This window comes from Lolium perenne, chromosome 5 (assembly GCF_019359855.2).
Source record: "Lolium perenne isolate Kyuss_39 chromosome 5, Kyuss_2.0, whole genome shotgun sequence".
Classification (NCBI taxonomy): domain Eukaryota; kingdom Viridiplantae; phylum Streptophyta; class Magnoliopsida; order Poales; family Poaceae; genus Lolium; species Lolium perenne.
Genome location: NC_067248.2, coordinates 233,920,695 through 233,992,254, shown reverse-complemented (window position 1 = coordinate 233,992,254; position 71,560 = coordinate 233,920,695). Strand labels below are relative to the sequence as shown.

General features: G+C 46.3%; 4 protein-coding genes and 1 long non-coding RNA gene across 9 annotated transcripts; 2 read left to right on the top strand and 3 right to left on the bottom strand.

The window, feature by feature from the left end:
- Positions 1-44,589: 44,589 nt before the first annotated feature.
- LOC139831766 (uncharacterized) lies at positions 44,590-45,972 on the bottom strand. The gene is made up of 2 exons (XM_071821095.1): positions 45,746-45,972; positions 44,590-44,728 (listed from the first exon to the last, which is right to left on the bottom strand). The coding sequence occupies exons 1-2, from the start codon at positions 45,970-45,972 to the stop codon at positions 44,590-44,592; spliced, it is 366 nt and encodes a 121-aa protein (XP_071677196.1).
- Positions 45,973-46,395: 423 nt separating this feature from the next.
- LOC127302276 (uncharacterized) lies at positions 46,396-49,939 on the top strand. 5 transcript variants are annotated; one of them, XM_051332684.1, is made up of 6 exons: positions 46,396-46,995; positions 47,645-47,890; positions 48,170-48,239; positions 48,693-48,763; positions 49,239-49,479; positions 49,597-49,939. In XM_051332684.1, exons 1-5 carry the CDS (start codon positions 46,411-46,413, stop codon positions 49,476-49,478), a joined length of 1,212 nt encoding a protein of 403 aa, XP_051188644.1. In that variant the 5' UTR covers positions 46,396-46,410; the 3' UTR covers position 49,479; positions 49,597-49,939. The 5 variants fall into 5 exon arrangements, with proteins under 5 accessions (XP_051188644.1, XP_051188643.1, XP_051188642.1 ...); XM_051332683.1 differs by having other exon boundaries at positions 48,675-48,763; XM_051332682.1 differs by having other exon boundaries at positions 48,140-48,239.
- Positions 49,940-51,801: 1,862 nt separating this feature from the next.
- Positions 51,802-56,296, bottom strand: LOC127302275 (cyclin-C1-1). The gene is made up of 9 exons (XM_051332679.2): positions 56,144-56,296; positions 55,938-56,044; positions 54,827-54,866; positions 54,196-54,240; positions 53,484-53,605; positions 53,281-53,395; positions 53,080-53,124; positions 52,362-52,509; positions 51,802-52,275 (listed from the first exon to the last, which is right to left on the bottom strand). Exons 1-9 carry the CDS (start codon positions 56,173-56,175, stop codon positions 52,156-52,158), a joined length of 774 nt encoding a protein of 257 aa, XP_051188639.1. The 5' UTR covers positions 56,176-56,296; the 3' UTR covers positions 51,802-52,155.
- Positions 56,297-64,455: 8,159 nt separating this feature from the next.
- LOC127302274 (uncharacterized) lies at positions 64,456-66,128 on the bottom strand. Its single transcript, XR_011745680.1, has 2 exons — positions 65,705-66,128; positions 64,456-64,972 (listed from the first exon to the last, which is right to left on the bottom strand). It is a non-coding gene; the product is annotated as an uncharacterized lncRNA (long non-coding RNA).
- A 3,433-nt stretch (positions 66,129-69,561) lies between these two features.
- LOC127304196 (uncharacterized) lies at positions 69,562-70,314 on the top strand. Its single transcript, XM_051334893.1, has one exon. The coding sequence runs from the start codon at positions 69,562-69,564 to the stop codon at positions 70,312-70,314; it is 753 nt and encodes a 250-aa protein (XP_051190853.1).
- The last annotated feature ends 1,246 nt before the right edge of the window (positions 70,315-71,560 follow it).

Sequence of the window (71,560 nt, the reverse complement as noted above, 5' to 3'; positions counted from 1 at the left end):
TGCCATGACACATGTTGGTCCTTATGAGTGTCAGGGCCCTCTTGCGAAGGTTGATCATGAGTTGCCTGCAGATTTTGGTGACTTCCTCACCATGCCCGTAGAGATCCGTGACAGCAATGTTCACAAGCAACTTCAAAATGATCTCGTCAGGCATATGTGGACGAGCAAAGAATTATCAGCAAATGTCGTAGCACCTTGATCTAGCCCCTTTATTACATTTTTTAGTTGTTTTATTGTTTGTTGCATTTTAATTTGAAAACAATCTCGGCAAACATATTTATTTGTATGATATATGTAATAAATGGTTGTGTTTTCGAAAATCCTATAAAAAAAGTTTGGGGACGGTGTTTGGGTGACGCGGCTGGGGAACGACGTTCCTCAAACGCAACACGAACAAAACACACGTCCCTCAAACGCTCGATCCGGCGCTATTTGGGGACATTCCAGGGACGCGGCTGGAGATGGTCTTAGTGTTGGTTGTATTGGCGATTTTTTTAATATAATACATGTTTTTCTATATTTCTACAAATAATACTTGTTTTCGATAATTTGCATAAATAATATACCGTTGGAGAAACGGAATCCGATTGGAAGAAATCGGGGCAGTAATCGGGGTTTCCTATAATGTACTGGTTGATCTCTGCTCGCGGACAGCTGCAGTCGGGCTAACTGAACCTAACTAAAACTAATCGGACTACTAACCCGATCTCCCGATTTAAGCTCGGACAAGATGGTGCAGCGTAGACTCCACCATGTGTGAAAAGTATCTCCCGGAATGGATGAATGCATACATTCTGTTAGATTCTGTATATATTAGGATATACGTGTGTTGTAATCCTACCTGTACTTGTATTGTACCCCTATATAATGCAAAGGCCACCCCACGTTGGAGGTGTGCCACAAACCCTAAAACTATTGTTTGATATGGTATCAGACGACAATCGATCTACAACCTAAAAACATGTCTTCCGCCCCGCCTTCCGCCACCGTCGCCTCCAGCGACGCTGCTGCCACGGCTGCCGACGTCGTCGCCTCCGACACGATCGCCGCCTTGGCATCTGTCCCTGCTGCCGTGCTACCGGCCCCTGTTCATCTGGACCATGCGTTCGTCCCGCCGTTCCTCGCGCACCTTCTCAATGGTGGGACGGCGCCCTATACCGCGGTGGCTTCCCTCGGCCCTCTGCAGTCCCGATCTGCCGGGGCTCTCTTCGCCGGGCCCGTCTCCTCACTGTACGCGGGTGCGTCCTCGACGTCCTCGCCCGTGGCGGCTCGGCCTCCGCCTCCGTTGCCATCAGCAGCCGCCCCGCACTCTCAGGTGCCTGCGCCGCTGCCACCTCCGGCTGTCGCACCTTCGCTGGTGCCCACACAGCCGCCTCCGTCTGCCGCCCATCCGATGATGCGCGCGGTCGTTCCTGCCCCCGCTGCCCCCATCTACTCCGCAGCGGGCCCTGCTGATTCCGCCCCTACTCCGGCCGCCTATGCCGGCTACGGTGGCTACCTGGGCTTCCCTCTTTATGGAGCTCCATATGGACCTCCGCCGACAGCGCTGCCCTCGTATAGCGCGTTCCATGGACACGGTGCCTATGCGACAGCGCCACACTATGGTGCCTCTCCGTCGCCCTATGGTGTCCCGCCGTCTGGGCCCCGCACACGTACGGCGCTTCATCGCTGTACCCTGCCGCTGCGGTGCCATCTCCTTCGGCGCCGCCCCATGTCCCTTCCCTAGATGTCGAAGCTGCTCTGGCCGCGATCCCGTCGCCGCCGTTTATCTTCTCGCATCTTCTCCCGGTAAAGCTTAAGCCGGATAACTATCTGTATTGGCGCGCTCAGGTGCTCCCACTTCTTCGCAGCCATTACCTCGAAGGGTTCGTCGCTGGCACATTGCCGTGTCCGTCCTCGCACCATCCGATGTACCGTGCGTGGATTGCTCAAGACCAAGCCATTCTCTCGGCGATACAGTCCTCCCTTGGTGAGGGTGTTGATGGGCTGGTCCTCTTTGCTGCAACGTCACATGAGGTGTGGGACATCTTGGAGTCGAGCTTCTCGTCTCAATCGACGGCTCAGTCCATGGCTATCCGCACGAAGCTTAGCGAAACTCGCAAGGAGAATGGGACTATGACCGCTTTCTACAACAAGGTCAAGAAGCTGGCTGACACCCTTGCTTCCATTGGTGAGCCTCTCCGCGACTCCGAGTTCACCGCCTACATTCTTGCTGGCCTCGACGGTGACTATGACTCCCTTGCCGAGGTTCTTAAGGAACGCACGGTTCCTATTCGCCCTCAGGACCTCTACAACCGCCTCCTCTCAACGGAGCAGCGGCTCAATGCGCGCCGCCCCGACGTCTCCTCCGACACATCCGTCAATGCCGCGTATCGCAGCAAAGGAGGTGGCCGTGGCCCTCCTACTGCACCCTCGCCTGGCGGGTCGACCATGCCCGGCGCCTCACCTGTCCAGCCACAGGCCGCGCGTACGGGCTCCTCGGTGGTCGTTGTCGATGGCCGGCCTCGCGCTTGCTGTGCTGCATGTGGTGCAGCTCAGCCGTGCCAGCTCTGCGGCCTGCTCAATCATGTTGCCTCCCGCTGTCATCGTCGCTTCAAGACTGACTTCCTCGGTCTTGGTAACAATGGCAAAGGCAATGATCGCCAGGTCCACATGGCGCACCAGGGTCACACGCCATCCTACCCTGTCGACTCTTCCTGGTACATGGATACTGGTGCTACAGATCACGTGACGAATGAGCTGGATAAGCTTGCGGTTCAGCAACCGTACCATGGGCATGACAAGGTTCACACCGCTAATGGGGTAGGTATGCACATCTCACATGTTGGTCAGGCATCACTTCTCACAAACACCTCTAGAAAATTACATCTCAGAAATATTCTTCGTGTTCCCACTGTTGCACGTAACTTACTCTCTGTTCCTAAACTTACCCAGGATAATAACGTGTTTTGTGAGTTTCACCCGTTTTCTCTCTTTGTTAAGGACCGTGCTACGAGGGACGTTCTTCTTAGAGGTCGCTACCGCCATGGCCTATATGCTCTTGATGAACCATCTGCTGCTCCTGCTCCTGCTGACGCGTCTCGAGTCTTCAGTGGTGTTCGTGTGTCTCCATCACAGTGGCACGCTCGCCTCGGTCATCCAGCCTCACCCATTGTTCGCCATGTCCTCCACCGCCATGAGTTACCATCAGAGTCTAGTAATAAAGATGTTGCCATCTGTGATGCCTGTCAGCAAGGCAAGAGTCATCAATTGCCTTTTTCTGTTTCCACCCATATAGTTAAAACTCCTCTTGAGCTTGTGTTTTCAGATGTATGGGGTCCTGCCCAAATGTCTGTTAGTGGTCATGAATATTATGTCAGTTTTATTGATGCTTACAGTCGCTTTACATGGATTTATCTTCTTAAGCGCAAATCTGATGTGTTTGATGTATTCTTAAAGTTTCAAGCCCATGTTGAGCGTCTTCTTAACCACAAAATCATTCATGTTCAGTCAGATTGGGGGGGGGGGGGGGGGTGAGTACCGCAATCTTAGCACTTTTTTTGAGAAACTTGGTATAGCTCATCGTGTGTCTTGTCCACATACACATCAGCAAAATGGTTCAGCTGAAAGAAAGCATCGACATATTGTAGAAACTGGGTTAACCTTGCTAGCTCATGCTTCTGTCCCGTTTCGTTTCTGGAGTGATGCCTTTACCACAGCCTGTTTTCTCATTAATAGGCTTCCATCGCGCCTCCTTCACATGAAAACTCCTCTTGAACTCTTGCTTGGTCAGATTCCGGATTACACCTTCCTTAAAGTGTTTGGGTGTGCCTGTTGGCCGCATCTCCGCCCCTATAATAACCGCAAGCTCGAGTTTCGTTCCAAAAAATGTGTATTTCTTGGTATAGTTCAGTTCATAAAGGGTATAAGTGCCTTCATGTACCGTCTAATCGTGTGTATATCTCACGTGATGTTGTCTTTGATGAGCATGTTTTCCCGTTTTCTGCTCTACCACCCACCACCACTATTTCCACACCGCCAGTACACACATTACCCATGTTGCCTGATCAATTTGTAGATGCTGCACACTCGCCTTCTTTGTTGTCTCACCATGGTGCAGGTATTGGGAGATGCGCACGGCTGCAGCTATTGGATGAAGCTGCACCTGCTCCTGCCTCCTCTGCTGGCGTTGACGTCGATCAGCCGGCTTGCATGCCCCATGCAGTATGCCCGCCCTCGGCTCCTGTGCCGACCGCCAGCGCTGCACCTCAGCTGCTGCCCATGGCGCCTGTGCCGAGTCTCACCGCTACGGCCCAGCCGCCTACCTCCTCCGCCCCTGCGCCTCCTACACCGCCCGCCGGGCCGTCTCCGCCTGGCAGCCCACCGCCAACCGCGTCGCCTGTGCGGTTTTCTACGCCCAGCTCGCCTGGGTCGATGTCCCCGAGTCGGGCGTCCCCTGCTGCCTCGACGCCATCGCCTCCTCCTGCACTGTCTCCTCGGCAGCAGGGTTCGTCGGCGTCATCGTTGACTTCTGCTTCTTCTGCCGCTCCTGCACCGTCACCGACTACCTCGTCACCTGCTCCTCCGCCTCCTGTGCTGCGTCCTCGTACGCGCAGCAAAAGTGGGGTGGTTCGTCCCAAGAAACGCACTGATGGCACTGTTGCGTGGCTTGCGACATGTATGGTGCAGGCTCAGGAGGATCCTACTGCTGAACCTAGGCATTTTAAGGCTGCTATGAGTATTCCTCACTGGCGCACTGCTATGGAACAAGAATATCAGGCTCTTCTCAAGAATGAGACATGGCGTTTGGTCCCTCCAAAAACCGGTGTCAATATCATTGATTCCAAGTGGGTGTTCAAGGTTAAGAAACATGCTGACGGTTCTATTGAGAGGTACAAGGCTAGGCTGGTAGCCAAAGGTTTTAAACAACGCTATGGTCTTGATTATGAGGATACCTTCAGTCCGGTGGTCAAGCCCACCACTATTCGTCTTCTGCTCTCTATTGCTGTTACTCGAGGCTGGTCTCTTCGTCAGCTTGATGTTCAGAATTCTTTTCTGCATGGAGTTCTTGAAGAAGAGGTATACATGCGTCAGCCCCCTGGTTTTGTTGATCCTGCTCATCCGCAACATTTGTGTCGTCTTGTTAAGGCGCTTTATGGTCTGAAGCAAGCTCCGCGTGCTTGGCATGCACGTCTTGGCACAGCTCTTCGGGCTCTTGGCTTTGTTCCCTCCACAGCTGACACCTCATTATTCCTTCTTCAGCGTTCGACGGTTACTATGTATCTGCTGGTTTACGTTGATGATATCATTCTGGTCAGCTCTTTGGCAACTGCTGCGGATCGTCTAGTCTCGGCTTTGAGTGGTGACTTTGCTATTAAAGACCTTGGCCGTCTGCATTATTTTCTTGGTTTAGAGGTCTCTCACTCTGCTTCTGGTTTGACTCTCACTCAGCCGAAGTACTCTATGGATCTTCTACGCCGGTCTGGTATGCTTGAGTGCAAGTCTGCTACTACGCCTATGTCCTCTACTGACAGACTGTCTGCTCTCGATGGTGCTCTCCTTTCTGCTGATGATGCTACCGAGTACCGCAGTATTGTTGGAGGTTTGCAGTACTTGACTATCACCCGTCCTGATGTCTCTTATGCTGTCAACCATGTCTGTCAGTTTCTTCATGCTCCTCGGGATTCGCACTTTACTGCTGTTAAACGCATATTGCGTTATGTTCGGTTCACTGCCTCCTATGGCTTGCTTCTGCAGCCGGCGCCTTCTGGAGTGCTCTCTGCATTCTCTGATGCCGACTGGGCTGGTAGTCCAGAGGACAGGCGATCCACGGGGGGACATGCAGTGTTCTTTGGTCCAAACTTGATCGCCTGGAGTGCTCGGAAACAAGCGACAGTGTCCCGCAGTAGCACTGAAGCTGAGTACAAAGCAGTTGCAAATGCCACAGCTGATATTATTTGGATACAGTCTTTGCTTCGAGAGTTGAGAATCTCTCAAAGGCAGCCGCCAGTCCTTTGGTGTGATAACATCGGTGCTACATATCTGTCTTCAAATCCAGTATTTCATGCCCGAACGAAACACATCGAGGTTGATTTCCACTTTGTTAGAGAGCGTGATGCTCAGAAACTGCTTCTTATCAAGTTTATCCCTTCAAAGGATCAACTTGCTGACATCTTCACGAAGCCACTGCCATTACCTCAGTTCGAAGGCTGTAGGCGCAATCTCAACTTACTGAACTCTTCAGAGATTGGTTGAGATTGAGGGAGGGTGTTAGATTCTGTATATATTAGGATATACGTGTGTTGTAATCCTACCTGTACTTGTATTGTACCCCTATATAATGCAAAGGCCACCCCACGTTGGAGGTGTGCCACAAACCCTAAAACTATTGTTTGATACATTCTGAGGCATGGAAGAGACAGGATAGGAGGTTGCGTGGTTTGGGCAGATGCATGCGATGTATGAGCATCTCCAGTCGCGCCCCTTAAGCAGCGCCCCTTAAGCGACATTGGAGACGTGTTTTTTTCTTTTTTTTTTTGCTGTGTTTGGAGTACGTCGCTTCCCAGCCGCGTCCCCCAAACCAAACTTTAGATTTTAAAACTTAAACGAATTCATTCAAACTTGCCATATATCACTAGTGGAAAACAGGCCTAATGTAGCGGGTCGTATGACCCTTTTGTCGCGGGCGACCAGCCGCGACAAGGGAGGCGCGACAAAAGGTCACCCTTTTGTCGCGGGTCGCTTACGACCCGCGACATAAGGTCCACCACGTGGCAGCCGCGGGGCGCGCAGGGCACAGGCCCTTTTGTCGCGGGCGGTATTACCACCCGCGACAAAAGGCCCTCTACGTGGCGCGCGCACAACGTTGCTGCTTTAGGGTTTGAGGGGTGCAGCACCCTGATACGTCTCCGACGTATCGATAATTTCTTATGTTCCATGCCACATTATTGATGTTATCTACATGTTTTATGCACACTTTATGTCATATTCGTGCATTTTCTGGAACTAACCTATTAACAAGATGCCGAAGTGCCAGTTGTTGTTTTCTGCTGTTTTTGGTTTCAGAAATCCTAGTAAGGAAATATTCTCGGAATTGGACGAAATCAAAGCCCAGGGGCCTATTTTTCCACGAAGCTTCCAGAAGTCCGAAGGAGAGACGAAGAGGGGCCACGAGGGGGCCACACCCTAGGGCGGCGCGCCCCCCCCCCTTGGCCGCGCGGCCCTGTGGTGTGGGGCCCCCGTGCCGCCTCTTGACCTGCCCTTCCGCCTACAAATAGCCTCCGTGACGAAACCCCCAGTACCGAGAACCACGATACGGAAAACCTTCCAGAGACGCCGCCAACGCCGATCCCATCTCGGGGGATCCAGGAGATCGCCTCCGGCACCCTACCGGAGAGGGGAATCATCTCCCGGAGGACTCTACGCCGCCATGGTCGCCTCCGGTGTGATGTGTGAGTAGTCTACCCCTGGACTATGGGTCCATAGCAGTAGCTAGATGGTTGTCTTCTCCCCATTGTGCTATCATTGTCGGATCTTGTGAGCTGCCTAACATGATCAAGATCATCTATCTGTAATTCTATATGTTGCGTTTGTTGGGATCCGATGAATAGAGAATACTTGTTATGTTGATTATCAAAGTTATACTTATGTGTTGTTTATGATCTTGCATGCTTTCCGTTACTAGTAGATGCTCTGGCCAAGTAGATGCTTGTAACTCCAAGAGGGAGTACTTATGCTCGATAGTGGGTTCATGCCTGCATTGACACCTGGGACAGGATGTAAAGTTCTAAGGTTGTGTTGTGCTGTTGCCACTAGGGATAAAACATTGATGCTATGTCTAAGGATGTAGTTGTTGATTACATTACGCACCATACTTAATGCAATTGTCTGTTGCTTTGCAACTTAATACTGGAGGGGGTTCGGATGATAACCTGAAGGTGGACTTTTTAGGCATAGATGCAGTTGGATGGCGGTCTATGTACTTTGTCGTAATGCCCAATTAAATCTCACTATACTCATCATGATATGTATGTGCATGGTCATGCTCTCTTTATTTGTCAATTGCCCAACTGTAATTTGTTCACCCAACATGCTGTTTGTCTTATGGGAGAGACACCTCTAGTGAACTGTGGACCCCGGTCCAATTCTCTCTACTGAAATACAATCTACTGCAATACTTGTTCTACTGTTTTCTGCAAACAATCATCTTCCACACAATACGGTTAATCCTTTGTTACAGCAAGCCGGTGAGATTGACAACCTCACTGTTTCGTTGGGGCAAAGTACTTTGGTTGTGTTGTGCAGGTTCTACGTTGGCGCCGGAATCCCTGGTGTTGCGCCGCACTACATCCCGCCGCCATCAACCTTCAACGTGCTTCTTGGCTCCTCCTGGTTCGATAAACCTTGGTTTCTTTCTGAGGGAAAACTTGCTGCTGTGCGCATCATACCTTCCTCTTGGGGTTCCCAACGAACGTGTGAGTTACACGCCATCAAGCATATTTTCTGGCGCCGTTGCCGGGGAGATCAAGACACGCTGCAAGGGGAGTCTCCACTTCTCAATCTCTTTACTTTGTTTTCGTCTTGCTTAGTTTTATTTACTATTTTGTTTGCTGCACTAAATCAAAATACAAAAAAATTAGTTGCTAGTTTTACTTTACTTGTTATCTTGTTTGCTATATCAAAAACACAAAAAAAAAATTAGTTTACTTGCATTTACTTTATCTAGTTTGCTTTATTTACTGTTGCTAAAATGGCCAATGCTGAAAACACTAAGTTGTGTGACTTCACAACCACAAATAATAATGATTTCTTATGCACACCTATTGCTCCACCTGCTACTACAGCAGAATTCTTTGAAATTAAACCTGCTTTACTGAATCTTGTTATGCGAGAGCAATTTTCTGGTGTTAGTTCTGATGATGCTGCTGCCCATCTTAATAATTTTGTTGAACTATGTGAAATGCAAAAATATAAAGATGTAGATGGTGATATTATTAAACTAAAATTGTTCCCTTTCTCATTAAGAGGAAGAGCTAAAGATTGGTTGCTATCTCTGCCTAAGAATAGTATTGATTCATGGACTAAATGCAAGGATGCTTTTATTGGTAGATATTATCCCCCTGCTAAAATTATATCTTTGAGGAGTAGCATAATGAATTTTAAACAATTAGATACTGAACATGTTGCTCAAGCTTGGGAAAGAATGAAATCTCTGGTTAAAAATTGCCCAACCCATGGACTGACTACTTGGATGATCATCCAAACCTTCTATGCAGGACTAAATTTTTCTTCACGGAATTTATTGGATTCAGCTGCTGGAGGTACCTTTATGTCCATCACTCTTGGTGAAGCAACAAAGCTTCTTGATAATATGATGATCAACTACTCTGAATGGCACACGGAAAGGGCTCCACAAGGTAAGAAGGTAAATTCTGTCGAAGAAACCTCTTCCTTGAGTGATAAGATTGATGCTATTATGTCTATGCTTGTGAATGGTAGGACTAATGTTAATTCTAATAATGTTCCGTTAGCGTCATTAGTTGCTCAAAAAGAATATGTTGATGTGGATTTCATTAAAAATAATTCTAGGCCATACCCTGTTAATGGTAATTCTTATGGTAGATATGCTTCACCTAATGAAGAAAAGATGTTAGAAATTGAAAGATCCACCAAGAGCTTTATGCAATCACAATATGAGCAAAATAAATTGTTTACTAAAACTATGAATGAGCAATCTACCTTGTTGAAGAATATAGGGAATCAACTTGAAAATCTGAATAGGGAGATCTCGGGGTTGCAAACTAAACTTGCTAATGCTGAAACCCGAATTTCATACATGTCTGCATCACAATCTTCTTTAATTAATAAAATGGATGCTAAACCTGAGGATTTAGATGATAAAATTACTACTACAGCAAATGCCATTCAAGTTAGAATTAATGAGAATATAAGATTAATGGCTGAACTGCATGCTAGGTGGGATAGAGAAGAAAATGAAAAACTAGCTAAAGAGAAGAATGTAGCTAAAGTTTGGACTATTACCACCACTAGTAATGCTAATACTACACATGTTGCTGCACCTCCTACTCATACTAATAAAAGAATTGGTGTTAGCAATGTTTCCACTTCTAATGCAAAGCGCGAAAAACTGCCTGAAACTGCTAAAACTGCTGAAATTGCCTGTGATAAAGCTGCTGAAATTTTTTCCAACATTGGGGATGATGATCCCATTGCTTTAGATTATAATGGTTTGAATTTTCATGATTGCCACATCTCTGAAGTTATAAAGTTCTTGCAAAAACTTGCTAAAAGTCCTAATGCTAGTGCTATAAATTTGGCTTTCACGCATCATATTACAAATGTTCTCATAAAAGCTAGACAAGAGAAACTAGAGCGCGAAGCCTCTATTCCTAAAAAGCTAGAGGATGGTTGGGAGCCCATCATTAAGATGAAGGTTAAAGATTTTGATTGTAATGCTTTATGTGATCTTGGTGCAAGTATTTCTGTTATGCCTAAGAAAATTTATAATATGCTTGACTTGCCACCGCTGAAAAATTGCTATTTGGATGTTAATCTTGCTGATCATTCTACAAAGAAACCTTTGGGTTGTAGGATAACGTTGCATAGAAAACAAAAATTTTCCTACCGCGAACACGCAATCCAAGCCAAGATGCAATCTAGAAGACGGTAGCAACGAGGGGGTATCGAGTCTCACCCTTGAAGAGATTCCAAAGCCTACAAGATGAGGCTCTTGTTGCTGCGGTAGACGATCACTTGCCGCTTGCAAAAGCGCGTAGAAGATCTTGATCACGATCGGTTCCGGCGCCACGAACGGGCAGCACCCCCGTACTCGGTCACACGTTCGGTTGTTGATGAAGACGACGTCCACCTCCCCGTTCCAGCGGGCAGCGGAAGTAGTAGCTCCTCTTGAATCCGACAGCACGACGGCGTGGTGTCGGTGGCGGTGTAGAAGTCCGGCGGAGCTTCGCTAAGCTACGCGGGAAATATGAAGTGGAGGAGCAAAGCTAGGGTTTGGGAGGGGGTGGCCGGCCACTCAAGGGGGGCGGCCAAGCTATGGTCTTGGGGTGGCCGGCCCCCTCCCTTGGCCCCTCATTATATAGGTGGATCCCAAGTGTTGGTGTCCAAGTCTTCGAATAAGACCCGAAACCAAAACCTTCCATAGGAGGGGGCAAACCTAGCCCAACTAGGACTCCCACCCAAAGGTGGGATTCCCACCTCCCATGTGGGGGGTGGCCGGCCCCCTATGGTGGAGTCCACTTGGGACTCCACCCCCACTAGGGCTGGCCGGCCATGGAGGTGGAGTCCCTTGTGGACTCCACCTTCCTTGGTGGTTTCTTCCGGACTTTTCTAGAACCTTCTAGAACCTTCCATAGAACCTTCCGCGACATTTTATTTCACATAAAATGACATCCTATATATGAATCTTATTCTCCGGACCATTCCGGAACTCCTCGTGATGTCCGGGATCTCATCCGGGACTCCGAACAAATATTCGAACTCCATTCCATAATTCAAGTGCTACCATTTCAACATCCAACTTTAAGTGTGTCACCCTACGGTTCGAGAACTATGCGGACATGGTTGAGTACTCACTCCGACCAATAACCAATAGCGGGATCTGGAGATCCATAATGGCTCCCACATATTCAACGATGACTTTAGTGATCGAATGAACCATACACATATATTACCAATTCCCTTTGTCTCACGATATTTTACTTGTCCGAGGTTTGATCTTCGGTATCACTCTATACCTTGTTCAACCTCGTCTCCTGACAAGTACTCTTTACTCGTACCGTGGTATGTGGTCTCTTATGAACTCATTCATATGCTTGCAAGACATTAGACGACATTCCACCGAGAGGGCCCAGAGTATATCTATCCGTCATCGGGATGGACAAATCCCACTGTTGATCCATATGCCTCAACTCATACTTTCCGGATACTTAATCCCACCTTTATAGCCACCCATTTACGCAGTGGTGTTTGGTGTAATCAAAGTACCTTTCCGGTATAAGTGATTTACATGATCTCATGGTCATAAGGACTAGGTAACTATGTATCGAAAGCTTATAGCAAATAACTTAATGACGAGATCTTATGCTACGCTTAATTGGGTGTGTCCATTATATCATTCACACAATGACATAACCTTGTTATTAATAACATCCAATGTTCATGATTATGAAACTAATCATCCATTAATCAACAAGCTAGTTTAAGAGGCATACTAGGGACTTCTTGTTTGTCTACATATCACACATGTACTAATGTTTCGGTTAATACAATTCTAGCATGATATATAAACATTTATCATAAACATAAAGATATAAATAATAACCAATTTATTATTGCCTCTAGGGCATATCTCCTTCAGTCTCCCACTTGCACTAGAGTCAATAATCTAGATTACATTGTAATATACCTAACACCCATGGCATTCTGGTGTTGGTCATGCTTTGCCCTAGGGAGAGCTTTAGTCAACGGATCTGCTACATTCGGATCAGTGTGTACTTTGCAAATCTTTACTTCTCCATCTTCGATGTACTCGCGAATCGAGTGGTAACGCAGCTTGATATGCTTCAGCCTCTTGTGTGACCTTGGCTCTTGTGCATTGGCGATGGCACCCATGTTATCACAAGAATGATTAATGGGTCCAATGCACTAGGAACCACACCGAGCTCTACAATGAACCTCTTCATCCATACCGCTTCTGATGAAGCCTCTGAAGCCGCTATGTACTCGATTCTGTTGAAGACTTCGCCACCGTGCACCGCTTCGAGCTTGCCCAGCCATCGCAGCACCATTCAATATAAACACGTACCCAGACTGTGACTTAGAGTCATCAGGATCAGTGTTCCAACTTGCATCGGTGTAACCGTTTACAACGAGCTCTTGGTCACCTCCATAACAAAGAAACATATCCTTAGTTCTTTTCAAGTACTTCAGGATATTCTTGACCGCTGTCCAGTTGTTCCATTCCTGGATCACTTTGATATCTGCTAGTCAAACTAACAAAGCATGTGCTATATCCGGTCTAGTACATAGCATTGAATACCTGATAGATTCTACTGCCGAGGCATAGGGGATGTTACACATACTTTCTCTTTCTTCTGCCGTAGCCGGTCCTTGAGTTTTACTCAATACCTTGCCTCGGTAACATAGGTAAGAACCCTTTCTTACTTTCGTCCATTCTAAACTTCTTTAGAATCTTGTCCGTATATGTACTCTGTGATAGCCCTAAGAGACGTCTTGATCTATCTCAATAACACTTGATGCCAAATATAGCCGATGCTTCACCAAGGTCTTTCATTGAAAAACTATTATTAAAATAACCCTGAACATCGCTTAATAGTTCTATATCATTCCCGATCAATAATATGTCATCTACATATAATATCAGGAATGCTACAGAGCTCCCACTCACTTTCTTGTAAATACAGGCCTCTCCATGACACTGTATAAACCCGAAGTCTTTGATCACCTTATCAAAGCGTCGGTTCCAACTTCTTGATGCTTGCTTCAGTCCATAGATTGAACGCTGAAGTTTGCATACTTTGTCAGCATTTTTAGGATCGACAAAACCTTTGGGTTGTACCATATACAACTCTTCCTCAATATCTCCATTAAGGAACGCCGTTTTGACATCCATCTGCCAAATCTCATAATCGAAAAATGCAGCTATTGCTAACAAAATCCTCACAGATTTTAGCTTCGCTACAGGTGAGAAAGTCTCATCGTAGTCAACTCCTTGAATTTGTCGGAAACCCTTTGCGACAAGTCGAGCTTTATAGACAGTAATATTACCATCAAGATCTGTTTTTCTCTTGAAGATCCATTTATTCTCGACAGCCTTTCGGCTATCGTGTAAGTCTACCAAAGTCCATACTTTGTTATCATACATGGATCCCATTTCGGATTTCATGGCTTCTTGCCATTTGTTGGAATCTGGGCTCATCATCGCTTCTTCATACGTCGCAGGTCCTCATCATTGTTATCTACAATCATGACATTTAGACAAGGATCATACCAATCAGGAGTGGCACGTTCCCTTGTCGATCTGCGAGGTTCGATAGTTTCCTCGTTCAAGTTTCATGATCATTATCATTAGCTTCCTCTGTTGCCGGTGTAGGCGGTACAGTACAACTTCCGGTATCAAGCGCTACTCTGATCAACGAGTATAGATTCATCAATCTCATCGAGTTCTACTTTTCTTCCAGTCACTTCTTTAGTGAGAAATTCTTTCTCAAGAAAGGTTCCGTTCTTAGCAACAAAGATTTTGCCTTCGGATTTGTGATAGAAAGTGTACCCTATAGTTTCCTTAGGGTATCCTATGAAGACGCATTTCTCCGCTTTGGGTTCTAGCTTGTCCGGTTGTAACTTCTTTACATAGGCTTCGCAACCCCAAACTTTCAGAACGACAGCTTAGGTTTCTTATTAAACCATAATTCATACGGTGTCGTTTCTACGGATTTTGATGGTGCTCTATTTAAAGTGAATGCGGCTGTCTCTAATGCATAACTCCAAAATGATAACGGCAAATCAGTAAGAGACATCATACTACGAACCATATCTAAGAGAGTTCGATTACGACGTTCGGACACACCGTTTCGGTGAGGTGGTCCCGCCGGTGTCAATTGTGAAAGTATTCCGCATTTCTTTAAATGCATGCCAAACTCATAACTCAGATATTCACCTCCACGATCAGATCGTAGAAATTTGATCTTCTTGTTACGTTGATTTTCTACTTCACTTTGAAATTCCTTAAACTTCTCGAAAGTTTCGGATTTATGTTTCATGAAATAGATATACCCATATCTACTTAGATCATCTGTGAAGGTTAGAACATAACGATAACCACCGCGCGATGCTACGCTCATTGGTCCACATACATCCGTATGTATGATTTCCAATAAGTCAATAGCTCGCTCCATCATACCGTAAAATGGAGTCTTTGTCATTTTACCCATTAGACATGCTTCGCATCTATCAAGTGACTCAAAGTCAAGTGATTCAAGTAATCCATCAGTATGGAGTTTCTTCATGCGTTTCACTCCAATATGACCAAGACGACGATTGCCACATATAAGTAGAATTATCATTAAGTTTAATTCGCTTAGCATCAATGTTATGTATATGCGTATCACTACTATCGAGATCTAATAGAAATAAGCCATTCTTTTGTGGTGCTCGACCATAAAAGATATTATTCATAAAAATAGAACAACCATTATTCTCAGACTTGAATGAATAACCGTCTTGCATTAAACAAGATCCAGATATAATGTTCATGCTCAACGCAGTACATAATAGCAATTATTTAGGCTTAAAACTAATCCCGAAGGTAGATGTAGAGGAAGTGTGCCGACTGCGATCACATTGACCTTGGATCCGTTTCCAACGCGCATCGTCACTTCATCTTTCAAATAGCTTGTCGTTTATTCTTTAGTTCCTGTTTCGAGTTACAAATATGAGCAACCGAACCAGTATCAAATACCTGTGTACTAGAACGAGAACCGTTGAAATGAACATCTATAACATGTATATCAAATATACCTTCTTTCTTCTTCTTGACAAGGCCGCTCTTCGCATCAGCCGGATACTTGGAGCAATTACGCTTCCAGTGTCCCTTCTCCTTGCGTGAATAGCACTCAAGATCGTGCTTAGGGCCGTTCTTAGGTTTCATAGGAGGCGTGGCAGCTTTCTTGCCACCCTTCTTGAATTTTCCCTTAGACTTGCCCCTGTTTCTTGAAACTGGTGGTCTTGTTGACCATCAACACTTGGTGCTCTTTCTTGATCTCAATCTCAGCAGCTTTTAGCATGCCAAAAAGTTCAGGTAACTCCTTGTTCATGTTCTCGCATATTGTAGTTCATCACAAAGTTCTTGTAACTTGGTGGCGGTGATTGAAGGACACGATTAATCCCCAGTCTGTTAGGAATCACTATTCCCAAGTCACTGAGTTTCTTCGCATGCCCGGTCATGGCGAGCATGTGCTCACTAACGGAGTTGCCTTCTTCCATCATACAGCTGAAGAAATGTTTCGATGCTTCATAGCATTCCACTGCCGCATGAGTCTCGAATATAGCTTTCAGCTCATTCATCAACTCATGAGGATCATGGTGCTCAAAACGTTTTTGAAGATCGGATTCCAGATCGCACAGATGGCACACCGAACTTGAGAGTACCGAGTTTTCCGAGTCGCGTAACCGGCTTGTACTTCATCGGATTCATCTTCTGCAGGAGGGTCACCTAGCGGTGCATCAAGCACAAATTGCATATTTCCGCCATAGAGGAAGATCCTCACATGACGGAACCAGTCGGTGAAGTTGCTACCGTTGCTCTTAAGTTTCTCTTTCTCTAGGAACTGATTAAAATTGATTGGGGACGCCATCTCTACAACATATATTTGCAATAGTTTAGACTAAGTTTATGACAAATTGAGTTCAAATTTTAATTCAACATAATTAAAAACCTAAGTGAACTCCCACTCAAAACAATATCCCTCGCATTGTCTTAGTGATCACACGAACCAAATCCACCGCACCTAAACCCGATCATCACGAGAAAAGGTGTGATTTCAATGGCGAACACTCAAAGTGTTCATCATATCAACCATATGATTCATGCTCTACCTTTAAGTATCACGTGTTCCGAGACCATGTCTGTACATGCTAGGCTCGTCAAGGCCACCTTAGTATCCGCATGTGCAAAACTGTCTTGCACCCGTTATATGTACTTATTGAATCTATCACACCCGATCATCACGAGGTGCTTCGAAACGACAAGACTTGGCAACGGTGCTACTAAGGATGAACACTTTATTATCTTGAGATTTTAGTGAGGGATCATCTTATAATGCTACCGTCGTGATCTAAGCAAAATAAGATGCATAAAAAGGATTAACATCACATGCAGTTCATATGTGATATGATATGGCCCTTTTGTCTTTGCGCCTTTGATCTTCATCTCCAAAGCACGGACATGATCTCCATCATCTTCGGGCATGATCTCCATCATCGTCGGCGAAGCACCAAGGTCAATGGCACCGTCTTCATGATTGTCCTCCATGTAGCAACTATTACAACTACTTTGAAATACTACTCAACATGAAATTTAAAGACAACCATAAGGCTCCTGCCGGTTGCCACAATACAATAATGATCATCTCATACATATTCATCATCACATTATGGCCATATCACATCACCAAACCCTGCAAAAACAAGTTAGACGCTCTCTAATTTGGTTTGCATATTTTACGTGGTTTAGGGTTTTCGTTATAGATCTAATCTACCTACGAACATGAACCACAACGTTGATACTAATGTTGTCAATAGAAGAGTAAATTGAATCTTTACTATAGTAGGAGAGACAGACACCCGCAAAGCCTCTTATGCAATACAAGTTGCATGTCGAACGAGGAACAAGTCTCATGAACGCGGTCATGTAAAGTTAGTCCGAGCCGCTTCATCCCACTATGCCATAAAGATGCAAAGTACTCAAACTAAAAATAACAAGAGCATCAACGCCCACAAACCATTGTGTTCTACTCGTGCAACCATCTATGCATAGACACGGCTCTGATACCACTGTAGGATAACGTTGCATAGAAAACAAAAATTTTCCTACCGCGAACACGCAATCCAAGCCAAGATGCAATCTAGAAGACGGTAGTAGCAACGAGGGGGTATCGAGTCTCACCCTTGAAGAGATTCCAAAGCCTACAAGATGAGGCTCTTGTTGCTGCGGTAGACGATCACTTGCCGCTTGCAAAAGCGCGTAGAAGATCTTGATCACGATCGGTTCCGGCGCCACGAACGGGCAGCACCCCCGTACTCGGTCACACGTTCGGTTGTTGATGAAGACGACGTCCACCTCCCCGTTCCAGCGGGCAGCGGAAGTAGTAGCTCCTCTTGAATCCGACAGCACGACGGCGTGGTGTCGGTGGCGGTGTAGAAGTCCGGCGGAGCTTCGCTAAGCTACGCGGGAAATATGAAGTGGAGGAGCAAAGCTAGGGTTTGGGAGGGGGTGGCCGGCCACTCAAGGGGGGCGGCCAAAGCTATGGTCTTGGGGTGGCCGGCCCCCTCCCTTGGCCCCTCATTATATAGGTGGATCCCAAGTGTTGGTGTCCAAGTCTTCGAATAAGACCCGAAACCAAAACCTTCCATAGGAGGGGGCAAACCTAGCCCAACTAGGACTCCCACCCAAAGGTGGGATTCCCACCTCCCATGTGGGGGGGTGGCCGGCCCCCTATGGTGGAGTCCACTTGGGACTCCACCCCCACTAGGGCTGGCCGGCCATGGAGGTGGAGTCCCTTGTGGACTCCACCTTCCTTGGTGGTTTCTTCCGGACTTTTCTAGAACCTTCTAGAACCTTCCATAGAACCTTCCGCGACATTTTATTTCACATAAAATGACATCCTATATATGAATCTTATTCCCATTCCGGAACTCCTCGTGATGTCCGGGATCTCATCCGGGACTCCGAACAAATATTCGAACTCCATTCCATAATTCAAGTGCTACCATTTCAACATCCAACTTTAAGTGTGTCACCCTACGGTTCGAGAACTATGCGGACATGGTTGAGTACTCACTCCGACCAATAACCAATAGCGGGATCTGGAGATCCATAATGGCTCCCACATATTCAACGATGACTTTAGTGATCGAATGAACCATACACATATATTACCAATTCCCTTTGTCTCACGATATTTTACTTGTCCGAGGTTTGATCTTCGGTATCACTCTATACCTTGTTCAACCTCGTCTCCCCACAAGTACTCTTAATCCGTACCGTGGTATGAGGTCTCTTAAGAACTCATTCATATGCTTGCAAGACATTAGACGACATTCCACCGAGAGGGCCCAGAGTATATCTAACCGTCATCAGGATGGACAAATACAACAGTTGATCCATATGCCTCAACTCATACTTTCCGGATACTTAATCCCACCTTTATAGCCACCCATTTACGCAGTGGTGTTTGGTGTAATCAAAGTACCTTTCCGGTATAAGTGATTTACATGATCTCATGGTCATAAGGACTAGGTAACTATGTATCGAAAGCTTATAGCAAATAACTTAATGACGAGATCTTATGCTACGCTTAATTGGGTGTGTCCATTATATCATTCACACAATGACATAACCTTGTTATTAATAACATCCAATGTTCATGATTATGAAACTAATCATCCATTAATCAACAAGCTAGTTTAAGAGGCATACTAGGGACTTCTTGTTTGTCTACATATCACACATGTACTAATGTTTCGGTTAATACAATTCTAGCATGATATATAAACATTTATCATAAACATAAAGATATAAATAATAACCAATTTATTATTGCCTCTAGGGCATATCTCCTTCAGTCTCCCACTTGCACTAGAGTCAATAATCTAGATTACATTGTAATATACCTAACACCCATGGCATTCTGTTGGTCATGCTTTGCCCTAGGGAGAGCTTTAGTCAACGGATCTGCTACATTCAGATCAGTGTGTACTTTGCAAATCTTTACTTCTCCATCTTCGATGTACTCGCGAATCGAGTGGTAACGCAGCTTGATATGCTTCAGCCTCTTGTGTGACCTTGGCTCTTGTGCATTGGCGATGGCACCCATGTTATCACAGTAAATGATTAATGGGTCCAATGCACTAGGAACCACACCGAGCTCTACAATGAACCTCTTCATCCATACCGCTTCTGATGAAGCCTCCGAAGCCGCTTATGTACTCGATTCGTTGAAGACTTCGCCACCGTGCACCGCTTCGAGCTTGCCCAGCTTATCGCAGCACCATTCAATATAAACACGTACCCAGATTGTGACTTAGAGTCATCGGGATCGGTGTTCCAACTTGCATCGGTGTAACCGTTTACAACGAGCTCTTGGTCACCTCCATAACAAAGAAACATATCCTTAGTTCTTTTCAAGTACTTCAGATATTCTTGACCGCTGTCCAGTGTTCCATTCCTGGATCACTTTGATATCTGCTAGTCAAACTAACAACATGTGCTATATCCGGTCTAGTACATAGCATGGCATACATGATAGATCCTACTGCCGAGGCATAGGGGATGTTACACATCCTTTCTCTTTCTTCTGCCGTAGCCGGTCCTTGAGTTTTACTCAATACCTTGCCTGGTAACATAGGTAAGAACCCTTTCTTACTTTCGTCCATTCTAAACTTCTTTAGAATCTTGTCCAGATATGTACTCTCAGGATAGCCCTATTAGGCGTCTTGATCTATCTCTATAAATCTTGATGCCTAATATATACGATGCTTCACCAAGGTCTTTCATTGAAAAACTATTATTCAAATAACCCTTAACACTGCTTAATAGTTCTATATCATTCCCGATCAATAATATGTCATCTACATATAATATCAGGAATGCTACAGAGCTCCCACTCACTTTCTTGTAAATACAGGCCTCTCCATGACACTGTATAAACCCGAAGTCTTTGATCACCTTATCAAAGCGTCGGTTCCAACTTCTTGATGCTTGCTTCAGTCCATAGATTGAACGCTGAAGTTTGCATACTTTGTCGCATTTTTAGGATCGACAAAACCTTTGGGTTGTACCATATACAACTCTTCCTCAATATCTCCATTAAGGAACGCCGTTTTGACATCCATCTCGCCAAATCTCATAATCGAAAAATGCAGCTATTGCTAACAAAATCCTCACAGATTTTAGCTTCGCTACAGGTGAGAAAGTCTCATCGTAGTCAACTCCTTGAATTTGTCGGAAACCCTTTGCGACAAGTCGAGCTTTATAGACAAGTAATATTACCATCAGCATCTGCTTTTCTCTTGAAGATCCATTTATTCTCGACAGCCTTTCGGCTATCGTGTAAGTCTACCAAAGTCCATACTTTGTTATCATACATGGATCCCATTTCGGATTTCATGGCTTCTTGCCATTTGTTGGAATCTGGGCTCATCATCGCTTCTTCATACGTCGCAGGTCCTCATCATTGTTATCTACAATCATGACATTTAGACAAGGATCATACCAATCAGGAGTGGCACGTTCCCTTGTCGATCTGCGAGGTTCAGTAGTTTCCTCGTTCGAAGTTTCATGATCATTATCATTAGCTTCCTCTGTTGCCGGTGTAGGCGGCACAGTAACAACTTCCGGTATCGCGCTACTCGATCAACGAGTATAGATTCATCAATCTCATCGAGTTCTACTTTTCTTCCAGTCACTTCTTTAGTGAGAAATTCTTTCTCAAGAAAGGTTCCGTTCTTAGCAACAAAGATTTTGCCTTCGGATTTGTGATAGAAAGTGTACCCTATAGTTTCCTTAGGGTATCCTATGAAGACGCATTTCTCCGCTTTGGGTTCTAGCTTGTCCGGTTGTAACTTCTTTACATAGGCTTCGCAACCCCAAACTTTCAGAACGACAGCTTAGGTTTCTTATTAAACCATAATTCATACGGTGTCGTTTCTACGGATTTTGATGGTGCTCTATTTAAAGTGAATGCGGCTGTCTCTAATGCATAACTCCAAAATGATAACGGCAAATCAGTAAGAGACATCATACTACGAACCATATCTAAGAGAGTTCGATTACGACGTTCGGACACACCGTTTCGTTGAGGTGTTCCCGGCGGTGTCAATTGTGAAAGTATTCCGCATTTCTTTAAATGCATGCCAAACTCATAACTCAGATATTCACCTCCACGATCAGATCGTAGAAATTTGATCTTCTTGTTACGTTGATTTTCTACTTCACTTTGAAATTCCTTAAACTTCTCGAAAGTTTCGGATTTATGTTTCATGAAATAGATATACCCATATCTACTTAGATCATCTGTGAAGGTTAGAACATAACGATAACCACTGCGATGCTACGCTCATTGGTCCACATACATCCGTATGTATGATTTCCAATAAGTCGAGCTCGCTCCATCATACCAGAACATGGAGTCTTTGTCATGTTACCCATTAGACATGCTGCGCAGCTATCAAGTGACTCAACGGCAAGAGATTCAAGTCATCCATCAGTATGGAGTTTCTTCATGCGTTTCACTCCAATATGACCAAGACGACAGTGCCACATATAAGTAGAATTATCATTAAGTTTAATTCGCTTAGCATCAATGTTATGTATATGCGTATCACTACTATCGAGATCTAATAGAAATAAGCCATTCTTTTGTGGTGCTCGACCATAAAAGATATTATTCATAAAAATAGAACAACCATTATTCTCGAGACTTGAATGAATAACTGTCTTGCATTAAACAAGATCCAGATATAATGTTCATGCTCAACGCAGTACATAATAGCAATTATTTAGGCTTAAAACTAATCCCGAAGGTAGATGTAGTGGAAGTGTGCCGACTGCGCTCTGCTTGACCTTGGATCCGTGTCGAACGCGCCTCGTGACTGCTTCTTTCTGCTGTTGGCGGTTATTCTTTAGTTCCTGTTTCGAGTTAGTATTATGAGCAACCGAACCAAGATCAAATACCAGGTACTAGAACGAGAAACATTGAAATGAACAACTATAACAAGTATAACAAATATACCTTCTATCTACTTCTTGACAAGGCACCTCTTCAGATCAGCCGATACTTGGAGCAATTACGCTTCCAGTTGTCCCTTCTCCTTGCAAAGATATAGCACTCAGCATCGTGCTTAGGGCCGTTCTTAGGTTTCATAGGAGGCGTGGCAGCTTTCTTGCCACCCTTCTTGAATTTTCCCTTAGACTTGCCCTGTTTCTTGAAACTGGTGGTCTTGTTGACCATCAACACTTGGTGCTCTTTCTTGATCTCAATCTCAGCAGCTTTTAGCATGCCAAAAAGTTCAGGTAACTCCTTGTTCATGTTCTGCATATTGTAGTTCATCACAAAGTTCTTGTAACTTGGTGGCGATGATTGAAGGACACGATTAATCCCCAGTCTGTTAGGAATCACTATTCCCAAGTCATCGAGTTTCTTCGCATGCCCGGTCATGGCGAGCATGTGCTCACTAACGGAGCTGCCTTCTTCCATCATACAGTCAAGAAATGTTTCGATGCTTCATAGCATTCCATCGCCGCATGAGTCTCGAATATAGCTTTCAGCTCATTCATCAACTCATGAGGATCATGGTGCTCAAAACGTTTTTGAAGATCGGATTCCAGGTCGCACAGATGGCACACCGAACTTGAGAGTACCGAGTTTTCCGAGTCGCGTAAACAGCTTTTACTTCATCGGATTCATCTTCTGCAGGAGGGTCACCTAGCGGTGCATCAAGCACAAATTGCAGATTTCCGCCGAGAGAGGAAGATCCTCACATGACGGAACCAATGGTGAAGTTGCTACCGTTGCTCTTAAGTTTCTCTTTCTCTAGGAACTGATTAAAATTGATTGGGGACGCCATCTCTACAACATATATTTGCAATAGTTTAGACTAAGTTTATGACAAATTGAGTTCAAATTTTAATTCAACATAATTAAAAACCTAAGTGAACTCCCACTCAAAACAATATCCCTCGCATTGTCTTAGTGATCACACGAACCAAATCCACCGCACCTAAACCCGATCATCACGAGAAAAGGTGTGATTTCAATGGCGAACACTCAAAGTGTTCATCATATCAACCATATGATTCATGCTCTACCTTTCGGTATCACGTGTTCCGAGACCATGTCTGTACATGCTAGGCTCGTCAAGGCCACCTTAGTATCCGCATGTGCAAAACTGTCTTGCACCCGTTATATGTACTTATTGAATCTATCACACCCGATCATCACGAGGTGCTTCGAAACGACAAGACTTGGCAACGGTGCTACTAAGGATGAACACTTTATTATCTTGAGATTTTAGTGAGGGATCATCTTATAATGCTACCGTCGTGATCTAAGCAAAATAAGATGCATAAAAAGGATTAACATCACATGCAGTTCATATGTGATATGATATGGCCCTTTTGTCTTTGCGCCTTTGATCTTCATCTCCAAAGCACGGACATGATCTCCATCATCTTCGGGCATGATCTCCATCATCGTCGGCGAAGCACCAAGGTCAATGGCACCGTCTTCATGATTGTCCTCCATGTAGCAACTATTACAACTACTTTGAAATACTACTCAACATGAAATTTAAAGACAACCATAAGGCTCCTGCCGGTTGCCACAATACAATAATGATCATCTCATACATATTCATCATCACATTATGGCCATATCACATCACCAAACCCTGCAAAAACAAGTTAGACGCTCTCTAATTTGGTTTGCATATTTTACGTGGTTTAGGGTTTTCGTTATAGATCTAATCTACCTACGAACATGAACCACAACGTTGATACTAATGTTGTCAATAGAAGAGTAAATTGAATCTTTACTATAGTAGGAGAGACAGACACCCGCAAAGCCTCTTATGCAATACAAGTTGCATGTCGAACGAGGAACAAGTCTCATGAACGCGGTCATGTAAAGTTAGTCCGAGCCGCTTCATCCCACTATGCCATAAAGATGCAAAGTACTCAAACTAAAAATAACAAGAGCATCAACGCCCACAAACCATTGTGTTCTACTCGTGCAACCATCTATGCATAGACACGGCTCGATACCACCGTAGGATAACGTTGCATAGAAAACAAAAATTTTCCTACCGCGAACACGCAATCCAAGCCAAGATGCAATCTAGAAGACGGTAGCAACGAGGGGGTATCGAGTCTCACCCTTGAAGAGATTCCAAAGCCTACAAGATGAGGCTCTTGTTGCTGCGGTAGACGATCACTTGCCGCTTGCAAAAGCGCGTAGAAGATCTTGATCACGATCGGTTCCGGCGCCACGAACGGGCAGCACCCCCGTACTCGGGCACACGTTCGGTTGTTGATGAAGACGACGTCCACCTCCCCGTTCCAGCGGGCAGCGGAAGTAGTAGCTCCTCTTGAATCCGACAGCACGACGGCGTGGTGTCGGTGGCGGTGTAGAAGTCCGGCGGAGCTTCGCTAAGCTACGCGGGAAATATGAAGTGGAGGAGCAAAGCTAGGGTTTGGGAGGGTGGCCGGCCACTCAAGGGGGCGGCCAAGCTATGGTCTTGGGGTGGCCGGCCCCTCCCTTGGCCCCTCATTATATAGGTGGATCCCAAGTGTTGGTGTCCAAGTCTTCGAATAAGACCCGAAACCAAAACCTTCCATAGGAGGGGGCAAACCTAGCCCAACTAGGACTCCCACCCAAAGGTGGGATTCCCACCTCCCATGTGGGGGTGGCCGGCCCCTATGGTGGAGTCCACTTGGGACTCCACCCCCACTAGGGCTGGCCGGCCATGGAGGTGGAGTCCCTTGTGGACTCCACCTTCCTTGGTGGTTTCTTCCGGACTTTTCTAGAACCTTCTAGAACCTTCCATAGAACCTTCCGCGACATTTTATTTCACATAAAATGACATCCTATATATGAATCTTATTCTCCGGACCATTCCGGAACTCCTCGTGATGTCCGGGATCTCATCCGGGACTCCGAACAAATATTCGAACTCCATTCCATAATTCAAGTGCTACCATTTCAACATCCAACTTTAAGTGTGTCACCCTACGGTTCGAGAACTATGCGGACATGGTTGAGTACTCACTCCGACCAATAACCAATAGCGGGATCTGGAGATCCATAATGGCTCCCACATATTCAACGATGACTTTAGTGATCGAATGAACCATACACATATATTACCAATTCCCTTTGTCTCACGATATTTTACTTGTCCGAGGTTTGATCTTCGGTATCACTCTATACCTTGTTCAACCTCGTCTCCTGACAAGTACTCTTTACTCGTACCGTGGTATGTGGTCTCTTATGAACTCATTCATATGCTTGCAAGACATTAGACGACATTCCACCGAGAGGGCCCAGAGTATATCTATCCGTCATCGGGATGGACAAATCCCACTGTTGATCCATATGCCTCAACTCATACTTTCCGGATACTTAATCCCACCTTTATAGCCACCCATTTACGCAGTGGTGTTTGGTGTAATCAAAGTACCTTTCCGGTATAAGTGATTTACATGATCTCATGGTCATAAGGACTAGGTAACTATGTATCGAAAGCTTATAGCAAATAACTTAATGACGAGATCTTATGCTACGCTTAATTGGGTGTGTCCATTATATCATTCACACAATGACATAACCTTGTTATTAATAACATCCAATGTTCATGATTATGAAACTAATCATCCATTAATCAACAAGCTAGTTTAAGAGGCATACTAGGGACTTCTTGTTTGTCTACATATCACACATGTACTAATGTTTCGGTTAATACAATTCTAGCATGATATATAAACATTTATCATAAACATAAAGATATAAATAATAACCAATTTATTATTGCCTCTAGGGCATATCTCCTTCATGGGTAAGGTTGATAATGTTCGCATTACCGTTAACAATAACCTTGTTCCCGTTGATTTTGTTGTCTTGGATATTGAATGCAATGCATCTTGTCCCATTATATTGGGAAGACCTTTTCTTCGAACTGTTGGTGCTATCATTGATATGAAGGAAGGTAATATAAAATATCAATTTCCTCTCAAGAAAGGTATGGAACACTTCCCTAGAAAGAGAATGAAGTACCCTTTTGATTCTATTATGAGAACAAATTATGATGTTGACACTTCGTCTCTTGATAATACTTGATACACACTTTCTGCGCCTAGCTGAAAGGCGTTAAAGAAAAGCGCTTATGGGAGACAACCCAAGTTTTTACCTACAGTACTTTGTTTTTATTTTGTGTCTTGGAAGTTGTTTACTACTGTAGCAACCTCTCCTTATCTTAGTTTTGTGTTTTGTTGTGCCAAGTTAAGCCGTTGATAGAAAAGTAAGTACTAGATTTGGAATACTGCACAGTTCCAGATTTCTTTGCTGTCACGAAGCTGGGTCCACCTCCCTGTAGGTAACTCAGAAAATTAAGCCAATTTACGTGCATGATCCTCAGAAATGTACGCAACTTTCATTCAATTTGAGCATTTTCATTTGAGCAAGTCTGGTGCCATTTTAAAATTCGTCAATACGAACTGTTCTGTTTTGACAGATTCTGCCTTTTATTTCGCATTGCCTCTTTTGCTATGTTGGATGAATTTCTTTGATCCACTAATGTCCAGTAGCATTATGCAATGTCCAGAAATGTTAAGAATGATTGTGTCACCTCTGAATATGTCAATTTATATTGTGCACTAACCCTCTAATGAGTTGTTTCGAGTTTGGTGTGGAGGAAGTTTTCAAGGATCAAGAGAGGAGTATGATGCAACATGATCAAGGAGAGTGAAAGCTCTAAGCTTGGGGATGCCCCGGTGGTTCACCCCTGCATATATCAAGAAGACTCAAGCGTCTAAGCTTGGGGATGCCCAAGGCATCCCCTTCTTCATCGACAACATTATCAGGTTCCTCCCCTGAAACTATATTTTTATTCCATCACATCTTATGTGCTTTTTCTTGGAGCGTCGGTTTGTTTTTGTTTTTTGTTTTGTTTGAATAAAATGGATCCTAGCATTCACTTTATGGGAGAGAGACAAGCTCCGCTGTAGCATATGGACAAGTATGTCCTTGGTTTCTACTCATAGTATTCATGGCGAAGTTTCTCCTTCGTTAAATTGTTATATGGTTGGAATTGGAAAATGATACATGTAGTAATTGCTATAAATGTCTTGGGTAATGTGATACTTGGCAATTGTTGTGCTCATGTTTAAGCTCTTGCATCATATGCTTTGCACCCATTAATGAAGAAATACATAGAGCATGCTAAAATTTGGTTTGCATATTTGGTTTCTCTAAGGTCTAGATAATTTCTAGTATTGAGTTTGAACAACAAGGAAGACGGTGTAGAGTCTTATAATGTTTTCAATATGTCTTTTATGTGAGTTTTGCTGCACCGGTTCATCCTTGTGTTTGTTTCAAATAAGCCTTGCTAGCCTAAACCTTGTATCGAGAGGGAATACTTCTCATGCATCCAAAATACTTGAGCCAACCACTATGCCATTTGTGTCCACCATACCTACCTACTACATGGTATTTTCCGCCATTCCAAAGTAAATTGCTTGAGTGCTACCTTTAAAATTCCATCATCACCTTTGCAATATATAGCTCATGGGACAAATAGCTTAAAAACTATTGTGGTATTGAATATGTAATTATGCACTTTATCTCTTATTAAGTTGCTTGTTGTGCGATAACCATGTTTATCGGGGACGCCATCAACTATTCATTGTTGAATTTCATGTGAGTTGCTATGCATGTTCGTCTTGTCTGAAGTAAGGGCGATCTACACTGAGTTGAATGGTTTGAGCATGCATATTGTTAGAGAAGAACATTGGGCCGCTAACTAAAGCCATGATCCATGGTGGATGTTTCAGTTTTGGACAAACATCCTCAAATCTCTAATGAGAAAAGAATTAATTGTTGTTGAATGCTTAAAGCATTAAAAGAGGAGTCCATTATCTGTTGTCTATGTTGTCCCGGTATGGATGTCTAAGTTGAGAATAATCAAAAGCGAGAAATCCAAATGCGAGCTTTCTCCTTAGACCTTTGTACAAAGTGCGGCATAGAGGTACCCCTTTGTGATACTTGGTTAAAGCATATGTATTGCGGTGATAATCCAGGTAGTCCAAGCTAATTAGGACAAGGTGCGGGCACTATTGGTACACTATGCATGAGGCTTGCAACTTATAAGATATAATTTACATGATGCATATGCTTTATTACTACCGTTGACAAAATTGTTTCATGTTTTCAAAATCAAAGCCCTAGCACAAATATAGCAATCGATGCTTTTCCTCTATGAGGACCATTCTTTTACTTTCAATGTTGAGTCAGTTCACCTATTTCTCTCCACCTCAAGAAGCAAACACTTGTGTGAACTGTGCATTGATTCCTACATACTTGCTTATTGCACTTATTATATTACTCTATGTTGACAATATCCATGAGATATACATGTTACAAGTTGAAAGCAACCGCTGAAACTTAATCTTCTTTTGTGTTGCTTCAATGCCTTTACTTTGAATTATTGCTTTATGAGTTAACTCTTATGCAAGACTTATTGATGCTTGTCTTGAAGTGCTATTCATGAAAAGTCTTTGCTTTATGATTCACTTGTTTACTCATGTCATATACATTGTTTTGATCGCTGCATTCACTACATATGCTTTACAAATAGTATGATCAAGATTATGATTGCATGTCACTCCGTAAATTATCCGTGTTATCGTTTTACCTCGCTCGGGACGAGCAGAACTAAGCTTGGGGATGCTGATACGTCTCCGATGTATCGATAATTTCTTATGTTCCATGCCACATTATTGATGTTATCTACATGTTTTATGCACACTTTATATCATATTCGTGCATTTTCTGGAACTAACCTATTAACAAGATGCCGAAGTGCCAGTTGCTGTTTTCTGCTGTTTTTGGTTTCAGAAATCCTAGTAAGGAAATATTCTCGGAATTGGACGAAATCAAAGCCCAGGGGCCTATTTTTCCACGAAGCTTCCAGAAGTCCGAAGGAGAGACGAAGAGGGGCCACGAGGGGCCACACCCTAGGGCGGCGCGGCCCCCCTTGGCCGCGCGGCCCTGTGGTGTGGGGCCCCGTGCCGCCTCTTGACCTGCCCTTCCGCCTACAATTAGCCTCCGTGACGAAACCCCGCATCGAGAACCACGATACGGAAAACCTTCCAGAGACGCCGCCAACGCCGATCCCATCTCGGGGGATCCAGAGATCGCCTCCGGCACCCCGCCGGAGAGGGGAATCATCTCCCGAGGACTCTACGCTGCCATGGTCGCCTCCGGTGTGATGTGTGAGTAGTCTACCCCTGGACTATGGGTCCATAGCAGTAGCTAGATGGTTGTCTTCTCCCCATTGTGCTATCATTGTCGGATCTTGTGAGCTGCCTAACATGATCAAGATCATCTATCTGTAATTCTATATGTTGCGTTTGTTGGGATCCGATGAATAGAGAATACTTGTTATGTTGATTATCAAAGTTATACTTATGTGTTGTTTATGATCTTGCATGCTTTCCGTTACTAGTAGATGCTCTGGCCAAGTAGATGCTTGTAACTCCAAGAGGGAGTACTTATGCTCGATAGTGGGTTCATGCCTGCATTGACACCTGGGACAGACACAGAAAGTACTAAGGTTCTGTTGTGCTGTTGCCACTAGGGATAAAACATTGATGCTATGTCTAAGGATGTAGTTGTTGATTACATTACGCACCATACTTAATGCAATTGTCTGTTGCTTTGCAACTTAATACTGGAGGGGGTTCGGATGATAACCTGAAGGTGGACTTTTTAGGCATAGATGCAGTTGGATGGCGGTCTATGTACTTTGTCGTAATGCCCAATTAAATCTCACTATACTCATCATGATATGTATGTGCATGGTCATGCTCTCTTTATTTGTCAATTGCCCAACTGTAATTTGTTCACCCAACATGCTGTTTGTCTTATGGGAGAGACACCTCTAGTGAACTGTGGACCCCGGTCCAATTCTCTTTACTGAAATACAATCTACTGCAATACTTGTTCTACTGTTTTCTGCAAACAATCATCTTCCACACAATACGGTTAATCCTTTGTTACAGCAAGCCGGTGAGATTGACAACCTCACTGTTTCGTTGGGGCAAAGTACTTTGGTTGTGTTGTGCAGGTTCCACGTTGGCGCCGGAATCCCTGGTGTTGCGCCGCACTACATCCCGCCGCCATCAACCTTCAACGTGCTTCTTGGCTCCTCCTGGTTCGATAAACCTTGGTTTCTTTCTGAGGGAAAACTTGCTGCTGTGCGCATCATACCTTCCTCTTGGGGTTCCCAACGAACGTGTGAGTTACACGCCATCACACCCCCCCCCCCGCCACCGACCGCATGTTATTTCATTTTTTCATTCGAAAATAAAAGTTGCATATATTTGTACGCTACTAGAAGTTGTACACGTTCATTCATTATATATATTGATCAAACAAATATTGGAAGCAAAAGTCGATTCCCCTTACATATTCTTCCCTTACATATATATATATACATGGAGCTCACGATCGACAGACAAGCGGTACTAACGACCGTCTATTTGGAGGTAGAGCATCTACTTGGACTAAACAAGCCTTTGTTGTTTATTACTTCTCTAACCAAAAGTCTCGCCAGTTCCTCGGCGATTCCTAGTAGGTGTTCCTTTGGTTGGAGTATGTCCCGCATGTAGTCGACCTATATACGAAAATGAGATGAGTATGACTATATCAATCTTGATAACGAAATATTGATGATAATAAATGAAGTTGTGAATGTTATTGCTTACTTCAAATTTATTTTTGTTCTGCTTCTCAGTGGTTAACATGCGAATGGACTCGCAAACGTAGTATCCACATAGATTCGTCCCTTGTGGCTGCTGGGGGCACGGTACAGGAGTAAATGTTAGCTTCTTTGCCCAGGTAATCTCCTTATGATGATTCTTCAAAGCTTGCCAAGCCTTGCCAGGCAAAAGAATGATTGAATGAGTGGATAATTAATTGATATCTCACGAAAGATAAAGCGCGGCGATGAAGGAAATTACACTTGGAGCAACTTCTGCAAGTCGTGGAACCCGTCCACGCCTCTACTCAGTGGGTCTCTTACTTCAACTATTCCCTTATCAGGTTGAATGTCTAGTAGAATCCAGTGGAAGCTGCACATGTTATGCATATACGTCAGGAATTACACTTAACATCGAGTAAGAAAAATTGAATGTGCATAAAAGATCATTAAGACTCTCACTCGTAGTTGTAAGGAAACAATATTGAATCACAGAAATATTGCTCCCCCAAAAACCTTAGTAGGTTTCCCCCCGTTTCTTCGCGTTTATGCTTTACCATTTCAACATGTATTTTATCTGGATCAATAAACCCAACATTGATAATATTATTACTTTTGCATTCACTGATCTTCAGTCTGCATAAGGGAACACATAAGATATAATGAGTATATGCAATGAAAATGAACATGAACTGAATGAAAATGAACTTATATGTAGTTAACAACTTACAAGCAATAGCAACTCATGAGAGATTTGTCGAGGGCATCTAGATTGAATAACTGCCAGAGTTCATTCATCTCAATATGGATCTCCTCCTTTCGGTAGTAATATTCCCATGGTATACTCGCCACGATGTACCTTATGTTCTCCTTGCATGCATCAAGGTACCACTGATGCAAATTCCGCATATGTGTTGGCAGTTTATGCAGCTGCTCTCTGCTGACCAAGTCGGCCCCATAGACAAATTTAGGAGCTATATCAGCAGTGGGTAGTGCACCATCTGCTGCAGACAGCAATTCCTCCACGGTAACTGAACAGGAAGCCGCTAGCCTTGCAGCGTCTTCGTTGTCGTGACCACCATGTTCCTGGTACACCTTGGGAACATTAAACACTTTGAGTGCTGGGATCGATTGTTTGGGCTGATCTCCGAGGAGGGGAACTTCCTTTCTCTTTTTGCCTTTTGTCGTTTGCTTGGCCTTGAGGGGTGCACTTGTTGAACTTGACTTTTTCTCGGCTGCACTTCTAGCTGATGATTTGCTCGTGCCAACAATGGCCTTCTCCTTAGCCTTTTCATCCTTCTTATTGCCAATTACCTTCGCAAGAGTGCGTGTATAGTCATCCTTCTTCTCGTGTAAGTCATACTGCGATGGTGTGTTCAGAAAACTAGTAGCATATTCTATTTGCTTCTCTGTGTATGGCTCTGGCGCTGGAGGTTTTGGCTTATGAAAAAAATCATAATTGTATTTCTTAACAATGGCATCATTTTCCTCCTCAGTACGATCGTAAGGACGGGGGGGGGGGAACCTTTGGTACTTTTGGGAGGGGCGACATCTTGCGGACAGGACTCTTGAAACGCTTCCAGCTGGGTGCATTCCGAGTCTTAGTGGGCGGAGGCGGCGGCGCTGGAGATGGAGATGGACTACAAATGTCGTGGTCGACGTCGTACCCACGGGATGATGGTGGCGACATGTGATCAGTAGGAGGAGGTGATGGTGGCCTGCGATCACCTGGAGGAGGTGATGGTGACCTGCTGGGACGACTGGTACTAGGGGCTACCCAGCCTGGCAGCCTGATGTTCTTCTTTTCCCAGAGAATGATTTCTCCCAGCACCTCTCTGAGTGTAAGCCCCCCATCACCTCCAGGGATTTCGAGCTCCAATGTCTCCAACGACGGGACAACTGAATCCACCCCGACACGAGCATAGCCAGCTGGAATCGGATTGCCATGCCATGTTGCCGGCTCACCTTCAGGTCCAAATGCCGGTAAGATATAGCCGACCGCCACCTTAACAGACACCTTCCTGAACACCTCATGGAGATCACAAGGTGTTTGCTCCTTGATTCCATCCAAGGGGTCGCCAGGACCGGCATCTATCATCATCCGTGTAGGAGGGGCCTCCGAGTCGGCCACGCTGCTGTCTCGTCGCTGAGATATGCCAGCGGTATTATCTGGCAGGCGCTGTCCTTTTAGTTCATTTATCTCCCGCTGCTGCTGCTGAAGCTCCCGCTGCTGCTGGTCAAGTCGGCGTTGGAACTCGGCCATCCGGTCATTCTGCACCTCCAGCTGGCGTTGTTTAGCTCTCGCTCGGCTTCTATAAGTCTCCGCGTCGGCCGGAAACCCAAGCGACCACGGAACACTAGGGCCGAAGCCTCTTGTTCGTCCTCCCTTCTCAGGATTACCGAGGACAAGCGTCAGCAAGTCTTTCTCTCTATCGGGAGCAAACTTTAGTTTTCCCGCCTTTATATCTGTCGTCACGGAAATCCATTTTTCCCTGGGTACCCTAACCCTGCTGTCACTTTCAACAATGTTCCCTGTCTTCATGTCATACTCACAACCATGCGCGAGGAACCAATTTCGAGCCCTAATGTCCCATCCTTCTCGCGTGGGTTCTGGAGTGATCCCATTCAGCTCCATCTCAGCCTCTTGTGCATCCCACTTAGGCATGGCTACTCCGTAGCCCCCTCGCCCCGTATGATGGTGATATTTCTTTTCTCTTGCATTATTCTTGTTTTTCTTGGACAGGTTCACAGCCTCCTCTGATTCTTTGTAATTCACAAATTCATCCCAATGATGCTCCTGCTTCGCTAGATAGTTCTCGAATAATGGAGGCTTCTTCTCTTTCTTATAAGCTTTCCATAACCGGTTCTTATACGCCCGGAAAAGTTCCCCCATCTTCTTAAGAGCCCATTTCTTCACTAGCGCCCTCTGCTTAGCATTCTCAGACTCCGATCCCAAATCTGGCAAAGTGAAATGTGCCATGAGGTCGCCGAAAAGTGTGTCTTTGTACCTATCGGCAACCTGATTTTCGGACACATTCTTGGTCTTGTTCCATTCTCTGATAGTGATCGGGAGACGATCTCTAACCACAACTCCGCACTGATTTTTAAATGTCACTCCGACACTCGCGGGTACCACCGTTTGGCCTTCCGGTGATATAGCTTCAATTGTGAAGTGGTCTTTTTTGCCCAACTTCTTTGCCGGGCCTCGTTTCTCAAACTTATCTTCGGAGGCCTAAGAGAATACATATAGAATTCCATTAATGCCTCTATACTAATGCCTCTATACATATGTACATATAGAATTCCATTAATGCCTCTATACTAATCGTATACCTCGTCATGACCGGAGCCGTCGGCTTCTCCGTCACCGGAGCCGTCGGCTTCTCCATGACCGGAGTCGCGGGCTTCTCCATCACCGGAGTCGCGGTCTTCTCGGTCGGCTTCTGCACCATCGCGGATTATGTTCTCGAAAATGTCTTCCTGTTCCAAGTCCCGTTCGAATGGATCCATTGTTTCTGCAAAAAATTAAATCGATAAGTACATGTTCTAACCCAAACCAAACCCTAACCCTAGCTAACCAAACACTAACCAAACCCTAACCCTAATCGGCGTCGGTTCTTCGCGAGAGGGAGAGGGCCGGTGTCGGCGTCGGTTGTTCGCGAGAGGGAGAGGAGAGGGGTGTTTGCGAGAGGGTGTTCGCGAGAGGGAAAGGCCGCGTGAGGGTGTCGGCGACTAGCGTCGGCGAGAGGGAGAGGAGAGGGAAGTTGCGGAATTTCCAGAGGTCTCGTCGAGGGAGAGGAGGGGAAGGCGGCGTGGAGTAGGGCGAAGAGGGCGCGAGAGGGGGAAGGCCGGTGTCGGCGTCGGGTTCGTGTTTGCAAGAGGGAGAGGGCCGGTGTCGGCGTCGGGTTCGTGTTTCACCGGAACTAAATACAAAATACTTACAAAAACTTAAATTAACTAACAAAATACAAGATACTTACAATAAACTTAAAGTAACTAAATACAAAATAATTAAACTAAACAGAAAAATAACTAAACTAAATAAAAAATAATTGAACTAATTACTAACTACTAATTACTAAAACTAAATACAATATAATTTAACTAATCTAACAACTAACTAAAAAAGAAAAGGAAAAAAACATGGCCGGCCGGCCGGCCGGCGCCGGCGGCTGCGCGGTTCTACCTGCGCAGAGGTGGCGGGGGCGGCGCGAGGTGGCGGCGGCGAGGTGGTGGGGCGGCGCGAGGTTGCCGCGCGCGGGTGGCGCAGCTGAGCGGCGCAGAGGGCGCGGCGGAGCGGCGCAGAGCGGCGGGAGCGGCGTAGAGGGCGGCGGGGGCGGTGCAGAGGGAGGTGGTGGCGCGCGGTGGCCGGAAGCGAGGAAGACGGCGGCGTGGGACTTGGGCAGCCTGGCGGCGTCGATTTCGTCTAGGGTTTGCCTCCGGGTGTCGCGGGTGGAGGCACCGCCCGCGGCGCAAACCTTATATACGTACCCACCTTTTGTTGCGGGTCGTGGCACCACCCGCGATAAAAGGGGGGGTCTTTTATCGCGGGCCGTGGCACGACCCGCGACAAAAGGGGGTGGGAGGGGGTGGCGGCTGATCCGCGCCAAGTGCATCCAACGGCTCCGGCCGTTTGAATCCAACGGCCTAGAGCCGTTGGACGCGGATCAGCCCCTTGGAGCCGTTGGAGCCGTTTTTTCTGTTTTAAAAATAAACCCTCTATTTTAACTTAATAAAACTGTTATTTCAATAACTTTTAAATGGTAACTCAAATAGAAAAGTTTTATATATGAAAATTGATCGAAAAAATCCAATGAACATGAATATGACATCCATATAACTATTTGCATCTCGCATCATATCAAATGTTTCACCGCCGTGCCACACGTGTCGCTTACCCGTCGACGCCGTCGTGCGACGTGTAGCCACCGCTTCCATGTGCCTCGCCCCGCCGACGCCGTCGTGCGACGTGTAGCCACCGCTTCCACGTGCCTCGCCCCGCCGACGCCATCGTGCGACGTGTAGCCACCGCTTACACGTGCCTCGCCCCGTCGACGCCGTCGTGCGACGTGTAGCCACCGCTTCCACATGCCTCACCCCACCGACGGCGGCGTGCGACGTGTGTAGCCGTGGCTTACACGTGCCATGCCCCGCGTGCGCTATATATAGCGACGAGTGCGGGCGCAACCACACGTCGCCACCGCCTCCTCCGCTCATTCTCATCTCCGGGATGCCTCCACGTCTTCGAGGGGCGTCCGGTTTCCGTGGCGTTCGAGTGCGTCCGAGCGATAGGTTCTACGCTGAGATACGCGCCAGTGGCTTCCGCCTCACCCTCGGCACGTACAATACGCCGGAGCTGGCGACGCGTGCTTACGACGCGGCGGCGTGGCGTTTTCGGTGGCCACAGCGCGACATGAACTTCCCGGATGTTGAATAGCTAGAGGAGGCAGAGTTCCTCGCGCCACCGCCGTGCCTCGTCGACGACGAGGACCGTCGCCGGCACCGCCAGGTGCAGCGCAGGATCGCCATCGCCGAGCACGACGAGGAGTTGATGCGCCAGTGGAGGGCGCAGTTCCCCAACGACGTCGACAACACCGACGCGTTCTTCGCTATCCTTAGGGCACAACGCAGGTCCAACAGGCGCCACCGTCGGGCCGTCGCCACCTTCGAGCTCGAGAACCCGAATACAACTTGGACCGAAAACGACCCTCGGTGGGATGACATTTGGACGGAGACAGCCTCCGACGATGAGTAGAGACTAGACTAGTAATTTATCTATTTTATTGTAATTTCAATAAAGTCGTTGTCGGTTCTATTAGTTTAAATATAGTTTATAAAGTCGTTGACGGTTGTTTTTGTTCAATAAAGTGGTTGACACGAAATTTATTACGACTGAACTGAAATTAAAGTACAGAGCTCAACTGAAAATTAAGATACATGGCCAGATTCGAATGTTGGAGCCATTCAATCATAGTCGTGCCTAGCCCTATAATAGTCGCCACTATAGTCATCATAGTCGTCGACGTCATCATCGCTAGCATCGGGGTCGCGGTTGTCGAACCTCGGCGGGTGAGCACGCGTGGGCTGGGATTGAGGGTAGCGCAGGTGGGGGCCACGATAGGCCATGACGCTCTGGAGAGTCCGGCCGCGCCACCACATCCGACGACCGGCCTCGTTGAAGTTCGAAGGAGGTGGGCCGTGCTCCTCGTACCTGGCAACCGCCCTCTCACGCCGATTGATGAAGAAGCTGTCCCAAGTCGGGCTGTAGTCGGGATGCCACTGGGGATTCCTCCGCTGCTCAGGCGTGAGCTCGAAATAGTAGTGGTTCGTGATGGCCATCTCGCGTGGCACACCAAGAGGGATAGGAGGGACCGGTACGCCTCCGACGCTCAGCAACCAGCCGGTCGGGACGCGGTAGCCGGGCGGGCATGGGTAGTTCGAGGCGCAAAGTGCCTCCGCCTCCCGGGGTGTTAGACATACGATGGAAGCCATGGGAGAGAGTGATGAGGTTTGCAGATATGAGTCCAAGCCTACATATATATAGTGGAAAAATGGCGGGAATGCGGGAAGAAAATAGGCGGGAACGAAGTGGCGCGCGAAACTTTCATCCCGGGTGGAGGCTCAAACCGGGACAAAAGACTGGGGGAGGCTTATCTAGGAGGGCCTTTTGTCACGGTTGGTGGCTGCAACCGCGACTAAAGCTGTCGGCAGGATAAGGATGTGTCGGTAACCTTTTGTCACGGTTGGTGGCTGCAACCGCGACTAAAGCTGTCGGCAGGACAAGGACGCGTGGGTGGACGCACTGCTCGATGAGATAAAGCATGTAGCGCACGACGCCCTGTCGAAGGAATAAGACAAAGTAGAAGCGGTGCCGTGCCTATAAAAGGAGTATCGATACGCCTTGCCAAGCAGATCAACAAGCCAAGCACAGTTTCATTCCCATGGATGAAGGAAAGGGTTGGGAAATCTCCCGTGGCGCAGCTTCTCGAAGATGTCGTTGGTGCACACGCCCTACGGCATCTTCGGAAGCTGCTCCTCGGAAAAATTTCCATGCAAGCCCGTGAAAGACTCCGTCTCCTCTAACAGTGTTGGGGAAAGGGTTCTCATTATTACATAAATGTAGAGATTGTCTTGGGAGCTATATATGAAGAATACATTATTACATCGCCATCTAGTGTTGTGATCTTCTACGCCGTAGCCATGGAGAATCTTCATCATTTAGCAAGATGCTTGGGTCAATTTTCACCGTGAAGGGCGGAATTTCTTTAAACTTATTATAATCTTCTGACATGTTTGTCTTGTCATCCACTCCCACGATGTTTCTTTTCCCCGAAATAACTATGTGGCGCTTTGGCTCCTCGGTGGATGTATTCTTTTGTTGATTTCTTTTTCTTGATTTGCTAGACATGTCCTTCACGTAGAAAACTTGAGCCACCTCGTTGGCTAGGACAAAAGGCTCGTCCAGGTACGCAAGATTGTTGGGATCCACTGTTATCATACCGTACTTATCGTCAATATGTATAGCGCTGAGCTTCACCCATTTGCACCGAAACAAAGGGACCTTAAAAGTGGGACCATAGTCAAGTTCCCATATCTCCTCTATGTATCCATAATATGTGGTGGTCTGCCCATTCTCGTCTTTTGCATCGAAGCGGACACCGCTGTTTTGGTTGGTGCTCTTTTTATCTTGGTCGATCGTGTAAAATGTATTCCCATTTATCTCGTACCCTTGGAATGTACATATGTTTGAAGATGGTAACCTGGCCAACAAGTACAGCTGCTCCACAACAGATGGGTCATTAATGAGATGTCTTTGCAACCAACTGCCGAAGGTATTCATGTGTTGACGTGTAATCAAGGACTCGGGCTGGCCCGGGTTTATTTCTCGTAAAACATTCTTATGTTTCTCGATGTACGGAGCCACCAAGCTGGAATTGTATAGAACTGTGTAGTGTGCTTGATTGAAAGAAATCTTGTCCCTGCACACCGTTGCTTTCCTTCCTAGTGTGCCTTTTCCAGTCAGCCTCCCCTCATACCGAGATTCAGAACACCAATCGGCTTAAGGTCGGGAAGAAAGTCAACACAAAACTCAATGACCTCCTCGCTCCGTAGCCCTTTGAGATACTTCCTTCCGGCCTAGCTCGGTTATGAACATATTTCTTTAAGACTCCCATGAACCTCTCGAAGGGGAACATATTGTGTAGAAATACAGACCGAGAATTCTAATCTCTTCAACTAGGTGAACGAGGAGGTGCGTCATAATATTGAAGAAGGATGGTGGGAACAACAACTCGAAGCCGACAAGACATTCAACCACATCTTCCGTAATCCCGACAAAGTTTCGGATCCATTACCTTCTCGAGAAATTGCGTTGAGGAATGCACATATCTTCACAATGGCTAGTCGAACATTTTCTCGGTAGAAGTCCCCTCAATGCAACCGGAAGCAATTGTGTCATAAGCACGTGACAGTCATGGGACTTCGTGTTCTGGAACTTTTTCTCCTTCATATTTACTATCCCCTTTATATTCGACGAGAAACCGTACGGAACCTTGATACTGAATAGGGCTTCAAAAAAGATCTCCTTCTCTTGTTTGGTAAGAGCGTAGGTGGCAGGCCCTACAACCGCCCTGGATGATTGCCGTTTCGTCCTTTATGAAGTTCCCTGGTCCTCCGTGCTTCGGTGTATCTTTTGTCTTTCCATACACGCCCGGAAAACCTAGAATATTCACACAAAGATTCTTGGTCAGGTGCATCACGTCGATTGCAGAGCGGACTTCCAGACTTTCCAATATTCTAGCTCCCAAAAATAGATTTCTTCTTCCACATGGACGCGTGTCCATCATCGTCTTTCGAACAGCTCATTGCTGGACCCTTTCCAAAGATAACATTTAAATCCTTGACCATGTCAAATATATCAGCACCACTACGGGGGACAGGCTTCGGACGGCGGTCTGCCTCGCCATCGAAATGCTTGCCTTTTTCCTTAAGGGATGCTTGCGCGGAAGGAAACGACGATTGAACGGTACACAACTTTTCTCGCTTTTTCCCAAATATTTACTTTCGGCCTCATCTAAACAGTGTGTGCATGCATTGTATCCTTTGTTCTCTGTCTGAAATGTTACCGAGAGCAGGCCAATCATTGATGGTTACGAATAGCAACGCTCGTAGGTCAAATTCTTGCTCCGTGTGCTCATCCCACACACGTACACCTGGTTTGGCCCACAACTCCAAAAGTTCATCGACTAATGGCCTTAGGTACACATCAATGTCGTTGCCCGGTTGCTTTGGGCCTTGGATAAGCACTGGCATCATAATGAACTTCCGCTTCATGCACAACTAAGGAGGAAGGTTGTAGATACATAGAGTCACGGGCCAGTGCCGTGGACTGCAGCTCTGCTCCCAAAAGGATTCATGCCATCTGTACTTAGACCAAAGTATAAGTTCCTTGCCTCACCTGCAAAATCCGGGAACTCTCTCCCGATGTTTCTCCACTGCCTACCATCAGCGGGGTGCCTCAACATCGCGTCTTTCTTACGTTCTTCCATGTGCCATCGCAACAACTTGGCATGCTCTTTGTTTCTGAACAAACGTTTCAACCGTGGTATTATTGGAGCATACCACATCACCTTCGCAGGAACCCTCTTCCTGGGTGGCTCGCCCTCAACATCACCAGGGTCATCTTTTCTGATCTTATACCGCAATGCACCACATATCGGACATTTATTCAAATTCTCGTACTTCTCACCGCGGTAGAGGATACAGTCATTAATGCATGCATGTATCTTCTGCACATCTAATCCTAGAGGGCAGACAAGCTTCTTTGCTTCATATGTACTGACGGGCAATTCATTATTTCTTGGAAACAGCTTCTTTAATATTATCATCAATTTCTCAAATCCCGAGTCAGTCACACCGACCTCTGCCTTCCATTTCAGCAATTACAATATGCTACCCAGCTTTCTATGCCCATCTTCACAACCTGGGTACAACAATTTGTGGTGGTCCTCTAACATCTTTTCGAACTGCAACCTCTCCTTATCCGTGCCACAGTCTCTTCTTGCATCAGAAATGGCCCGACGAAGATCATCATCAACAGGATCATCTGATGCCTGTTCTTCACCTCCTTCTTCTTCATTGTCGTCCATTGCGGTATCATCGCATTCAGAGAACATAGAGCGGTACTGCTCATCATTATCTTCTTCTTCATCGCCGTCTTCCACCATAACCCCTTCTTCTCCGTGCTTGGTCCAAACATTATAGCTGGACATGAATCCAAACCGAAGCAGGTGGCTCTTAATGTCTCTTGAGCAAGAGTAATCTTTCTCGTTCTTACATTTTTGACATGGACAGCACATAAAACCTTGCTTCGACTTGTTGGCCTCGGCCACAAGCAGGAAAGAATTCACGCCCTCTCTGAAAGCGGGGGCACATCGGTTACCGTACATCCATGGATGACTCATCTACATCATAAGTACAATTATATATGTATCAGATGCAATCACCTTGCTAAAATTAGTATTGTACGGACTATGTATATATATACGAGAAAATAGTTGCTAACCTTTTAGGATCAAAAAGAGGAAAAATCTTATCAAATAAAACCAAGTGGCATCCCTCTCACAAGCATTCCATCAAACACCTCTTGTGCACATGTAGAAAAAATGAGCTAGCATACACCTCCACCTTCACCACCAAGGAAAAAATGAGGTGGGGGGTGGCTGGCTGCTTGTCTATATATATAGGCATGGCCATTTTGTCGCGGGCCGTATTACGACCCGCGACAAAAGGGGTGCCGACCCCTTTTGTCGCGGGTCGTAATACGGCCCGCGAGAAAAGGCCGTGACAAAAGCCTCTGCCGGCTTCGGAGCGACGTGGCCACCCCATTTGTCGTGGGTGCAGGCGCGCCCGCGACAAATGGCTCCCACAGAAGCCCTATTTTCCACTAGTGTATTACATAGATTCGAACGAAATTCGACGAAATTTAAACTAAACCCTAATCTACTAGTACTTGCGGCAGCCAGAGGCGTCGTAGTACTGGTGGAAGTTGTACATGTCATCGACGACGACGTCCTGCTTTCCGCGCTCATCGACGGGCTCGTGCTTCACCGCGCCGCTTGGCCTAGCCTCGCCGTCGTCGGTGAGGTCCACGAGCGGCTTCCCGGAGTCGCGGAAGGACATGGAGATCGCTGCGTCGAGGTCGCCGCTCCATGCGTCCTTGTTGTTCAATGACGCCAAGCACGCCGCTCGCGAGCCAGTGCAGTTCTCGGGGTCGTCGCTGCTGGCGATGAGACGTTGCTGCCGCTCGTACTCCGCCAACAGCGCCGCCTTCGCGGCTGCCTCGTCATCCTACTCCTCCTTCACCTCTGGCTTTGGGATGAGGAGGGCGCCGCCGGCGCACCTGTACTGCTGCCGGCTAACGTTGTTGTCGCCGCGCCTCAGATTAACGGGCGGCGTCGCAAACTTCGGCTCGTACTTCAGCGCGCGCTTAGGCACGGTATGGGGCGCGGCGCGGTGCGACGAAGGCGACGATCGCGCCGGCCCTGACTAAGAAGAGTTGGGGAGGACGAGTATGTCCTCGGCTGCCAGCATGTTGCGGGCGTAGGGGATGGTGGTAGCGACAACGGAATCTCCAACCTTGGCGCACCATTCTGGATGTCGTCGACGACGTGCTCCAGGGAACGCCCCAAAAGAGGAGGTGCCCCTCCCTGTTCCAGGTGTTCCATCGGCCGATGAGGCCGGTGATGTTGTTCATCTCGGCGTCGTGTTGCGCCTGCAAGTAGTCGACCCACCAGGCGTCGTTGCCGGTGGCCGCCCAGGTTGGATCAACCCGCTTTTCGGCGGTGAGGCGAGCCGCCGGCTCCTGATCGTGTCCCTTCAGCGCTCCGTGCCCTCCCGCGGTTGCGGCGGGACTCTGACGCTGTTGACAGCCATCTTCCACCCGCCGCTGCTTGGCAGGCGCATGTCCGGCGGGACGAGATATCCCGCGCGGTGCATCGCCCACGCCTCCGCCACAGTTAAGCTGCCGCGGCCGAAGCCGTTCGCCGCGGCGCTCTTGGGGACAGCGACATTGGAGGAGGAGGTTGGAAACAGCGAGGGAGGAGGAGATTTGGGAGCGACGAAGGAGGAAATATGCGCCACATTTACGTCTCCGCAGACAGCCTGAAAAATATGCGTCGGGCCGCTAGACCTAATTCCTGACGCACGCATTTTAGGTCCGTGCAGACGAAAACGGTCGCTCACCTTTCGTTTGCGTTGCTCGGTTAGAAATGCTCTTATGCTTGACTTGCAGATGCATGCATGAGGGCCTGCCCGACTACGCTGCTGGTCGGGTTGAGCTTCCCCGATTAGTGGCTACTCGGCCCAACTTCCTACGTGATAGATTGAAGGTCACTGAATTCTGTCAGCTCGGGGCAGTACAACCCGATAAGGTTATTTCGGGTTAGGGTATCCCGATTATTACAAAGGAAAAAAGCGAGCTGCACATGGTTCACATGAATCTGCAGAAATCGGGCTATGCTATCCTGATAGGGAGCAATCGGGTTTCTCCGATGGTGTATTATTTCTAAAAATTATCGAAAACGTGTATTATTTCTGGAAATAAAGAAAAGGTCCGATAGGGAGCAGGGCAGGAACCATACTTAGCCATCTCCCAGAAACCCAGCTGACAAAGAGTTTCAAAAAGATAAGGCCAAGACAGCGAATCAAAGGTGCGGGAGATATCAATTCTGACACACCTTTGCACCTCCTGGAGTTGATCTGCCTCGCCACCTGCCTGTGCTAGCAAGAAACTTGATAAAACCAACTGGTTAGAGATTAATAGTTTACCCATTTGATTGCGCAGACTGTTCGCGAGATTTTTTCAGAATAGCTAGGACAAACTGCGCAACAAGCATATTGGTCTGTAATCTCCAACTTCTATGGCATCCGGTTTCTTGGGTATTAATCATCGCACAATTTAATCTGCAATTTCTATGTCATATAAATTGTGTGGTGAAGTATTCCTCCACTCTTTCTTATCGTCTCCGGTAGCCACTATAGTGAGAATCAAAACTGAGCATGGTTTCTGGCTAGTCATGTAGGACCGAGTGATATTCGTGGCACCATATGTAAAAAACCATAAAATTGTTAACATCATCCAGATAGTTGACAGTTCACCAATCACTACGGTAGTGGATCAGGACAAGAAGCAAACAAGGCATATTAAGGATTCGTTCACTACAAAAGAACAGAGGTAGACTGAACTGATAGCTTACAGTACCAGAACCGGCAAAAACTAACAATGATTCCTACTGCTACCTATCAGGGCAAACTAGGAAGCGTAACATTGTCGAAGGTGAGAAAGCTGATACGTCCATTATCAACTTGACAGAATTTAAGAGGAATGCCCTCAAACTTGTTCTCCACGGTTTCCAGTTCATCCCTTGAGGGTGGCTTGTCTCTGCACATTAATTAAACCATAAAATTGCTGAAGCTAAGCCCTATGTGATGTCAAGTTTATTCATAAAATGTAGCCTTGTGTGAATCTCCTTAGGTACTTATATAACTTCTATGATAGTTTTGTTCCGCATTTTGTGGCTTGATGTATCTCATTACCTAATGTATGATCAGAATCAACAATTCCTTTGGGAAAATGTTTGTTAACAAAATAAGAACGTATGACAGGGTGTGACTAATGAACACATGATAAGCAAACATGTGAAACAATGATAGTAGTACATTTTGATTGCAGGACAGGGCTCAACTAACTGTAAATCTGCTCAGAAACACCATCAGCTTCGTTACCAACCTTAAATTACTTCTTCATATAGTTTGAACATCATAACCACTCATATAATGGAGCAAAAATAAATCCATGTGCACAGAAAAATAATTAACACAAAACAGACATCCATGTGCACAGAAAGACAACCTATAGCACCACGTAGATAAATCCACGAAGCCTAAAATGTTTCAGAATATATTTGTCAAAGGGGGGTAACAGCAGACGTTTCAAACAAGAGATAACTAAAATCAAATCAAACACCCAACAAACAATTTATGCACTTGTGTAAAAAGATAATTAATTTAGTGATTCAACTTCTACATCCTAAACGAAGTTAAACCATGTGGCCCTACTGTACACTGGTACTAAACAGTTCAAATGACATGAACTACTGTAAAAATGCACAGGTTTATAAGAGTAAATGCACAGGTTTGTAAGTGATGAGAAAAGTACCTTAGCAGACATAGGAGGAAAGTAGGAACTCCCGGGCATGACTTTTTAAATTTGCTGTTTGGTAGATGAACTTCAAAAGATGGATATATCCCATCTACATGCATTTCTTTGAGAAATTTGGTGATGTCATTGCAGGCGCCATTGGCTCTATCAGAGCAACGTTCAGTGTCAGCCATACTCTTGGGAGAATCGGTGACTTCACAAGCGCCGCTATGCTTCATTGTCCAGGGAACACCATACCGTCCAACGATGTAGCCAAGCACCTTCAAGTGCTTGTAAGCTTGAAAGGCATCCCAGGAGCACCCGTAATTTCCTCCAGCGATCTTTTTATAGATTTCCTCCAGTCCTATCGTTTCATCCTCATCATCGAGAAGAACCAGTGCCCCTCTTTCTGCCAAGAAGCTGCATAGTTTGATCAGCCAGTAAGCCTCAAATTGCAAGTCGAAGTATTTGAAAACATAAGCCATGCCACGCGATTCATGCATAATCAGTAAGCAGTGAGTTCTCAAGTTTTTTAGTGTGGCATTATGTAACTAGTACAGAGTGGAGGTTATAGGAAGGCACAATCAAATTGTTCCAATATGAGGAATCCGGAAAATGCTGCATTCTCCAACACCTGGACATGGTGCATTATCTCAGGCATTATGCCCGAGTTTATGAACAAAGCCCAAATGGGCCACAAAGAGCACATTGCATAGCAAATAACTATGCTACGTGGTTACAGCATTTGATCGAACAGGTGGCGTACCCGATCTCCTCGACGTTGTAGTAGAGCTTGCCGCCCCTGGTGACACCGGTGGTCAGCCAGAGCTTCCCCTTACTGTCGAGCACCTCCGCCTCGCCGGCGTCCTCGACCCACCGCGCCCGCGACGCCACGTTCCTGCGCGCACCCCATACAGAGCCCGATGAAACTATCCACAAGCGCACCAGCAGCAGCACGAACAGACCAAGCGCGAGGCGGGAGCACGCACCTGAACTGGATTCTCGAGGACGAGGGCGCCTCGTCGGAGAGGAAGGGGTTGAGGTGGTGCTCCTCCCCGTCGTCTTCGGCGGCCGCCGCGGAGGCAGCCCCCGGAGCGCGGCCCCTTCGCCGCCGGTCGCGCGGCGTGGCCGCCATGACGCCCCTTTTTCTCTCCCCGAAAAATTTCCACCACCGAGTTTCACGAGTCACCACGACGCTCCGGCGGCGCTCGAAGTTGCGGTGGAGGACGGCGGGCCGGCGGCGATCACGATGGAAATGGGCCTCGAAGAGGAAAACGGCCCAACTAATCTGTGGGCTCAGCAACTGGGACCTGAACCTGACAGGTGGGGTCAGGAAAGAGACGTGTTTCCTCTTTTATTCTCGTCTTCTCCACCTTCGCTTCAAACAGGCAGAGCGGAGCAGGGCAGGGAGGCCTCGTGTGGAAAAAATTGAGCGCGAGTTCGCGGCGCGGCGGCGGCGGCGGCGGCGGCGGCGGCCTCTGATCCTTCGATCGAGCTGGTCTCGTCAGGTAAGCTCGCGCGATACCTTCGCCCTTGTGGATGCGTATCCTTTCCGCCCGTGTCGATCTCTGCGGGATTTGTCGTCGCGGTAGTAGGCGTTGATCAAGCGAAAGCAGTGGCGGATGGCGAGCCGATCCTCGATTTGGTATCCGTGTGGTCTTTAGCTCGAATCCGTTCGTTACTAGGCGGAGTTCCACTGGATTCGGTGCGGCTACCTTAAGAGTTGGGGATTAGGGGCATCTGCGGGCGTGCTGTTCGTTCCGTGCTCTAGTTTGCGTACTGTTATCCAGCTCGATCTGTTCCTGCAGTTGCTATGGGGGTCTTTCTTCCCGTGGTGGTGCATCCTTTATGTGGGATTGAGCAAGTCGTCAGGTCAATTGTGTTACAATTTGTGATTTCGGTTCACAGCCCCGAATCCGTATGCCTTCTTTTTTGGTTCAAGTTCCATCACGAACAAGTAGTTGAATTTTGCATGTTTAGCCCTTGTTAGTTTTGCCTAGATGTTTCAGAAGTTTAATCCAGGTGTTGATGTCCCTGATCTATTATACATTTACTTATGTATGCTGCTAAGATGGTCACAAGTTGGTGTTTGCTGATAGTTGATGACATATAGTTGTCTTAAAAGTCAGTAACTGTCTCAAATCATGTCTCTTTCAGTCTGAGGTTGATCTGGGAGCTGAAGAGAGCATGAGTACTGTCAACGGCGCACGGCGTGTCTGCAAAAGGCATTCACAAGATGAGTCTGCTGATAAGGTCGTTGTGAATTTGGTCTCCCCAGCACCAGGGGTCGCCAGCAGGCGTGGAGTATCAGCCTCTCGCAGCGGCGCACGCACCTCGCCCATCGATGTGGAAGCTCTGGACGACGAAGTGCAGGTCCTATCGGCTTCACAAGTGCCTCCTCGGGTACGTACGTTGCGTGCTGTTATCTTGCACTGAAGAAGCTAGTGCTTAAGTTTCCAGGAAGACTGTTATTGTGTGTAATTGATCTCATGTCATTAGGTTCATATAGATTTTTCAGAAGCATGATATGTATATACACATTTTTTTGAAAGTTTCTGCTACCTGTGCTTCTGAGGCATGCAGCTGTTCATATTAACGAAGAGTATTATAACTTGGTCATAACACTGAATAAGATGCAACTTGGTCATATAGATTTATGTTGAATCAACTTGCATGCTGCAGAGGAGGAATCCGAAAATTAGGAGACAGCCCGTGGCAGTAGTTGATCTAGAGGTACATGCCACCCGTGAAGGTTAGTTTCTTACTACACACACTGCATTCCGTAGAATTGTTTTGTCTTACAGAAATTGGTTGGTAATTTCTTCATCAGTCTATTATGATCTGCCTTAGCATATTCATCCGGAACTAACCAATTTGTAAACAACACTCATAGTTTTTGGAATTTACCTATGTCATGCTCTAAGATGACTGACTCTCTAGTGGCAGAAGATGTATAAGCTATGCTGAAATTGTACATGTGAACCTGTTTTTACTAGTTTCCTATATAATACTTTCTTGTTATAAGCTGATGCATATATATTGATGCTGATTCTGGAAATCGCAAATGGAAGATGTAAAACTGTTCATCAATATATTGTCTGGGTATATATTCCCTTTTCATTTGAGCCTCCTTATCTGCCTCATTATTTATTCAATCAGGAGTATTTCATCATGATTAATGCAATAGTCATTTCTAATAACACAGGGAACAAACGTCAAAGAGCTTCAGCTGTGATAGACATCTCTCCAGAAACAGGGGAAGGGTCCAGCTTGCAGGTATCGAACGGACCTAACTCTCTTAGCCATAAGATCTAGTTTGATGACTGATCACTTATTAGTGTTTTCTCTATCTTGTCCTCTTACGTAAATAGCAGCTGGTATGTAGTGCATGATGTTTTCCCCTTGTCCTTGTAGAATTTTGGTTTATGTTGTCCTTTCAGTGGCCTGAGAGGATAAACATATTACATTAAGTAAGCATTTTTCTTGGTCTGTTCAAGTCATAGAGAACACTTGTACTTGTAGTTCTGGGATGTCATATAGATCCTTGATAGAAAGCTGACAGCTAAGATCCTTTGTTGGATTCTGTTATGTATGTGCCTGTACCAAAACATGTTCATTATATTCTTTACGCTAAACGATATTTCCACCTCAAGAAGCTACTCTGTACACTCAATCATTGTATCCAGGTCCTGCTAGCATGTTGGCTTGTAATTTGTGTTGAACTCTGACTAGATGTTTCCTTTCATGGCAGTCAAACAAAGCTGTCAAAACTAGAAAAGAGCCTGCGAAAGTGGCTCCAAAGGAACCAATCTTTACCTGCCCAGTGTGTTGGAACAAGTTGGAGGAGCCTGCCACAACAATGTGTGGCCATATCTTCTGCACGAGCTGCATCAAGCAAGCCATCCAGGTCCAAAAGAAATGCCCCACTTGCCGGAAGTACTTGAAGATAAACAACTTTCATCGTATTTACCTTCCTAACACTGCTGGATAAGGTTAGCCCCTTCAACTTTTATCAGCAGTCTGTTGAGCTTCAGTTTTATGAAATGCAGATTTATTTGATGTGTTGAAGGAACTTCTAGCAACATCTGACTTTGAAATGTATTGTCAAGGTCAGAAGTCCTCTCGGGGAGAACAGTTGGATCTTTTCCTCAGGAACATTGTTGTACCATCACCATCTAGATGAATGTTATGGAAATGCATCAGTAGGAGTTCATCATCCTGGTGAATGTACGGATAGCCTTCCGTCTGAATTGGATTAGCAAATTTTCTTGGTCTTTTTGTATTGTCTGTGTCAAGGTAAAATTGTCCCTCTATACTGTTGTATGTATTAGGCTGTTAACTGTGCCATTTCTCCACATTTGGTCTATGTACTTGAGGCTGTTAGCCTGATGTTGAGAAAATACTTGGGCTTTGTAAGTTTCACCTGTTAAGTGGTGTATGTTCTGAAGTAAATTACCTGGCATATTTTGCATGATTTTTCTTTGTTGAGCTTCTCAGGCTCTCAGCCTATGATATTGTCACTTTTTGAGGGCACATGTCAGTTACCATGATGATTTTTTTTTAAAATAGAAGGCACAAAGTGCCCAGCTTTAAATTAATAAAGTCACACGGCCATGGTTACAAAGATGCTGAAGAACAGCTTACAACTCACACAGACAACAGCAAACATAAGGTACACCAGAGACTAGCTAAAGCCCGAAGAGCCCTTCCAACGCAATCGAAGCACCAGGGAGCAGGCAAGGTGAAACTTGGGATGGGATCATTTGCATTGCTTGGGAGGATTCACGGCTGGACCTTGAGAGGATTCACGGCTGGACCAAGATGGCGAGTCGTCGCCTGTCCATTCTCTTCCATGGTCGGAGAGGGACCCCTGCCCCCTCACCCTGGCTCGAAGGGCGCCGTACCGCCGCCCATGGAGACACACTCACCTAGAGCAGAGAAGGGACATGAACCAGACTGCTAAACTGAGCCAACACCAGAGCCCACCCGAGCGCTGCGTCGAGCACACCACGAGATGCCTTGCTGCTGGCCGCGGCACCTGACACGAAGAGACGAAGCTGCAGGGCGAGGACGCTGAAGAGAAGGAGCTCTGGAGGGGACGAGGATTGACATAGCCGAGCCTCGGGGCAGCACCTACAAGGGAGAAGCAACACCTACAAGGGAGAAGCATCGTGCTCCTGTCGTCCCGCAACTTCGCACCCGAGCGAGTGCAGGGCACGAACCAGCGAGCATCCAAAAGGATTGTGGGAGCCAAACCCTTGAGCTCAGCAGCACCACCACCGCTCCTACCATAGCCATGGCGCCAACCACCAGGAAACAACGCCAACCCACAACCCCAACTGATCCAAGGCGACACCTTTAGGAAGGTGACGGCGCACGGGGCGTCGCTGCCGCCCAATCCAAAGGATTTGGGATTTCTCCCGGTATCAGGAAGGGGAAGGGAGGGGGCAAGATACCTTGACGGCGCTCCAGGAAAAACACGGCGCCCGTGGGCTTCGCCACCGTCGTGGCTGACACAGCCAGCCAGGGATTTCTCCCGGAATCCGCCAGCCAAAAACCGTCGGAGTTCGACGCCGGGATGGTGGGGCACGTCAAGCGAAGAGGGAGACGCCACCCTTCCGATCTGGTCCGGGGCACCGACGTCGCGGCCCCCGCACCACGGCCAGCACCCTCCACCTCCCCGCCGTCCACACAGCCGAGGAGGAGGACCCGCATCGCGCACGCCGCTCGCCGCAGAGCCCGCACCGCCACACCACCAGAGGCCGCCGCCTCAGATCCCGAGCCCCCACTGGAGCAGCCAACGGACAAGCTCGCCCGCAAAGGGGAAGCTCGTCGGCCGCCGCCTCGGTCATGGCAAACCCCGCGCGGAGATCCTCCATCTAGCAACCACGGGGGGAGCCGAGAGCTCAGATCCCCGCCGCCCCCTTCACCGGCGTCGCGAGCGCAGCCCGGCGGCGTCTCTAGGGGCGGCAAGGCAGGGGAGAGAGGGGGAGGAGGGCGGCGGCAGCGCGGGGTTAGGGTTTCGCCTCCCCGGTCGCCTGGAGGAGGCGACGCGAGGAGCGAACCGTCTATCCTTACCATGATGATGAACTCAGCCACGCAACTGTATATTCAACAAGCAGGGATACACTGAACTAAACCCGCTTTGATTTTTGTACAATACTGAGGTTGAGGATGTTCTTTCTCCTTTTTGTTTTGGTTTCCTTTTGTTTCTGTTGATTTTTATATCTAGCCTACTCCAACTTGATTGGGAAAAAGGTTTTGATGTTGATTTTTTCTAAGGATGAAGATGGACCCATCCAGGAAACTTCACATTCAACAAGCACAGATATTGCACTGAAATAAATCCACTTAGTTTTGTACAATTTTAAGTATGAAGATGAACCTATCTAGACAACTTTACATTCAACAGGCAGGGATGCACTGAAATAAAACCACTTTGAGTTTTGTACAATATAGTGTCTAGTATTACAGACTACTGCAACTATACAAGCGCATCCAAACTAATTCTCTACCATAGGTTTCTTCATTCTGAAATGAGATATCATGATCAGATCCAGTGGGGCACTTCCAATATCAGGCTGTTGAATTTACCGTTGCTGCCAGCTGCCACACACCTGCTCCAGTCATGGATGCATGGTGGTTAGACGACCAGATAAAAATCTGCTTTAGGCCTTTGTTGGCAACTTGTTCATCACAGGGCTGATCTTTTCATCAGAGAGTCCCCTTTGGGGGTCAACCTTGTAGGTTTCATAGAAATCCAATATTTCCATTGAAATATTCTTCACCTGAGTATTGCAAATGAATGTCAATCAGTGGATGGATATTATGAAGAACTAATTAATGGGGAAAATGTCAAGCAGAAGACGCTTACAATATTCATATCAACACGAAGTTCTTCAAACCAGGAAGTTGTATCCTTATCTTTCAGAACACTTGCAATGTATATGCAAGCCAATGCAATCATGTAGGGAGGATATATGAGAATAAGATCCATTTTATAAGTATCGTTGACAAGGCCCCTGCAAGTAACGGTGTCTGATCAGCTGAGAAATCTGTCAAGTTGAAGATTGACCATATGATACACCATAAATCATCATAAAGGCGCTCTGCTAACATTTTTTTCATGTGATGCCAGATAAAAGCGTTGCCTTACTGACTAACCGTACTGTCATACACAAAATGAGAAGGAAAACTCAGCTAAGGTACTTGTCTCATCCCTACAACAGGCTACTGTCGTACCAAGGATATTCAATACATCAATACCAAATGTGAATACTGAATACTATTGACTAGATCAAAATACAAATTTTGAACAAGGACACAGGAAGGGAACTCCGCTTGCTCTGAGACTAACATGCTCGTGTGATAAAATGATTCAAACCAAAGGTCTAGTTACCAGTTACCACCAAATGTCACTAAAAGCATCTAAAATAGCTTTTCCTGGATATAAATCTCAAAAAAGTACAAACAGAATAATAGAGCACTATGTGGGTGAATTGTAAAGGCCTAGAAGTTCTATCCCAGAATAACAGCTTCAGTAATCAGTTTGATGCTCCATTGCATATTTGTACTTATGGAGCAGTGCTTACCACGCGAACTGTGTCAGGTCTGTTATGCCAGCATCCTGCAATAAACTGCAAAACAGAACATCTCTCAATAGTCAATACCATTGTGTGTGAAGAGGAGTTGGTTTCAAAGTTACAGGAAACCATAAAAGGCCCATTCCACTACTTCCAGTGAAAAAATGCTATGTGCTACTCAGATGCAAAGTAACGGGAACAGAATCATACTGTAAAAGAGGACGATACGGATGGTAAACTACTAAATAATAGTCCAGTGCTTCCAGGAGCTTCATTTCCATTTCGAGGATGTCCTTAATTTCAAATCGGTACTTATCATCAGGACCTGCAACATGGGGGAAACAGAATAAACCATTAGTGTAGCTTTTCCATGTAAACTATGTATCTGTATGATCAGTACTCATGAGACTCACCACACATCTTTTTGATATAAAAGACGAGCAGCCTTGCTTGCACAGTGCTCTCCTCTACCTTTGATGCTAAATATAAACAAGCCGGTGCTACCAAACGAGGATCATACTCAGTCATGCTCTTTCTGTAAATAGCTTCAGCATTAGGACAAGATATAATTACTTAAACACAGTGCTTATTGATTTTCAGGAGAGAAATGTAGCAACAAGCAATCAGTATGAACATTCATGTGCAAGTTTTGCTGAAATATAGTATGGAAACACGAGTTTGTTCGTCAAAGTTCAGAACATACAAATTGAAATTTACAGTTCTAGAAAATTTCCAATGTACTAGTTTTAGCTGATGCACGCGCGGTCTTATTGAAACAAGTTGAGAACCACCATCATCTAGAGCATCGGGAATTCTGATTGAGTTTGGAGCAAGGTAAAATCATATAGGGTTCGGACTGAAGCACTGAAGTTCTTACTGAAACGAGTGAGAGACAGCAAATGTCTTCCCGTCATAGTTTACTGCAGTTATTACATCCATTAAGTTGACTGCTTATATCGTAGGGAAACACAACACCTTACAATCTAGATGCTCCATCCAGCTATTTAAAAAGGTACTCAAATTCAGACAAGAAATCAGAGACTAGAGGACCAGAGCAGTCTTTCTTCGTGATCAATAGAAAGAAACTACATATCACATGTATCCTTGTTAGGTACAGAATCATACCTTGTATAAACACGCCTGAAGTAAGTGATGGCAGTTGCTATGACTCTGAAATAACATTTATTTAAGATCATTAGCGTCACAAGTTAATCCCAGAATATCTAGAGGAAAATATACTTTATATAACCTGACAAATAGCAACTCTAGTCTTATAAGAAAAGCCCCAGCAACCCTTATGATTCATAAACAATACAGAAACAGGAGAACGAACAATGTCACTTAGTCCCACTGAGTTAGTGACTTCTTCTTTTTCTATGAATTCTAATATCAGTCTTGAAGTTCAATTAAACTATGCAAAAATACTATGGGGTAGTATACATGCGTTTTAGGTAATAATATATACTAAGTGAACAATTTATGCACTAATATGTATAACACGTGTAGATATGAAAGTAGCCACCTCAGTAAAGTAACTGAAAATATTTATTAATACATAGAAGCAAGCGCTGTTTCCATTATTATTGGCAACTGTAAAACATTATGGAAATATCCTTGGTTGAGTGTACAAGAAAAAATGCTAACTAAAAGAAAGCTTAAAAGCATAAAATGAGTTTGTTAGTTCACTACAGTCCAAAGATGTCATTACAGAATTGAAAACAAAAGTGCAGGTCAGGCAGAGGAAGCAAGGTCTAACCTTTGCCTAACCTTCACTTGCTGCGCCAACCGCCAGATATCTGAAATCAATAATGCTTTACTTCGTAAGAAACATAATAATGATGCAAAAGCAAATCAAGCAATTCTAAGTGACGAATTATGGCGTTTGCGAATAGAAGAAAATGAATTATTTGACTGGACCTATGCTGATGATATGTACTGGCAATCAATGAACTCAAACAATTGCACAACTGGTGACACCAAAAACTGTCATAAAAGAAGGAGAGCACAAACTTGTATTTCTAAATCAGTAAAGTTAGAAGGAAGAACGTGAGTTCCTTTTCCTCCTGATTTGACAGAAATGGTGGTGAAACATTTTTCTAGAATACACCATGGAGAGGCGAAGCGGCCGACACAACGCCTTTTGGCAGCACAACGCTAATTTCCGGGATTAGCACCCACGGCCACTACACTACGAGGACAAAGAAAAGAATTTGTCTCTGTCCAGCCGGACTAGAGGAAAGCGTCATCTAGCGAAAGCCAGCGATCAGTGGCGTCGCTTAGTGTAAGCCAGGGGGGCCACCGCCCCCCCACCCCCCCCCCCCCCCCCGGGTATTTAATTCTATGCCCCTGGTTTCTTAGTTGTGCTCACTTTTCCCCATGTGTCTAAACTTTTGCTTTCGCATTTTCCTCACTTTTGCCCCCGAATAGTTGCTCACTTCGAAGGCAAAATGAGCGAGTGGGGAAAAGCGAGTAGTGTTAACGAACGATGGGCATAGAATTAATAATCCCGTTGCATTTCGCCCCCCTAGTTTTCTCCCAAGCTCCACCACTGCCGGCAATGACGCGCATTGGTCACAACTCACAACTCCAGAGCAACTTCAGGAACTCCATGGGCAATCTGGACAACGCTTCTAAGGAGGGACGCCGCTGCTCGGTCCAGCAAGCCGGACCTAGGGTTTCCCCCGGCTCCCAGAGAGGAGGCACCACGGTGGAGAAATTGTTCAACATTTGCGTTGCAGTGGTTTTCTACAGTACAAAGGTGCCTCCGCGCGTGGCAGGGCACCATGGTGGCAGGCAACCAAACTGTACACAGCTAAGAAACTGTACTAGGGACGGGGAGGGGAGGGGAGCGGGAGGAGGCGACGTACGGGAGGACATGTGGATCTTGACGAGGCGGAACTCCTCGGTGGTGATGCCCCGCTCCCGGTCCGCCGCTGGCACCACGTCCACCTCCTCCGGGTCCAGCAGCTGCTTGCTGCGAGCGCCGGATCACAGACGCAAAATTAGCAGCTGCAATCCGCGCCATCCCCGCAGGGGAAACCGAATCGATGGAGAAGGGGAGCTGGAGACTTACGAGTGCGAGGACGCCCAGAAGTTGGCGGCCATCCTGGGCCGGCAAGCCTCGCCGGCCGGCCGGCGGGATCGGTGGCCGGTAGGGGCGGTGCGCGCAGCAGCAGGGAGGAGTGCGAGTGCGAGTCGGGAGGTGAGCGGTACGCAGAGGAGCGGGCCGAGCCCAGAGATACGGGCCTTTGGAGGCGTGGTGGGCCAGGATCAGTCGGAACGGACTGGCGCGGCGGGCGTGCGGGTCGGCGAACTACGTGACCGGTAGTCCGGTACTGCCGTGGTCGGGATTCCAATGGGTACCCATAACTCGCATACCCATCGGGTGAAAACTTAATAGGACGGTCCCCATTACCGCTGGCGAGCTAGCTTGGACGCGCCGGGGTAAAGTCATTACCACCGGCGAAACAAGTTCTATACCGCCGGGGGTAAACATCTGGCACTCTGGCATGCTCGCGCGTGAGACGCAAAAAAAAGCTGCCATAACGTACCCTGCCAGTCTGCCACCCACTGCACCGTACCGCTCCTTCTCCTTCCCACCGCACCACTCCCTCTCTCCCAATCCCCAACTGCACCACTCGCTCTCTGTCCCACTGCTCGAGATCCACCACCGAGCTCGAGAGCTCTCGCCTGCTCCCTCATCTCCCCTTAAGCCACGTCCTCTGCTCACAGCGAAAAGGAGCGAGGCTCGGGTCAGATCTCCGGCGGGTGAAGCAGTAGCCGATCCGCGCGCGGGCACCTGATTCGTTGGGCGAGGAGGTACCGGAGCCACGCCGGCTCACCCGCGTGGTCAGCTTCGGCTGCAGGGTCCCCGACGACGCCACATGCGACTGGCGAGGACTGGGGTGCATACGCCGCGCCGTGGGTCACCGACCTCGCCGCTCAACTGCCTCATGGCGCTCACGCTCCGCCGAATGACCGTCCCCAACGAAGACATCGCCGCCCTCGTGCGTGCCAGTGGGCACATGCTGCAGGCCCCAGCACTCGCCCCGCCGTCCCCAACCTAGTTTATTCCTTGTCCATCCCCGCAGCGGCAGGCGTGCGACGACTGCCACAACGCGGAGAAGCAACAGCAGCGGTGCCGGCTGCGGGCGAAGAAGGCCGCGTACGCTTCATCCCGACTCGCCGCCTCGACGCCACCACCGGACATGGACTGGTGGATGGGCTCGATTGCTTTTTTCCTTTTTTTGTCCAGGGTCCTTACTGTATAATTAGTGACTGTGATGTACTTTTTATTTTGTTCGGGATCTCTTTGTAAGATACATTGCAATGGGTGAATGGGGTTTCTGCATTTTTTCTCCTATATATGTTACCACCGGTGAAATGGGCAAGGCGCCGATGGTAAACTAGTTTACCCCCGGCGGTAGGACGGTACCACCAGCGAGGTGGTCACCGACGAACAGAAATGCGCCGGCGGTAGTCAATCATGTGCGCCAGTGGTAAGATAATTCCTAGTAGTGTCGTGTTCTTGGGTAACATTGACAAAATCCATTTCTATCATGCACTCGTGAGGTGGAAAAGAAGAAATTCCTCCAAATCCGCCCAAAATTGAGGTCCACTGTAGCCCATTAACTTATTCACGAAGACATAGCATGAATCTGTTCCCAAGGTCGCTGGCCACCACTAGTAGGAAAAGACTCATTAGTGGCACACCATTTTGGAATTCTCACGAACCCATGCGCCACAGAAAGTGACATTTCTGTGGCGCACCAGGCAGTCATGCACCACAGAAAGAGTACACCCAGCGGTGGTGCGCCACATATTTTTTTTTTGAATGTTAAAAATGGCGGCTAGATCTAGATCTAGATCTGGGGCCGCCGGAATTTCGCTGATTTTTTTTTAGAAAAACTATTGGAGGTCGCCGGAGGTGGTTAGTTGGGTGGGGTGGGGTGGGGTGGGTTGAGGTGGGTGGTGGAGGAGGAGGAGGCTGGACGGAGGTGGTGGGTGGGTGGAGGAGGAGGAGCCGGTCGGAGGTGAAGGAGGTGGAGAAGGAGGAGGAGGCTAGTCGGAGGTGGGCGGTGGAGGAGGAGGAGGATGCCGGCCGAAGGTGGGTGGAGGAGGAGGAGGAGGAGGAGGTGGAGGAGGAGAAGGATGCGGAGGAGGTCGCCGGGTGGAGGAGAGGAGGGAGGAGGAGAAGTGAAGGAGAGGAGGAGAAGTGGAGGAGAAGTGGATGTGAAGGGAAAGTGGAAGTTGAGGAGAGGAGGAGAATTGGAGGCGCCACCGAAATTCAAATTTCAGCAATAGTATTTTGTGGCGCATGTGCACTTGGTGTGCCACAGAATTAATTTTTCAAACTTTTTTTGCAGGAAAAAATCTTGGCTTTGCTGTAACTTTTTACTCTTTTCGAATTTACCGTGAAATATTAGTCTAACATTTATTTGAAGGTTGATTTATTATTTCCATATGTGGTGGATAGGATTTTCCCCTTACAAATGCAAGTGATATTGATTTCCATTTTATTGTTTTCCATATCTCAAAATTAGCCCGAGATAAACTTGTTGAGGATATGCTAAATGGATATACCCATTACATAGCTTAATATCAGCAAGTCTGGTGGCCCACATATAGTGGTTAGGTCTATGGCCTGATCGGACGACCTAGTTGTTGATTGACCAAGGTGGGAGAGTCTAGCCCAGGAGAAGCTAGCCAGATACCTATGGAAGAAGGTTGGCCGAATCCTTGACATGCACGGCAAGAAGTAGTCCACGTTAGGATATACTTATAGTGCTCGGGCATGACTCCTCAATGTAAATCCTAGATCATGTCGACTTCATAAGCCGGATTCGGAGAACAAGACAACCCTCATTCCAATCACGCACTTGTTGCCCTTGTAGTGAATTATAGTAGCACGTCGGGTCTCACCGCCCTTACGAGATTTGAAGCTGGGTAACTCATGTCTCACCGTCCAGGTAGCTAAAAAAACGACTTTTTGGACGCGGGAGGTGGCAAAGGAGACTCCAGCTGCAGGCGCGCTAAAAAACCGTGTGCGGTAAAAAAAAATCAGCACGCCGGATAACGGCAATGTGCTTGACATATTTGGCGTGTTTGTTCTAGCGCCCGGCAAACCGAGTTGTCGCGCACAAAACCCAACCGCCAACCTGATTCCGCTCCCGCAATCTCACTTTTCCCCTTCATCGCGTCAGCACAAGCGATCTACCGGCGATGGAGGGCTGCTCCGCCCCACCCCTACCCAATTCGAGGAAGATCGTCCAACTACACCATGGATGAAGATGTCTTACTTTGTAGATCATGGTTCAAGGTGGGCATGGATCCGGCCACCAACATAGACCAAACAAGAGATACATATTGGGTTAGAATTAAGGAGTTGTATGGAAAAATTTGCAAAAGGGGATGTAAGCGCACCGATATATCTCTTCGTTATTGTTGGTCCACTATAAATACAGATTGTTCAAAGTGGTCGGGGGTGTTGACGGTGATTGAAAAAATGAATCCGAGTGGCACAAATGAGAAAGATATGGTAAGTTAAACTCTTTTGTCAATATATTTTTTGTTCCATGTTCATACATAATTTTCTTACATGTCTTATTTGTTCTCTATTTTTTTTAATATAGATGGAGGTTGCCCAAAATTTGTTCAAAGGACACCCAAAAAAACAAGAAGGGCAAGATGGTTGAAGGGAAGTCATCTATGTTGCACCATTGTTGTGCCGAGCTAAAAATGAAGAGAAATGGAAGAACCGTGATGGATTGGAGGTGACAAAGAAAAATGAAGGCCACTGTGGAAGGTGTCATTGGAGTAGAAGATGAACCTTCAAGTGGAGAAACTCCTAACTCAGTTGCTAGAACAAAGAGACCCATAGGAAAGAAACAAGCAAAAGCTAAAGGAAACAATACCAGGGATGGTGATCTCAGGAATGCTATGGGGGCTATTGTGCAATCAAGAAAGGAAGCGGTGGAGGAGAGGAAGTTGTCTATGGACAAAGAATTAGAGGCCGACCAAAGGAGGGTTGCAGCGGAGGACAAGAGGGTCGTGGCGGAGGGTGGAGGGTGGCATTGGAGGAGAAGAAGGTTGCCATGGAAGAAAATCAATGAATCAAGGATTATGAGAGAAATCTATTTTTCATGGACACATCCAACCTAGATGACAAGAAAAATGAGTACTTCAACCTCATGCGAGATCAAATCTTGGCTCAAAAACGGATGATGGCCTATGGAGGCATGAATTTCATGGGAGGAATGGGAGCACCAATGGGTGGCTATGGAGGCATGGGTGGCATTGGAGGAATGAGTGGCATGGGAGGGATGAGTTCCATGGGAGACATTAGTGGCTATGGAGGCATGGGTGGCATTGGAGCAATAAGTGGCACGGGAGCTCCTCCGGGGGATTCATGGCTTCCATGGTAGCTCCTTCTACTAGATGGACTGAGCGCGTCTTGCCGCACCGTCCTCTGGTAACATCGTTTAATTTTTGTGGCATGACTGTTCATTTGCCGGTAAGTACATTGTTTCGTTTATGCAGTACAGGGAAATTTTTGCTCTACATATCGAAATTTAGTATGCGACAACAGATTTGATTCTAGAGGATGTTCGTTTCTATGCATAGTACACACATTTTATTCAACCGTTTGAGAGGATGTAATGTAGTAGATAATTTCCTCAATTCGCTAGAGCATGCAAAATATTGTATGCTATAAAAAAATAACTAAGTTTAGTTCTCTTATTCATGTGTGCACCTAAACTGGAAATGTGATAAACTCTGTTCTGCTTTCTTATATCTATGTTGACCTATGGTTCTGAAAAATGACATGAAAATGTAATATCCCAGTACAAAATAGCACTACCGTCATTGCATCCACTGTGAGACAAGTCATGATTGCTTCAAGCTTTACCACACCCAAAAATAATTTATCGACCAGTTAAGTAATTATAAAAAGGAGTAAAATAAGAATGCCCATATTACTGTTTCCCTTTTGCAAAATCATATATTGTGCAGCTCTTTACAATAAAATAAATGATATAAAGAAAGGTTTGTCAGAGCAAGATGGAAAATGCCACGAGTTTAACAGAGAGAACTGCATCTCTAGAAACAGTATAGGAAATCCTAGTTGCAATGGTAAAAGGTAACTCTGAATCAATTGCTGAAATGAGCTCCCTTTTTCTGTAGAGAGACTATGATTTGTAAATACAGGTTTGCTCGTAAATATACAATAAGAACTTAAGTGCAGGAGCACGGTCTATCTTTTGCAATACTATAGTATGGACATGTGTTTCTCTCCTTTCAATGTTCAACAATCAAGCACTAATCGTCAACCCACAAAGACAATTACCGGTGAGTTTACATGATGGGCTCCATATGGAAGTACTTCAATTCCTGCTCGCAGAAGCATCGCATTTTTATTACCATTTCACACAAGTCAAGACACTTAACTATGTATAAATGTATTGGCAAACTGTGATACAAAAATCGAGAAACGAATGGCTGCAAACATAGCTCTGAAGTTTTACCTGAACCATCGGAAACACTTGACCATTAAAATAACAGGCATGCAAGATTTTTTTGCAGGAGAACCATAACTAAAGAGAGTGGGTAAAACACCATGTGGAGAATTAAACAAATTCAATATGAATCATATGACTTGGCAGCATATTTTCGCAGAAGATCAAGGCACTGGGCATTTTCTTCTTCTTTTCATCTTTCATTATAACATACTCATCCAACATAGCTAGAAGAGGAACACCATCATAAGTGAAGGACATACCATGTTTCTCTTCCCAAGCCCTCGCCTTGGCCTATTCTTACATAAGAAAAGCAACAGTAAAAAAACTTCAAGGAAAGAAAGCGTTAGCCTATTCTGCTTTTCCTACAAAGCATCTCTTCTACACTTAGATGGTAGCCAGTGCATCAACAGAAAACATAAAATTATTCAGCGAAAGCAAAGATTATTTACGTATGCATCATCCTGAAAAACAAGTGTAGAACCAATCATTACCAATGTGGGAGGCTTATTCCAAGTCTGCCTTTTATAATGTTGTCAACAACCTCCCTAAGCTTCATCTCGTTAGTGTTTCAGGTCAGAACCAAAAGAGAGGAATAACATGTAAACATGCCATATCTTAAGACACTGCAACATACCTCAGAGCGGTCACAACTTGATTCATTGGGCCCAAAAGGTTCTACAGGCATCAAGAGAATCTTTCTCGTCAGATGTTCAAGACAAAATGTCATTCCGAAAAAGGCTAAACAATGAAGTTACAATGCTGTTGCATTGCCTACCCAATATATGATAGCATGCCAAAAAAGATGCGTCTAAAGTCAAACAAAAGTGGCATCAGCGTCACTCCTTCCAAATTACTGCATCCAGAAAATAGGTACACTGAACTGTAATATCTTAGTTACAAAGCATTGTCAAAAACAATGAGATGGAACAACTCAAGTACATATAATCCTTATAATCACCTCAGAGAACTTTGGTTGCTTCAATAACACCATACGACCAGCTATTATATTATCTATTGTTGCCACCACAATATGAACTATGCTCCCAACAACACATTTAACTTCAATAAGGAATTTGGGGAGGAAGAAATAGTTTGATGGAGGGAAGTTAATCCACACACGAACATGCTGCTGCCACCCTTTTCCTGCTCTTCCTACCTCTCGACCGTGAAATCACTTCTGCAGCGCTGCCTCTTACGATTATGGTCACCTCTACTGATGATCGTCATATTAGTGTAAATACAAGTTTTAGGGTGATTGACATTTTTAATAACCGTCCAATGACCTCGATCTGATGGTGATAAATAAACGGAACTAAACTGACGGAACCGGAACCGCGGGACCGGAACTAAAATTTGTGGGACCGGAACCTTTAATATATTTTACGAATATTATAAAAGACAAACATCCTTTCGAAAGGCTGAGCATCTGATTAGTATACACAAATCTTAAAGCAACAAATAATTCATCATATTTTCACATATCTTTAATCTACCATCGTATCACTCATAGATCAAAAAAATCACTTCAGGTCATCTCTCAAACTCTCTCACTCATCCGCTCGTCTCTCAAAAACCGGCGATCCCCGCGACGCAGGTGATGGCCAGGGGACGGCGACGGAGTCCCGGCGAATACCCGCGACGGATGGGACGGGGAGGATAGGGGAAGGCACCGGTCGGCCTGTCGCGGCGATCCCCGTGACGGAGGGGAGGGGACGGCGATCATCCGACGAAGGGGAGGGGAAGGCGCCGGCCGGCCTGTCCCGGCGATCCCCACGACGGAGGGGAGGGGAAGGCGACGGACTTGCCTGTCCCGGAGATCCCCGCGACGGATGGAGGCTCGGTCAGGGCGGCGGAGGAGGGGAGGAGCGGTGGTGGCGATGTTTGTCGAGGCCGGAGCGGCGGCTGTGGCGGCTAGCAACTCTGAGAGATGAAACGCAAGATACCACACTGCCACTGTCAAATATGATGCCCCATCGTTCATCGTCTGGGTAACACGATGATTCCCTGTGGGTGTGAATCACCGCCGGCCTCCTCTAGCTGCTGCAACAATATGAATCATCACTGTGTTGAATTAGAGGTTGTGCGGCAATCCAGGGGACCTTTCTGGTCCTGAATGGATCAACTTAGATGATTATATGAATTAGGAGCTTTCTAGAACAAACGAAAGCTAAATAATTCTTACAGATGAGTTTCTGAACAATAGTCACAGCTTTCTAGGAGTTAAGACCCTTGTGGAGTCATGATGTTTGAACTTTGAAGTAAGAACACCCAATGGTCAGAGTAGAAGGTTAGAGCAATACAGAGTAGCATAATAACTGGAGCATGTGGGAAAAAATAGTAGGTCAGCACAAAATTGGGTTACTCCATTATATAACGTGTATCTTTGTACGGATGTGTATGGTACAATCAGCAACAGTCACTGAAACTGATTGACAGGAGCAATTCACAGTCCGGATGTGTAACAGATACTCCAACTTAGCAATTGACAGGAGCAATTCACAGTACCTCTCTTCCACCACAAAGGCCAATTGTCCACATGGTTTTTTTTTGTTGTCCACATTACTAAGGCCATAATACAAGAAAATACTTTTTCACGGAATACAAACTGCGGGTGACAGATGCAGTGATGCTAGAAGTAAAGGGTAGCCAATAAGTCGGCTAATCCCAACCCTATAATTCTTATATTTGTGCTATCTTTATGTTTTCTGAACCCAATAATTCAATTATGCACTGAAACTTATTACACCCCAGGCAAAATTAATTAGTATCATTTGTTCTGTGACATATTTCCATCAGTGCCACTACCTCGCTGATGCTGGAGTCGTGGCCGAGCGCCTTCCAAACGGCAGCAGAGGTTTCTACGATGTTTTTCTTTTGAGACAAATGGCAGCAGCCTTTCATTCATTCAAACAACTGTTCAGTACAAATAATGGCCCTGATGACATCAGGTGGCTCATTAAACCAACAGGATTCTTGATCATGTTCTGCCGTCTTGGCAAGAACATGGGCTGCCTCATTACATGAACGGTATACATGCTTAAAGGTACAAGATGCAAACTTTGTGGCTCTCAATTTAATATCGTGCACAATAGCACCTGTCGAAGACCTATCTAGCCCTTGCTGCTGCAGTTTTTTAATTACTGAGAGACAGTCCGAAGCAACTTGAAAGTATTGGGCTCCGGAATTCTCAGCAAGATAGAGCGCCTGCCGGATAGTACCTTGCCAATGAGCGCCTTCCAAATAGAGCCCATTCCAGCAAGATAGAGCGCCTGCCGGATAGCACATTTCCACCACCATAGAGGAGTAAGGGTGCTGGGACGATGTTGTCCTGGCACCAGCTTGCTCTTATCTGTGAGGCTCACGAACTAGATCTTGTCCAACTCCTGCAAATCAGAGCACCCAAATACCCAATTCAGTAAAATTCTCATAGATAACAACCTGTCACGAGTGCAAAAGTAACTGAAATATCTTAAGGAGAGGCTCATGCTAAATACCAAAACAATCAGTATGACTGCAGAATAAGCAGAAGACTGTCTTTTCAGTTTAGTTCAAATTGCATATGAACAGAATACTACAACCTCGCAAAGCCACTAGGGATTTCAACATTGTGAGACCAATGCTTTTCAGAAATTACTAAAATACTGCAGATTCTTCGAAATCAACACATATGCAATCTAGCCATATTGATATTCCGGATTTTGATGCAGAATTAAAATTCGGTAATAATGTTTCAGTGTTGCAAGCAAGCAGTACTTGGAACTATCATAAGACATTGTTTTACTTGGAATACAACAGTTACTGAATATTGACAGTACAAGCAAGAAGATAAAGATGGAGTACAATACACTACAGCTACTAACAAGCTACTAATAAAGAAGCAACAACGGTCTCAGACTCCAGCTGCAACAGCAACATCAAGCCAACCTGTTTAGACTTAATTTGCTTTTCACTGGGCATGACTAATTAACTACCCTATATACCCAGCATAAGTGACCTCATATGTACATAATTATAGTGCTACAAGCCTTATGAAGCCTTCAAGTCTTATGTCCGCAAGAATCAAGAGAAGAAATAATTCAACTATCTACAATGTTTCAGAATAAATAATTCTTAGCTCGTTAGGTACGGGTTGGATGCTCCCGGCGATCTCGCTCCGGCCGATTCCCGCTACCGAGGGGACGGGTCCGTGACTCCCCTGGCGATCCCCGTGACAGAGGGGAGGGGGCTGCGACGGAGATGACGGGGCAGCGAATCTCCAGGCGATCTCGGCGACGGAGGGAGGGGGCGGCGGCGGCGGCTCGCGGCTGCGATGGACAAGACTAGGCCCCGCGACGGGGGGAGGGGGTGGCGGCTCGCAGCGGAGGAGAGGGGAGTCGATGGATAGGCCGGGGCCGTGAGTCCCCGCGACGGGGGAAGGGGCGGCGGCTCGCGGCGGGCCTCGCGGATGCGACAGAGGAGAGGGGTTGCAACGGAGAGGCTGGGGCCGTCAGTCCACGCGTCGCGGGGAGGGGTGGCGGCGCCGTCGGGCGCTCGTGGGAAGAGCACGACTCGGTTTTTTTTTACCTGAGCAGTTTTATTAAGGAGGATTCCATTTCTATCAGTTTTTTTATTTTTATTTGATTCTAATTCGATGAGTTGGACTCTAAAACGTCCGTTCAGAATTGTCGTAGCGGAGTAGAACTTACATAAAAGGTATCACTGATTTAATCAACGGTCAGAAAAAATTAGACTAGACGGAACCAAAATTTAATTAGACGGAACCAAAGTTCCATGCCAATCACCGTAAAAGAGCTCGTAAATATTTGATAAAACATTACTTGCCACACGTCCAAAAACCAAAAAATATCGCTAGACACCACCTGACCACCATAGTTCATATAATCATATTGGTCAAATCTAGAAACGTCGATCGTAAACAGAACAAGGGTCAAAACATGTGCACCTTGCTGCATATGCTACCGTCTAAATCTGAATTTTTTGTTAGCTGCCATTACAGGACCTGGATCAATTGTAACTTATTAAGGTAACAAAGCCAAGACATTAAATGGGAAAATCATCGTCTGTGTCCTCAGCTGGATCCAAGATACATGAAAAAGCAGAATCCTAATTTGTTTACCCATACCTGAATAGCACCTCCTGAACCAGTAGCGACGTACAGAATTGGGGAACTGAAATCGCAGCCACCACTCTTCTTGAGGAGGTCGACCACAGGTGCCGGGGACCAAGGGGCTGTGTAACACGATGCGGCAGCAGCCTACACCACCTCGCGCAGGCCATGCTTGATCATACAAAGGAAGCATATTTCAATAATAAAAAAATAGAGACTTCTCAATAAAACAGAGAAAAGTAGATGATAAATTAATCTGCCAGAAAATTATGATGACAAATCTTACAGACCATATTGTCCTTAATGATTCAGATATGCATACCTATACTGCAGATTGTTGGTCGACAAATTTGCCCTAATAGGTACATAAAGTAACACAGAAAGCAAACAAAAGAAAAAAGAGACTTTGGGGAGATTAAGTACAAAACACAAACAAGAAAAATGAGGAAGTCTAAGGCAAAAAACGGACACATAGATGTTGATTTCTCTCTCTGCTTATGTAATCATTTGCTTTGGTGTGAGCGAAGATAGTACAAACACATGAACCGACTCCAGAAGGCTAAACCATTCACTGCATTTTCAATAGCACTTCCTAGCTATAGGATCTTGCTGTGTGAACATAACACACAGTACTTCTAGAATGAGTGGCAGCACAGACAGACGCGACAATTTATCATATATTGTTGCCCCAGTTTTTTCTATTAGGGTGACTTTGATTTCTGTAATCTGGTGTTCTACTTATGGTTACTTAGCTTCATGCACATGGCCCATGATTTGACATGTACATGGATTTGTTATCATTAGTACTACTATTATTGCTTGGACAAATCAAGGCAACCAATTATAGAGGGCAATCTCTCGTAGTTAGTTTCGTTAAAACCAACATGTGTGTAGGACTCTGATGTTCATCGAACTTTGGAACCTACTGCCCTATTCGGCTAAACTGGTCAACACTGAATATTATTTTCTTAGAAAGTATCGAATTGCCTTTAGCTACGTACAGTACCGAATTTCCTTTAGCAACGTTCTGAAAGTTGGTGGCAAGTGCTCAAATGGACATATGACAGCCATATTCATTTCTTTACTGACAGGAAATTCGAAGATCTATTTATTATAAGAAATACAAAATGAGTATCTGTTAACAAAAAAAATACACCCTCTTCAGGCACATATAATAGTTCACCACCTAGCATGCACAAAACAAAGATCGGCCATATAATCTTCACTGTCTGATTGGATATCATTTTATTTTGGTTGTCAGGTGAAGAGGCGAGGTCAATGTCTAGCTTAACTGTTCTGTATTTGGAATACACCAATGCGGAGAGTAAATAACTTTATCTCACATGGGTGTCAGGGAGTAAAACACGTTCATGGAATATCCTGAAGCCAACATCTGCAGTATAGTGCTTTGCCATTTCTTTGGTTTCCTCAGTTTGAGTAGCAAAATGAGGAAAAGAGGATGCAGTCCTACAATGAACAGTTACGTTAATGAACTTTGGCTTGCTCAACTTTTGTATGAAACAAACTGCTAAAGTTATATTTACTCTGTTGAAGCTATTGTTACATATCCCCCATCCATCAAGCAACCTTCTTAAGGAAAGAAATCAGATGACAATTGTTTAACAATGCTTAAATTTAGTAGACTAAATGTAAGATTCCATACTAGCAATCTAAATTAGGGCTCTGAAGTATATAATACCCCATAATAATTGTTAAAGGTATAATTGTATAATGTAATTACTAACTGAAAGATTAGGGCTCTGAAGTATATAATTACTAACTGAAAAAGAATAATAGCAGAAATTTGTGAGGCGGACCAGTATTGGAGAAAGCTCCGGGCCAAAAAGTAAGTGGGGAAACTATTAAAAACTCTTGTAATAGCATAGAAAATTTTGGTACTATAGCAAAGATGAACATATATTTTCAGATCCATTGTTAACGCTCTCAAGTGATCTGCAACTGATGACATCGATGCCAACTCAATGAGGCGATACACCAAAGGAAAAAATTATGAGTCTATGAACCATCTTCACAAGAATACCAAGGTCATGACAACTCACAAAGTCTGAATTACGTCTCACATCATCAATGACTATCTCAAGTTGGTTTCTAACAACAAAAGAAATCTCATACATGGAGAAGTCATGGGCATACACATGTCAACAAGTTCAACAAGTTTGCCTACATCAAAATTAGAAAATGATTTAAGGACTGAGATTGGTTCGAGTTGAGACCAGTGGATGAAATCTCTTCATCTTCTGTTCCTAAAACATGAAATAGATTACAACAACTCTTCACTCTAAGTTTCACAAAACAGTGTTAAAATCTTGTAACCAAACATGGCTGGCAGGATGAGGAATTGAATGTAAATTAAGAACCTTTAGTTATTATAGGAACAACATTGAAAGGCTTGCAACCAAACATGTCTAGATTATCGATTTGGCACAGTGGGGATAAACACATGACCATCAGCCAATTCTTGATCCCAGTTCAATACCGCCAGGTATATTAGGTGCATGCTGTGAATTCATTAAAAATTGGCATGAATAACCTGGAGCCTGCGCCGCAGTCTTTGTATCAGCTTGCATCTTCCTGAAGTGCCTGGACAGCCATGATGGCCTGTGCGGACGCCATGATAGCGGCGGATGGCGGCATGGGAGCATGGCCCAGCATGCTTGTTAGCGTGTATATAGCGTGTGTAACATGTGTATGTAACCCTAACCCTAATTGGCCTTTGAGCCCTATATAAATACCCAGGAACATTAAGGCTTCCCCCAAATCTCCCTCTCTCACGTTTCTACATGGTATCAGACTAAATACGATCTAAAACCCTAGCCGCCGCTCGCGCCTCCCAACTCCGCTCCGATGTCGCGCGCCGCCCACCTCGATTCGATCTCTGGCGCGATCGTTCCAGCCGGCGGCGTTCCTCCCGCCGGTCTCCCACGTCAACTCGGCCCGGTCTTCCTCTCCTTTGAGGCTGCCAACTACACCAAGTGGGCTATCTACATGCGTGCGTCGCTCGGCCGGTCCGGTCTTCTTGGCCATATCGACGGCACCGTCGCCGCCGCCGCTACCGACCCCGCCTGGACCTCCGACGACTACAACGTCCTCAACACCCTGCACGCCGCCATCGACGAGGACGTCGCTGACATGGTGCTCGCCAGCCACCAGACGGCGCGTCAACTCTGGCTCGCCATCCTCGAGCTGTTCTCCGCCAACAAAGCTAGTAAGGCGATCTACCTCGACAACGATTTTCGTCAACTTGTGCAGGGGGACATGTCGATCACCGCCTATTGCCGCCGGCAGAAGCAGCTCTCCGATGCCCTCGCCGACAACGTCTCCCCGGTGAACAACCGGGCCCTCGTCCTCAACACGCTGCGTGGCCTCGGTCCGCGGTTCTCCTCCACCGCCACGATCATCTCCATGACCGAGCCGCTGCCGACGTTTCTCCGCGTCCGCAGCATGCTGCTTATGGAGGAGATGCAGCAGGCCAACGCTGCTGCCAACGCCGCCTCGACTGCCCTCGTCGCCCAGGCCCGAGCTCCTCCTCCTCCAACCTGCACCGGCACCGCCTGCCGTGGTGACTCCTCCACCTCCGGCAAGCCCAAGCCGGCCTAAAAGCCCAAGACGAAGACCGGCGGACGCAACGGTGGTGGCCCCTCCCGCGCCGCTGCTCCCGCACCCACTGGCCCGTGGGTGTGCTTCTCCCCTGGCGGATCACAGTGGCGCGCACCGTCCGGCCCGGGCATCCTCGGCCCTCGCCCCCAAGCGGCCTACACCACCACGAGCGCCCCCCTGTACCAGGCTGCCGCGTCTCCGTCTGCCTCGACGTCGTGGGACAACTCCGCCCTCATCGCTTCCCTCAACAGCCTCATGCAGCAGGGTGGTTGGGTCATGGACTCTGGAGCGTCCTCGCACATGACCAATGATGATGGTAACATCTCCTTCACAGCACCTCTCTCGTCTCCACACTTTGTCACCGTTGGCAACGGCCAGACCGTGCCAATCTCTTCCTCTGGTCACACTAGTTTTCATACTCCCTGTGGTCACACGTTCAAACTCAACATGTCTTACTTGTTCCGCACTTAATTCGCAATCTTCTTTCTATTCGCAAATTCACACGTGATAACAATTGCTCTGTTGAGTTTGACGCCTTTGGTTTCTCTGTGAAGGACCTGAAGACTCGTCGCGTGATTCTTCATTGCAATAGCGACGGAGATCTCTACACCTTTCCCGGCACACCATGTCGGACGCCTCCCACCGCCATGCTTGCCACCACCTCCTCTGAGTTATGGCACCAACGCCTTGGCCACCCAGGACAAGATGCTATGTCAACTCTTCAGCGTTTATCTTTCATCCAATGTAATAAAGCTCGCCGTACATCCGTGTGTCATGCTTGTCAGCTCGGGAAACATGTACGGCTGCCATTTAGCTCGTCAGTATCAGCGACTAGCGCAATCTTTGATTTGATACATTGTGATTTGTGGACATCACCTATTATAAGTATTTCTGGCTTTCGATACTACCTTGTTATCGTTGATGACTTCTCCCACTTTTATTGGTCTTTTCCCTTCCGCCAGAAATCATGTGTCTCGCGCACCCTCGCCACATTTTTCTCCTATGCTCGCACACAGTTTGGCGCCACCATACGGTCATTACAAGCAGATAATGGCACTGAGTTTGTTAACTCAGCTGCCGAGTCTCTTCTCGCCACGCATGGTACGGCCTTGCGCCTATCGTGCCCCTACACCTCTCAACAAAACAGCAAAGCTGAGAGGGCCATCCGCACCCTCAATGACACCATGCGCACCCTCCTGTTCCATGCCCATCTTCCATCCACCTTCTGGGCTGAAGCTCTTGCTAC

Coding starts and splice junctions, on each gene's coding strand:
- LOC127302276 (XM_051332681.1), top strand. CDS start 46,411: ATGAAACTATCCACAAGCGCACCAGCAGCAGCACGAACAGACCAAGCG. Junction 46,996..47,644: donor GATCGAGCTGGTCTCGTCAG/GTAAGCTCGCGC, acceptor TGTCTCTTTCAG/TCTGAGGTTGATCTGGGAGC. Junction 47,891..48,139: donor CTTCACAAGTGCCTCCTCGG/GTACGTACGTTG, acceptor TTGGTCATATAG/ATTTATGTTGAATCAACTTG.
- LOC127304196 (XM_051334893.1), top strand. CDS start 69,562: ATGTCGCGCGCCGCCCACCTCGATTCGATCTCTGGCGCGATCGTTCCA.
- LOC127302275 (XM_051332679.2), bottom strand. CDS start 56,175: ATGGCCGCCAACTTCTGGGCGTCCTCGCACTC. Junction 53,606..54,195: donor TTCAGGCGTGTTTATACAAG/GTATGATTCTGT, acceptor AGCTATTTACAG/AAAGAGCATGACTGAGTATG. Junction 52,510..53,079: donor GACCTGACACAGTTCGCGTG/GTAAGCACTGCT, acceptor CGTTACTTGCAG/GGGCCTTGTCAACGATACTT.
- LOC139831766 (XM_071821095.1), bottom strand. CDS start 45,972: ATGGCTTATGTTTTCAAATACTTCGACTTGCAATTTGAGGCTTACTGG. Junction 44,729..45,745: donor CTTGGCTACATCGTTGGACG/GTATGGTGTTCC, acceptor ATTAATGTGCAG/AGACAAGCCACCCTCAAGGG.